Here is a 72,089-nt window from a genome sequence, read left to right as displayed (position 1 = left end):
CCTTCTTGCTGCGCATACTCTTTACAAACAAGTCTGGCCTTGTTTCTAATTACTTCTCCATTTTCATTCAATTTATTTTTGAAGACCCATTTTGTTCCTATAACATTCTTATCCTTTGGTCTAGGAACCAGCTCCCAAGTGTTGTTCTTTTCGATCTGCTCAAGTTCTTCATCCATTGCTTTGACCCAACATTCATCTTTGCATGCCTCTTTCACATTTTGTGGTTCAGTGGAAGAGAGTAATGCCAAATAGCTTGAAGCTTCTGCAATTGTTCTTCTTGTTTGTACACCTGCTTCTTTCTGTCCCAAAATCTGAGATTCTGGATGATTCTTATGAACATATCTGGATGGAGTCTTCTCTTCTATCCTTATCTGCTCCTCTGGTTCTTCTTGAGGTTCTTCTTCTTCATCATTCTGTCTTTGAGGATGGCCTTCATCTTCTTCGATATCTTCATGATTTACTTGCCTAGGAATGTATCCCTTCTCATCAACCACTACATCAATGTTGTCAACAATTCTTCCAAGTCTTTTATTATAGCACTTGTATGCTTTGCTGTGTGGAGAATAACCAAGAAGGATGCCTTCATCTGCTCTAGGTTCAAGTTTGCCAAGTTGCTCATCATTATTTTTAATATAGCATTTGCTCCCAAAGATTTTGAAGTTCTTTACCGAAGGAGTCTCACCATACCAGAGCTCATGAGGGGTTTGAGTGCTGTTCACTCGGACATTTGTTTTGTTGAGAATAATAACCACAGCATGTGCTGCTTCACCCCAAAAAGTTGCGGGAGTTCCAGATTCATCAAGCATAGCACGAGCCATTTTTTGGACAGTTTTGTTCATTCTTTCCACCACTCCATTTTGCTGAGGAGTTCTAGCTGTAGAGAATTCTCTTCTTATTCCATGTTCTTCACCAGGGAAAATTTTAAGAACCCCCCCTAAATTTATAAATATAATAAATGGGCAAATCTCCATGGTATATAGGAAAAATGGAAGGCGATTTTATCAATAATATAATATGTATATATAATTTTTTGGCGAATCTCTCACCAGGCATGGCAAATATTTTACTCAATTATAAAATCTTGTAAGATCTTGGCGAGTCTTTCACTAAATAATAAAACTTTGTAAAGTCCTAGTGAATCTTAGCATAGGCTACATGCTGGTTTAATTCCCCCATTTAAATAGGCTACATTCTAGGTGAATACCATGGGTCAATACCATGTGCCATTTTGGTGAATACCATGGGTCAATACCATGTGCCATTTTTGTTTTTATTAATTCTAATATTAGGGTTAATAATGGTTTTTTGCATGGTATTAATAACAATCTAGTCCATGGTATTCGTCCCATAGTATTTTGGCCATAGGTTTCACCTAAATATAACCCATTTTTTTAGTGTTCGTAAATATAAGGTGACTTATGGAGTAAATATAAAAAAATGTTTTATTTGTTTACCATACCTCTCGTTTATTTATATTTTTATTAGTTTACCATACCTCTTTTACAAATATGGTATTTGGCCCATAGGATTCACTTAAATAAAACTTCTTTCTTGAGCCTCCATAAATAGAACGAGGGTTATGGACTAAATATAAAAAGAGGTTTTATTTATTTACGATACGTCTAGTTTATTTATATTTTTATTTATTTACCATACCTTTTGAGTAAGTATAAAAAGACGTTTTATTTATTTACCATACCTCCACTTTACTTATATTTTTATTTGTTTACACCCTTACATGTATATAAGGTGACTTATGGAGTAAATATAAAAAACGTTTTATTTATTTACCATACCTCCACTTTACTTATATTTTTATTTGTGTACACCCTTACATGTATATAAGGTGACTTATGGAGTAAATATAAAAAATGTTTTATTTATTTACCATATCTCTCATTTATTTATATTTTTATTAATTTATATAAATATGGTATTTGGCCCATAGGATTCACTTAAATAAACCCTGTTCTTGAAAATGGGCGAATGGATTCACTTAAATAAAACCTATTCTTGAAAATGGGCGAATGGAAGGTTGTAAGTCCTAGTTTCAAGGGCTAAATTTACCTTTTTTACCCTCTCCCTTAAAATAAGGTGGGCTATTTGAGGTGATTTGTAAAAATGTACTATGATACAAAATATTCGCCCACTAAAAATTTAAAACCCCTTAATTTCGCCAAAGGGCGAACATTCGCCCCTAAAATTATCCTTGTTCTTCACAGAAATCGAAAAATTCATTTGAGGTAAACTCCCCACCTCTGTCGGATCTAAGACACTTAATTTTGTATCCTGATTCATTTTCAACCAAGGCTTTAAAGGATTTGAATTTTTCGAATGCTTCATCTTTGTGCTTCATAAGTCCTAACCAGACAAACCTAGAGAAATCGTCAATGAATAATATCAAGTATTCTTCTCCTCGAGGTGTCCTTTTCCTAAATGGACCACATGTATCTGTATGTACTAGCTCAAGAGGCATGCTAGCTGATCCTTCCTTTTCCGGAAAGGTAGTTCTGGTTTGCTTTCCAAACTGACATGATTTGCATATGGTGTTGTCTGGAACTTTGATATCTGGAAGACCACGAACTGCCTGATATTTGCATGCTTTCCTTATTTGTGAAAAGCTTAGATGCCCCAACCTCCAGTGCCATAACCAGTGCTCATCATCCTTGCTCAGATAGCATTGTTGTTGTCCTTCTTCAAATATGTATAGATTATTTGGAGTTCTTTTACCTTTGATCACTGTTTTACCTGTATCAAGATCACGAACAAGACATCCATTTGATCTGAATATCACCTCAGTTCTTTGATCACACATCTGGCTGACACTTAGAAGATTATGTTTCAATCCATCAACATACAAAACATTTCCATCTTTGACCTTTTCTTCTAACTGATCAGTGCCTTTTCCTTTTATAGTTGCAGGAGTATCATTTCCAAAAGAAACTTTCTTTCCTTTTTCTAGGGCAGAATATGATTCAAGTTTTTCTTTATCACCTGTCATATGCTTCGAACATCCACTGTCAATGTACCATAGATTTTCCTGTCCCTCTGCATAAAATGCTATCCCACATCTTTCTGTTTGTGGTTCCTTTATTCTCCATGTTTTGGTGCTTGAGGCTTGTTCCTTTGTCTGCTAAAACCTTCTCCTACATTCAGAATCTTCATGACCAAAGTTATTGCAAATAGAACATTCAACTTCATTTTCAAGAACCGAAAAGTTGTTATAGGTCCTTTTTGTAATCCCGGTCATACTTCTTTGTTTTTGAGTTTCTCTAGTCATGATCGTTTTATATGCAACACATTGAGCTGCTTTGTGACCAAAGTTATGGCAAGAAAAGCATTGTCCATTGAAGAAATTTCTGCGGTTATCAAATCTTCCGGCCAAAGGATTGTAATTTCTATTGTCATTCATTCTTGAAGCAAATTGAGAGGATTTTACCTGTGGCTGGTTGTAGCTTTTGTTCATCCTTAAGACAGATTGCCCCTGATTTGCCTGATAGTGTTTGTTTGTAATTGGTCCCTTCTTTACTTGGTGATCTCCATTGTGCTTTTGCTCATTCCTTCTTGCTGCATCAAGATAACTCTTTGAGGTGGATGCTTGAGAAGTTTCTCCATTATAGCCCAGACCTGTCTTGTTTAGAGGAGAGCGCTGTACATTGATGATCTCATCCAGAGTTTCAGATCCTTTGACAAACTTAAGATTAATAGCCTTTGTTTTCTCAATCTCTTTTCTAAGACCAACAATTTCGCCTTCTAACTTTTCAAGATATTTTTCTTTTTCATCAATTTGAAGTTGTAGAGTATCAATGATCCTATTCTTTTCTTCTATACATGTCTTGAGTCTAGAAATTTCTTCACAAAAGCTATCCACATCTATAGCATCCATGTAATCATCATCTTCAAATGCCATTAAGAGTTTATAGTCATTACCTCGTTCATCTTCGTCACTATTTGATAGACCATCACTATCTTCATAAGTGTAGTAGCTTTTCTTATTTGCAATCTGTTTCTTGTTCCATCTAGCAGGTTCCTTTCCTTTATCCTTATGAGGACATTTTGCAGCATAATGACCTACTCTTCCACAAGCAAAGCATTTAAAAGGTAACTTACCTCTGAACCTTCCAGTTCCCCTTTGAATATTTCTGACAAAATTTGATTCTTCTTCTTCTTCTTCTGGCACGTGACTTGCTTCATAATAGTCTCCTTTGCCTGAAGCCTTGAAAGCAGCTTCTCTTCTGTCTGATGGACCTCCCTTTCTCATTTCATAAGCAGTTAGAATTCCGTGTAGTTGACACATAGTAAGAATTCGTAGATTTTCCTTTCTTCTATTGCAGACACTTTAGATTCAAACTTGGGGGACAATGATCTTAGAACTTTTTCAACCACAATAGCCTCTTTTATTTCTTCACCCAAGTTTTTCATGCAATTAACAATCTCATCTACCCGAAGGAAATAGTTAGCCACACTTTCATCATTATACATTCTGAGATTCTCATACTGAATCCTGAGGGTTTGAAGTTTAGCACGCTTTACCTGTTCATCTCCTTCGTAGCTCAAGACAATCTTGTCACATATTTCTTTTGCGGATTTATATTGCATAACCTTCATGAATTTTGTTTGAGATAAGCATCCCAGCAGAGTATTGACTGCTTTAGCATTTGTTTCATATTTCTTCTTTTCGGCCGTATCTGTAGGAGTAGTTGAAGGAAAAGTGTAGCCTGTATCTATGATATCCCAAACTTCTGTACCAAGAGATTGAAGATAGGCAGTAACTTTTACCTTCCAATAATTGAAGTTTGTCCCATCAAAAATTGGTGGCCTGATTGATGCTTCCCTCTCGTAGTTGCTCATGATGAATGATCTTCCTTCAAGCGATCAAGCTTCTCTGAAGGACCTGCTCTGATACCAATTGTTGGAAATAATACTGAGAGGGGGGGTGAATCAGTATTATCAAGTTCTTTTAATAAAAATAATGAGCATGAACAAAGAAAACAGATAGTCACACCAAAGAACACAAGATGTAAGGTGGAAACCCAATGTGGGTGAAAACCACCTACTGCAATATGTCTCTATCTTCTTTCAAATTAGAAACTGCTTTTACAATGGTTTTGTACTAGTGCAATCCTTTACCAGTACGCAGGCTGCAACCTGCAGAGAGCTACAACTCTCTCTCGTTTTCAGTCTCTCCTGGAAGGGAGCTACAACCCCCTACTTCTTTCCTTTCAAGGACCACTTTTCATAAATTTTCAAATGGTATAGATCTGCGGATATCTGTACTACCTCCGCACCTGCGCCTTCTGTGGCGCCGCGACCACCGCACCTGCGCCTTCTGTGGCGCCGCGACCACCGCACCTGCGCCTTCTGTGGCGCCTCCGCACTGCGCCTTCTGTGGCGCCTTTGCACTGCGCCTTCTGTGGCGCCTCCGCACTGCGCCTTCTGTGGTGCCTCTGTGGCATCTCCGCACTGCGCCTTCTGTGGCGCCTCCGCACTATGCCTTCTGTGGCGCCTCCGCACTACGCCTTTTGTGGCACCTCCGCACTGCGCCTTCTGTGGCGCCTCTGTGGCGTCTCCGCACTGCGCCTTCTGTGGCGCCTCCGCACTGCGCCTTCTGTGGCGCCTCTGTGGCGTCTCCGCACTGCGCCTTCTGTGGCGCCTCTGTGGCGTCTCCGCACTGCGCCTTCTGTGGCGCCTCCGCACTGCGCCTTCTGTGGCGCCTCCGCACTTCCGCAGCTGCAGCGCTCGAGAGATCACCCTTCACAGATTCGCTTTCAACTTCCCTTTCATAGATCAAACTTTTAAAACAATAACCCAATATTTCATATCTTAAGATATTCGATTTGCAAGAATAAATTAGCCAAGTGATCTCCTTTGCTTTATATAGGCTTAGGCCTTTCACAATACCACGGGCCAAAACCATAGGATCAAAAAACTGTTGGACTAATACCATGAACCAACCATGAAAGTACGTGAGATCAACACTTTTGACGAAGTACCATGGTCCAAAACCATAGGTTCAAATACCAAGGACTAACTACCATGGACCAAAGGTAAGTTCTCCAACATATACGCGCTTTTCCTCATAGGTTCAAATACCAAGGACTAACTACCATGGACCAAAGGTAAGTTCTCCAACATATACGCGCTTTTCCTTGCATGAAAGTGCGTGAACTTTTTCTCTACATGAAATAAACTTTTCTCTGCATAAAAGTGCGTGAACTTTTCTCTACATGAAATAAACTTTTCTCTACATATAATTTATTATCTGAGATGAGTGGGTTGCCATCAAGTACAACATATGTATCATAATTCCAACAGATTTTCACTAGCTGATTCCGGGAGATTCTGTGGATGATTCTTGGCGCCATCTGGACCAGGTAAGAGCTAAACCTGAGCTCTTCAGTTTCATTCTTTCCTTTTTGAATTCTGAGCATGTTTCCTGGTTTTTCTGAGCCCCTGGGGTTTGAAAAATTCGCCCTGGCTCCATCGCACCTTTCCTATATCGAAAAGTGTGATGCATACTGTCCTGACCATTGGCCAGTCAGCATGCATCATACCCAGTACACTGCTGGGGGTGCGATGGGCGCAAGGAGGAAAAATTGTGCACAATTTTTCATGGAATGTTTTGCCTGTTTTTCACCAAATCAGGATCTTGACTCTTCTCTTGTTTGTTTTCAGAGATTCGTCGGAGAAAAATGCCTGTTACATGGCGAGAACGTGAGCATGAAGAAGAGGACATGCTTGCTTTACATGATCTAGGTACGGTAACTGCACTGTGAAACTGTGGCCTGCTGAATTTTTTTCGCATCTCTAGCATGAGGCAACAAATCAACTTGTTGCAATATTTTCTCGATGCATGAGATCCTACCAACTAGGTGTTCTAGATTAGGGGAAAATCCATCCCCTTGACTGTCGTGGACATCTATTTTTTGACCGGCTTATCGAGGCGTGGTGCCCCTATCTCATTATCAGGTTCGGCCCGTGGGGGTGAATCTGTGAGAGATTATATTCACTGGTACTGCAGAGAGGGATCTCAGCCGAGTAAGGACGGCAAGATCAATATCCAAGATATCACTGACAGTTCCTTGAGGACCATTCTGTTCACTTTTGCTAGACTCGCTGGTAGTGCGGCTCTTCATGTGGCCAACAGGTCTTATATGCAGTATGCCTTGGAATGCCTTGAACCAAAGGTGTTCAACTGGTGTGATGTAGTACTCTCTGTGATGAAGGAACAACTGACCAAGGTAAAAAACAGAAGATTGAAGAACTTTGGTTATGGTTCTGTTTTGACCGCTTTCGCCTTGGAAAAGATCCCACTGATGCAACCACAGTATATTCCACTTGGTTTACCTCCACCGATGATGAGCCCCAAAAATGTACAATGATTTGGGCTCATTTAACCTCCTAATTTGGCTTAGTCCACCATTCTCATTGGTTTATTGCATGTTTTCGATTATTTTTATGTTAATAGAGTGAATTTGGTTAGTCATTATGCCAACAAGTCTAATGGGTGCTTTGTGTAGCCTTTTTGGTCAATTTGGAGACAAAATTGAAGGTCTTAATGAGCACTTGGCAGCCAAATTCGTGGGAGAACAAGCTAGAGGATTTGTAGGAAGGTGTCCCCCTCATTTATGGGCCCTTACCTCGAATTCTCCACCATCAGCTCGGAGCTCAAAGGCCACCAAATTAATGAGCACAAGGGCAGCCAAGCAAGTCAAGTAGGACTGCTGATTAACTACAAGTCTTGGGCAGCCAAGTCCCTAAATTTTAGGAGGACTGTTGGGTCCTCAAATTGTATAAATAAGAAGGCTTAGGGCCTCATTTTGGTTAGCTAGTGGTTAGTCATTTTGTAGCCAATTAGTCATTTTGTTTTAGCCATTAGTTAGCTAGTTTGTAGTTCGATTTTTATGTAATAGATTAGCTTTGCTTTCAGCTCATGTTCAAGTTCTTCTTGTGGACAGTTTTGATGTAACTCTTCATTCTTGTTTAATAAAGATGAATCCAGCTTTACACCAGCTCTAAATCTCTCTTGGGAGGCTGTAGCTCTTGGGGTTGGGCCCATCTCAAGCGCCCAGTACCTCCCTTGTTTATATTTATGTGTTTGTTGCGTTCTTGAAATAAAATCTGCTCTTTAGATCTTGCTTTGTTATTGTAGTTGGTTTTGATGGGTAACATAGCTTTTTATGCTTAGAATCGATTGGTGGGAGTTTGTATGCATTTAGATCTTTTGGCATGTTCTTGCTCACGTGATGTATATGGTTCTCTTTTCAAACAAGGCTGTTGTTTATTCATTCATTAACAGTTGGACTGAGTTAGCTAGGACTTGGTTTGTTTGCAAGAATTCATTGATTTGTTTGAATAAGCATTGTGCAGGGCATCTCTATCACCTTCATCACCTCCTCGTTCATCTGAGCCTCGTTCAGGTCAGCTCCTCCATCACCAAGTCTGTTTCTTCATCTCCCATCTTCTCTTTTGCCACGTAACCCTACCTTCTTGCTTTTCCATTGCCTAAACCTTCGTTGATGCAAGTCAGCCTTCCACATCATCTCACCACTCCATCCATCAGTTCCTAGGTCACTTCAGACCCCCATCCTACCTCCATAACCATCCATGCATCTTCCATCAACCATCCATCCTCAAAAATCCAATTCGTAAACATCCTGTAGAAGAATTACAGAACATCCTGTAGAAACTTCCTATAGAAGCCCCTGTAGACTTCCTGTAGAAGTTCATGAACACGGTTGCATGTCATCTAGGCTTTATGAAACTCTCAGAAAGAATACTGGGGATCCCTTAGACCCTCTCTGTACCATCCCAACCTTTCCCAAAGCATTTCATCCCTTGATCCATCCCTGCACAGTGGAAAACTAGTTAGAAGCACATGCATGATAATTTCAACAACTTAATCAAAAATACAAAAAGATGTTTTCTTCAGATAGTGATAACTTAGACACATGCATTTTACCTTCCTAGAAGTAATGGCATCTCTTTTCGTTGTTTGCATTCTTTCCTTTGCATCAGTAGGACTAGCTGGTAGAATTAGGGTTTGCTAGGGTTTGCTAGGGTTTGTGTTTCCTTTTGGCTTTCAGTTTCTTTTCGCAAGTAGATTAACTTCCTTTGAGTTAGCTTTCGTCCATCAGTTAAAAAGCTTCTTCTAAGAGCCTATAGAAGTTGGCTTAAGCCCCTAGCGGACTTGTGCCAGCTGACTAAGTGACAGCTGCGGCAAGAGCTAGTACTTGTGCATACAGCACCGTCGCTTCCAAGTTTGTACGAACTACCGGGTTGATAAAATTAGAGATAGGGAGCTCTAGGAGTTGTAGCATTATTGCTACAATACTGGAGCCCACCAACCGACTGAGCCACGAATGTAGAGATGGGTTGACTTCATGGCCCGACATGCGGGTCAGTCCCGGATTTCTTTCTCTGATACATTCTTTGAGTGGTTCAATTGTCAGCAGATGGTTTTTGCTGAGTGTCCATATGCTGGTATGGATTTCCGGGGTGATTCGGATTTGGCACTGCCAGCTAGTGAGCAGTGGGGTGTCATAGGTAAATTCTCTGACCATATTCCTGTTTATTGCTTTTCATAATGTTCTTATTTTTCTTTACTCAAGACTAATCAAAACTCATGCGATCATGCAGACATTGGACCAGTTCGACCAGCAGTATGTCCGAGAGCGCCAGCTGCCACTCCTGCAGGAGAGGCTGTGGGGAGGGTTATCCTTGACGACCTTGATGTGGCCGAGACTCTTTCAGCATTGCAGGATCAGATCGAGGGTCTCACTCTTGGTATTCCAGATGTGAGGACCGACGAGTTGCCTCTTAGGCTGCAACGACATACTACTGGCGTGCCAAGTCGATGGACTCGGCTTTTACGCATGATTGCACAGGCAGTGACTTGTTATCATCAGCACCATTAGACTAGGGTGCCCCCTAGCATTTTGAGTTTTGGGTCATCTGACCAATTTTGTCTTGGTTACAGAACATTATGTGTAAACCACAAACAGTTATATATATATTTTTGATTTTCGGAGTTTTATTTTGGTTAAGTTACATGATCCTGATGCAAATATTGATGAAATGCTTCTTTTTATAAATGTTGCAAATGTCTATCTAACACATAATTTGCCAATGAGTCTGTTAATGTGTTTAAGTTTCTGGAAATATGCTAATATTGAATAGAATCAAACTACCTTTCCAAAATCTTGACCCTTAGGAACATGCGATAGATAGCTGGATTTCGGACGGAGTAGATACCAGTGAGTTATAGGATGATGAGTTGTGAGTCTAGCCTGATGACAAGTCGGCGTATCCCATGTGTGATGGCATCAGAGAGGAGTTCTATCAACGTGCTATATTCAGTGATGTTATTTGTTGACCGACCAATACATACCCCTCTGAAACTTACTAACTCGTCGCTTGGATCAAAAATGGCCCAGGCCGCAGAAGATAGGTTCCGCGAACTACGACTCGCTCTGTCGGCATATCCAACAAATGATTCCAATAGGTTCGACATCTGCAACAAATGTAAAAAGTGGATTACTTGACCAAAACAATTACCCTTAGCAAAAACAAAAAATGTAACAAAATTATAAGGATTACTACACTGAATCATGCGTAGTAACGCTTAAGGTACAACCCGTTACGGGGTTGTGCCAGTGGAATCCCATCATAATCCTCTAACTCATAAGCCCCTTTTGCTAACACACATTTAACAATATAGGGGACCATCCACAAAGACTTGAATTTACTTGCTTCCAATTTATCGGATTCATGGTCGTAAAGTAAGACCAAGTCACCCTCTGAGAAGACACGGGGTTTGACATTCTTGTCGAACTGTGCGTTGAATCGTTTCTTATGGGCTTCGTTAGCCAAAGCGGCATCACGACGAGTTTCATCCAATTGGATTAGTTCCAAGAAACGAGCCTCCGCTTCTGAAGTTCCGGGGAGAAGGTCGACTACAAGTTTGAGGAACGAGATTTCACACTGAACTGGCAAGATTGCTTCTAGGCCATACACCAGTTGAAAGGGTGTAAACCCGGTTGCATTCCTTACCGATGTTTGGTATGCCCACAAGGCTAAGTACAGGATCAGGTGCCAACTCCTTTTGTGGACTCCAATCATCCTTTGCAGCATCCGCTTCAGGACCTTGTTGATTGCCTCAACTTGTCCATTGGCTTTCGGATAATATGGAGTAGAGCTGTCGTGGGGCAGTCCTAATTTGGCAGCCAATTCAACCATCATGTGATTGCGAAAATGTGATCCATGGTCTGTGACTATGGCCTGTGGAACGCCGAATCTGGAGACTACATGATTGAAAAAGAAAAGGGTAACCGTTTCGCCATTGTTGTTAAATGTAGGCATCGCCTCGGCCCATTTGGTAAAATAGTCTACTGCGACAATGATATACCCATGCCCCCCAGTCGAGGTGGGGTTACATGTCATGAAATCTATGCCCCATTTTGCAAATGGCCCAACAGCAACTACTGGTTGCTGCGGTGTGGGTGGTCTTCTAGTTTTGCTATCGAAAATTTGACATGCATGGCAACTTCTGACTGTGTTTATTCAATCTTTGAACATTGTTGGCCAGAAGTATCCTGCTCGTAAAAAAATTTGTGTTGTAGCGTAACCAGATTGATGCCCGCCACACGCACCTGAATGGCAATCATTCAAGACTTTTTCAGCCTCCTCATGGGTGAGGCACCTCCTTAGAACTATATCGACACCACGACGGTAAAGTGTATCACCGACGATCATGTAGTCTTTTGCTTGGTATCGGATACGTCTTTGTTCCGAGCGAGAGGTATTAGACCTATATTTTTGTGTTTGGAGATAGATTATTATATCTCCATACCACGGATTGCTTGAAGATATCAGAAACAAAGATTCGTCCACAATGGTTTCTTCGGATTTTTCATCGTTGGACGACGATGGGAAATCACATAGTAACTCCGCGAAAACCAGGGATTTCTTTGATTTGGATTTTACAAATTCCAGATCAAACTCTTGAAGAATTGCTATCCATTTTGAATATTTTCCCCCCAGCAACTGTCGCGACAAGATATAAGTCATGGGGTTGCAATCTAACAAAATGGTAGTTTTTCGAAAGAGGACATAGTGTCGAAATCTCTGTATCGCTTGAACAGCTGCGAGAGCTAGCTTTTCAATGTAGGAATACTTGCTTTCTATATCATTTAAGTTTCTACTCAAATAATATATAGGATGTTCAATTCCATTGTCTTCTTGAACTAAAACCATTGCGATGGTCGTATCCGCTGCAGCTAGATACAGGTTAAAGTCTTTTTGATAATCAGGAGTGTACATTAATGATGCTTTTATTAGGGATTCCTTTAAAGCATCAAAGGAAGCTTGCGCGACCTGATCCCAGACGAAGGGTACTTCTTTTTTCAATAGATGTGTATAACCTTTAGCAAGTTCGGTGTAATTTGGAATGAACCTCCTCAGAAAGTTTGATTTCCCTTAGAGTTTCTGAATCTGAAGCAAATTTGAAGGTGGAGGCAAATTTATGATTGCCTGAAACTTACATGGGTCGAGACAGATCCCATCCTTTGAGACTACAAAGCCAAGCAAACGACCAGAACTGACATAGAACACACATTTATGTGGATTGAGTCATATCTTGTAGTGTCGGCAACGTAGAAATATCGCTCTCAAATGTTGCGGATGATCGGTCCGCTTTCGCGAATGAGCCGGAAGATCATCGAGATATGGTTGAACGATGTTTTTGATGTCATGGAAGGCATAATTCATTGCCCTCTGAAATGTTGCCCCTGCGTTCTTTAAACCAAAGGGTAACTTGCGATACACAAATGTGCCCCACGGACAAATAAATGCAGTCTTCGACTGGTCCTATGGGCGGATATTTATTTGATTATACCCGAAGAATCCATCCATAAATGAAAAGATTTCACATCCGATGCATTCATCAATTATCTGGTCAATGAAGGGTGTAGGGTAGTTGTCTTTCGGACAAGCTTGATTTACATCCCTATAATCGCCGCACACTCTAATCGTTCCTTGTTTTTTCATTACAGGAACAATATTCGATACCCAATCGGTTAGAGGAACCGGGTAAATAAAACCAGCATGGAGAAGCTTTTCAACTTCTGCCTTGATGGCAACGGCTTTCTTGGGGTGCACTTGCCATAGCCGTTGTCGTACCGGTTTGACATCTGGATACATCTTGATTTCGTGTTCAACTATACTCGAGTCAATGCCTGGCATTTCATCATATGACCAAGCAAAGACATCTCTGAATTCGCGAAAAAGAGCTTGGTATATTTCTAGTTCTGAAGGAGAACAACATCTACCAACATAAATATTCTCTACAACATCAGTTTTGGTCGAGATATTTATGGCTATAGTCTCTTCAATATTGGACAAGTTTCGCTCGGAATCCATTGTGTTTACAGTATTTGATAGGAAATCAAAAACTGAAGGATGATGAAGGTCATCAGGAGTATCTTCTTGACAATCCGGAAGATGGGAACGATGGTGGTAATATTCCCATGGCACCCCGTCAATAATCATTGACTGAACAATTCCCTCGTCTGTGTAATGTACTTGTGACCAAGGATCTGAAGGGGTGCCACATTCCTTAGACCTATCTATCCAAACGCTTGATGAGCATTGATTTGGGTTTGCCTCCCATGCCAAAAACATTGATTGCTACAATATTTCTATTGGGCTTGGAGGCAATACCTGCAGATGATCCATGCTAATATCGTTTTCTGATATCTTTTGAATAGAAGATATCATATTGCAGGTTCCTACCATCGCCGCTTCCACCAGATTGATTGGAGGTGGGAGGGCAAAAGTCCCCATTAATATAGGGTCTTTTAGTAGGCCTACTCCGATATTTTGAAGCGAATGGGGGCTTCCATGGATCATCGAATGCTTCCCGTAACTTGGGAACTATTGAGGAGAAAAGTTGTTTGGTTAACGATTGTAATTCCTCCTTGAAAGGGAAATGCAATCTTTCTAAAGTAAGTCAACACAACGGCAGCCATAGCATATATCCAAGACATTCCCAGTAGGATGTTGTAATCAAGGTTTCCATTGATTACTTCAACATCTATTTCTACTGTTTTTCCCCCCGGTTCAACTTGCAAGTTACTTAAAATCCCATATGGGGTATATGTTCATCCATCAAATGCTTTTAATGTCGTTGAAGATTGCGACAAGGTTGGAGATCCTAAAGTTTTCCAGCAACTCATCAACATAATACATGTAGATTCCCCCTCATCAATAATTGTTCAATGAACAGTTTTGTTGAGGGCTTTCACTTGAATAAGGAAAGCTAGTTGAGCTAGTAACTGAGGATCATATCCTTTGTGATTAAAGGGCACAAGATTAGAATCCTTTGGGTCAATCCCACCTATTGCTGATAATAAAGCCTGCTTTTGGGAGGGGCAATTTTGCAGTACCTCAAGTGTCGACATAGCGGATGGCGATTGGGCCAGATCTTCCACTATATTATAATGCTGTGCTACTTTAGCACGAGGATTAAATGTCAATTTGTGTACTACTCCCTTTGGCGGCTTTATTGTTAGTTCAGGAATGATGGGTGGCACAACTTCGGTCAAAGTTGTTGTCGAACTACTAGGTTGATCATTAGCCTTGTTGTCCGACAGTTGTGGATTCCTGTAATCTTTATTCCTTGTCGATATTAAAGCATCATTTTGCTGTTTCGAAACCGACAACATTAGCACTTGGGACAGGGAAGCATTGTCACTAGAAACTAGATTTGTTCCCGGATTTGGAAACGGATCAGTCAATACCGCTGAGGTTTTTGAATTTTTAAAGAATTTTCTAAGCTCGGCTTTATATGGAAAATCTTTCGTCCAATGATCCTCATCACATATAAAGCATGGATGACTTGGTTTCCTATCTCCGGAAGGGTTTGCAGAAGATTTTTCAGGTGATGATTCCTCCTGTTTCTTCTTCTTCCCTTTGTTTTTCTTCTTGCCTCCTGGTTGCTTGGTTTCTTTGCCTTTGTCAATTGAGATGGCATTTACTTCCGAGGCGAGAAGTTCCTCATTTGCATTTTGACTATAAATCTTACGGGCCTTTTTAGATGAAGCCTTTGTCGATTTCGTGCTTGTCGTACCAATCACGCCATCGCTGGAATGAGAGTCATTGTTCGATTTAGGAGGAGGAGGAACAGAAAATTCCGGTCCGGGAGCGTCAGGTATTTTATCGTAGAGCGTGCCAGACTGAGTATAAATCAAGTCTAAATATTGTGCACGAGAAATAACTTGCTCTTCAGTGACGACTCCTCCCTTTTCCACATCTTCTGTAATGGAAGGTAATAATGACTTAATAAACCATTCAGCTAACAGCTGATTAGGAACGTACGTTTTTACCATTCTACGACAACGTCTCCACTCATGAATATGATCGGATATGTGAGTGGCCATCGTTTGCTTGAAATTGGTAAGAAGTTCTGTTCCTGTTTCGTACCTTATGGGTAACTGAAAATGGGTTAAAAAGGTTGTGGCTAGGGTACTGAAGTTATCAAACGAAGCTCTAGGTAATTCAATATACCATTTTGCTGCCAGACCAGTTAACGTCCTCTGAAAAAGGTGAAGCCTAATCAAATCATCATTTAGGGTGTTGGATGAACACCACAGATGAAAGGTCATCACATGATTCGACGGGTCTTCACCCGGATTCCCATTAAATTTAGGAATATCTGACGGAAGTTTATGCGGAATCGCTGGCCACCAAGGGGCATAAGCAATTGGATCGTTCATTAGCCGATTTAGATCCGGTAACTCTAAAGTCGCCACGAAGGGCAACTGTTGATTGAGGTTTGTCGAAGCATACCCAGGATAAGATGGAATTGCCTGAGCAGTTTGTCTTTGCATACCAGCATAATGTATCTGATGCTGGTAACTTTGGTAAGGTTGATGGGCATAACTATTATAGAATCGTTGATGTTGACCGTTTTGAATATACGGCTGCCCATTATTTGCAAAGATTTGTTGCTCAGATCCCTGGTAAGCTTGTTGGAATTGCGGTTGTTGATATTGCACCATCCATGGCTGTGAAGCCATGTGCTGTTGTCCAATACTGGCTGTCTGACCAATATGAGGGGTAATAGTACCCATTTGGGCCTGTGTCATCCCACTAGTTGGCGATTGTGGTTGAGTCGCAGGGGAAAAAGGTTGTTGCATTACGACCTGAGAAACCTAAGGTCGGCATACAACAGGCAACGCTTGTACTTGCGACACCGTCACAATAGCTGGCGTAGTTGATATATTTGACATAGGTAAACATTGTTGCATCGAGTATACAACTCTTGGTTGTTGAGGCAGTATTGGCACCCAACCGCTAGATGTAATTCCAGCATAACCTGAATTTTGTTGTGAACTCTCGTATGGTTGTTCTCCCGGGGGAGATAACGAAAGGGTATATTGCCCCCCATACGGCGGTAATCCGGTACTCAAAGGAATGATTTGCCCTTGAGGACTGGACTGCCTAAATTGACACCGTGAAGGATCAATTTGTTGAGACTCAACATAAGAGTTTCCGGATATTATTCCGGATGAACAAACGGGAACGGACCATACTGTCGAAATAGTCCCTAGATGGACCCCATCTAGCGATTGAGAGCTAGTTGGGACAGATGGTACGCCGACAAACATTGTCGGAGTAGTAGCAGGGAGTTCTGCCGCTGCTGTGTTAGATGACACAGTCCTAGATGTCGACAATTGTTCAGACATATCTAGTCTATCCAAAAGATTTCCTAGCGATTCTACAGGAACTTCTGATAGCGGTAGACTAATTTCTGATGAAGAAGGATATAGGGTGATCCCGACTCCAAATTGCGATGGAGTACTAGATGGTGGATCCTCCACAATCTCTTCTATAGCAATCAGACTAGGTGGAAGAGGTAGACCGTCAGGTCCGTAAAATATTTCTGGTGCCGAAGAAGGTATAGATTCTGCAGCGACAGATGTTTGGGGAATAACACCTTCCGAATCAGCTGTAGATGGAGCTGGTTCAGTAATACAAGTGCTTACCTTCACACTAGGATCAACTCTACTGTCCTTTGGTGGCTGCAGAACTTCTTCTGTAAAGGCAGGGATACCAGAAAAGTTTGGAGTAACCTGGGTCTCCGATGGTGTCGAAACACTTGTTCCAACTTTACCAGGGGATTTTGAACTGGTTAAACGAGTTCGCTTCGTTCGTAACAGTTTTGATTCTGGAGACAAAGACGGTTGACTCATAAGCCTCCACGAATGACAGGGTTTCAATTGACTTTCTTCCACGATTGCGGATTACTCGATCAACTAAAAATAAAAGGGGAAATATGTTTCCGAATTAAATGAATTTTAGACGCTTTGACACAACTTGTTTTTTCAATTTTTAAGAGTTGAGAAAAAACAAAAGATGACTCTAGTCGCCTTCGATTTTTAATGAGATTGAAGTGATAAGTGCTCAGATGGACCTTTTCCTTTAAGGAGTCTGAAAAGGAATGAAAGAGACTACTCTGGAAATCTAGACAGAGGGATTACCAAACCAATCGCAAAACTGTAGAATAGTTTTTACGGTACGACAGTCAATCTTCCCGAATGCTGTGTTCAGTGCATTGCAATCGATAGGGCGGCAGACACGGCTTCCTATGGATAAAGGATATAGCCTATTGTGTTCTCCCAATATATACTCGACGGTACGTGGGAGCACAAGTCCGTACTGGCACTTGTCGTCTCAAAGTGGAGGAATCACCCAACCAACAATGAAAACAACAGTTACCAGGCTTTATGACGCCGGAATACGTCTCTAGCCTAGACTTCTAGATGTTGTCCGTTAGGTTCCAAAGTGTTTTTAGATTCATTAAATTTATTTTACAGTTGATCTTGCTTAAGAAATTTGCCTTTCAGGTTCACCGCGTGATGTAGATATACAATTCCTAAAATGCAATCTAAGATGATAAACAATCGTTTAATCTTCTTTTTGCAATGAAAATCCTAGCTACTAAAGAAAGAGAGATGATATTCTTTCAACATAGAGCAAAGAGCACACATTATATGCACTGCCCTAAATCAAACCAACAAACAGTCTAAATGCAAATGCACATGCATGTATTTGTTTTCAGCCTTCTTAATGTGTGAATGATAAAAAGAAAGCTAAGCGCAAATCTGAATTATTTTTCAACGCGACATTACTAACAAGATTTTTTCAAGACAAAATGAAGACAGTGACAACACTTTGTGATTTGGAAATGAAAACTTGCTTTCCACACTTGAAAAACTACTAATTCAAATCAAATACAAGAGTAACAGTGTAATCAACTATCAAGAACAATCGGATTCTCTTCTATGACTGAAAACGACACTTGCGACACTTCCAAATCAAGAAACGACAGTTCAATTACGCTACTTCTTTGTAAAAGAGAACTGAAAATGGCTCACAATACATAAAAATATTTATAGTTCTTTGCACAATGGAGGCGGAATAATGGAAAGGAAGGGGGTTTACACAGAGGTATACTGACTACAGACAGCAAAATTCCTGAATAGAGCTGAAAAGAGTGAAGAAAAACCAAAGTCTGGAGGCAAAATTAGCCTTCTCTAACCATCGCACCTGTTACACAGGGATTCCAGTATGCATCCCACCTACTGCACACGGGAAGTGCGATGCATATTAATATCCTTGAAGAGAGGGTGCGATGGTACAGTGCGAGACTTTTGATCCAGTTCTTGATCACAGTTTGCAGCACAGTTCAGGGATTTAGGCCGAGCAAGTGATAATCAGTAAATAAATCACAGGGGTAGATCTAATGAGGTTACTAGAGCCACCACAAGGGCAATTAGGATGTTTACAAATCAATTGTTCAGTTTATAAACAAAACCCGGAGATAGATTGAAGCAGCGTTGATCTACTTTGCACTTGCATAACAAATGCAGTTCGAAGGCTAGCTGGCTTGACTTCAGGCTCCATCTGTAAGTTTATAAAACGAACAAGAATAGAAAGTAAACAAACTATTCGCTCCCCAGTGGAGTCTCCATTTTGTTATCAGGAAATCTAGTGTCCACTCGGAGCTGCTAGTCCCACTAAGACTGGTAGCTATCTTAGAAACAAACAAATTAAAACTACTTTCGTTTTCCTTTATGAGAAGTAGATAAGAGAAGAATAAAGGAGACCAACCTCAGTCTTGCGCTTGGTTCCTTGCTTGATTCCTCTCCCTTCTGACAGATCTTTGCCACTTGCTTCCTTGTCTACCTATCTTCAAAGAGAACCTGTGGAGTCAAAGCAGCATAACACCATCCAAGAACAGAGATCTACAATCATAAACAATATAGGACCAGATATATATTGACCACACAAATACATATACCAATGTGGAGGAAAACTTGAATAGCTTTATTAATATCAAGAATATCAAATAGGATTACAACCAATTGTTCTGACCCAGCATCATCCTCTCAGCAAGAAAGCCCTTCTTCACCTCATGAAAAGCTTAGATCACCCAACACTATAATGTTGCACCAAGAAACCAGCAGCACTTCCTTACAAGATACAAAATTCCAGCCTCTGGATCTCTAGGATGAGGGATCCATATATAGATGATTGCAGGGAGGTGAGTCAGCTTCTGAGATTTGATTAGTGTCCTCTCTCTGATAGTTCTTGATTCCACTTGGAGATTGATGATCTCTTACTCATCCCTGGGCGAATTCAGAGAGGCAAGTGTCATAGGAGAAGTTTCTAGAAGATTCCATGTCGAACCACCTTGCAAACTGTCTCTGCCATTTGTCCACTCTCGCTCATCGCACCCTGTAGAAGAGCTATCCAGTATGCATCACACCTTTTTCTCTGGGCAGGTGGGATGCATCGCACCTTCTACAGTGGGCAGTCTGTATGGTCCAGATTTGACCAGTTCTGAGTAGTTTTCTGTGGAGAACTTCTGGGAGATGATGTAATCAGCTGACCTTGTTCTATTAGGGTGTGAAGCAACACTTTTAGGGACTTAGGAGCCCTTGGTTTATGGACATATATGATTGGGGTTGTAGTGCCCAAAAATGTCTATAACAGGGTATTTTTCCAACTCTAGTTTTACAAGTTTGTTAGAAAAATTCCTTATCAGCTTGTTCATCTCATCTAACTTTTGTTCTTGAGTTTCCTTTACATGGTCTGAAGAAAATGCTTCTTCCTTGCCCCTCCTCCTATCACCATATTCATGCTTCCCTTTCCATTTTCTAGTGGAGGTGAAATTTGCTTCATATTCTAGGGTATTTGTTTGAATTTGATCCAAAGTATGAGACTTTATTTCTCTTAGCGTAAACCCAAATTCTAGTTCAAAAGCTCCAGTAAAAACTACTTTAGAAGAGTCCCGTGGAAGTTTAATTTTAGGAGGAAGACTGTTATACAATTTATTAAACCTATTTATAAATTCTGAGACATCTTCATTAGGTATTTTATTCATTACATTAAATTTGATAAGAATATACCCATGGTCCCTTTTCTCCCCTTATTTCTACATGGAAGAGTTCTCCATTTCTTCCCATGTATTAATTGAAGCATTATGTAGAATATTGAACCATTTCCTGACCTCTCCATCCAAATACTAAATAAAGAGTCTTAGTACTACATCCAGATGTTCTACATTCAGATTCTCAGTGAATGCCCAAAATGTTTCTATATGATTCTGGGTTGAGATATCATCCTCTCCAGTGAACCTTGGGAGGAGTTTAAGGTAATATTGTGGTATACCATTTAGGGACTATTGCAAGTTGAGTGCAGCGTATTTATTAAGGAGAAAATTAGGGCATCCATGTTTTGCAATGGAGATGGTAGAACATTTATCACAGGGTCTGGTTGAGGAGTTGTATGGATTATGACTATGTGGAGCTGATATGGAATGTTGGCAGTGCTCTGATTCAAACTAATTATGAGGATATCTTTGACTTCTTCAGGTTCTAGGATGGTATGGAATGTGAAAGGGGATGAACTAACAAAAGCCTCTTCAGTTTTGACTCTTGAGGAAAATGAACTAAACAATGGGAAACGTTCTTCATAATATTCCTAGACTTTGGAAGAGGACTCAGAGTAGTTTATCTTATCCTTCTGAGAGTTGGAAGTTAACACTTCAAGAAAAGAGATCACAAGATCTGGAGTAATGAGAGTTATCTCTTTCCAAACCCTCCTGGATATGATTTTTCAGGGTCGAATAGAGTGGGAGTTTTATGTTGAGAGGTGTCGGAGCAAGTATGGGGCCTTTTTAAAGTCAGGGTGATCAAATGAAGCTTTAAACAGTGGAGTCGCCAAGGTGAGAGATCTTCGACCCACACCCATTTTTCTCACCTAACCAAGGGGCATACAAATGTCGTACGCAGGGAAAATGTTCTGATTTTTCCCCGACGACGACACCAGAAAATGTTGTAGATCCTATAGACAACCCCTGGGTTGAGGACAGGTCAGTGCCTAAGAGATCTTAGAAGTGCTTATAAGATTTGCTGAAAATTTTCACTTACATTTGACATTAAACACATTTAAAAAAAATTGGTTCAAAATCTCTCTCAAGAGGGCAGAGGCAATTGATATAAAAATAAACTCACAAAAGACTTAATATCCAACTTTGGTGGCTAACTTATATAAGCATATAGTTCATTTGGTCATTATAGTAAGTGCGAAAGAAGAATATGAAGAAATGAAATCAAATACACAAGGCTAAGCGTAGAATGCAGTGCATCAAACTTTGGAAAGAAAACAGATAAATGAAACATTGAATGGCATATTAGATTACATGGAGCCATATTAAGGACATTATATGTTATTAGTCATAGGCATCTTAGATCAACATTAGACATAGATGAATCCATGATTTCATAAAATACACCCATCATCTACTATTACATGTCATCTGAGAAGAAAATAGAGATGAATGAAAGGAACATAGAAGAGAATACGTACTTCAGCCTCATGTGACCCAGAATCACCAAAAACAAATTGTTTATTAATATGCAGATAGAGCGTACATTTTCACTTTCTTCATTAACAGTTCCATACCCTCTTTGAAAACCAAAATTTGGAACGTCTCTATGAAAACAAAATTTGAAATGCCTCAAAATGTATCATAAACAATTTTTTGTAGGGTCTCAGGACGAGTACCCTTTACAAAATATTCCTTCTTGATTTGTTAATGATTCATCACAACAGAATGATATGAGCATGTAACTTGTATAACTATACTAGTTAAACCTTAACTAACTTGACTTCATTTCTTGAAATAGAAGATTTACAGAAAACATAAAATAGTAAGGTGTAATGATTGACGCGATTAGAAAAAAAATTCACCTCTTTTGGCGAGGTTTTGGAGGAAGAGTAGTTAGGTCAGTGATCTTGAGTTGTGGAGGAATTACAAATTGATCACATTTTTGCCATAGTGTTGGGCTTTGTAGAGTAGAGTGAAAGAAGTTTTGACAGGGAAACATTGCCTTTAGACTTCAACCTTCTTGTTGGGAAACACACATGAGCAAATGATTTTGAGCTTGTACCAAGTATATTTGGCAACTAAATTTGGAAGCTATGGCCAACAGTGAGCAAGACCATATAAGAATACATCAATAGAGTATTGAATGATATAAATGTTATTTGTCACATCTTTAGATATGAGTTGTGCATGTAAGATTTCATCTATTTGAAAGTGTTTGTGGATCATTGTCATTTGTGAAGGCATAATAATAAGAAACAATTTGATCCTCAACACTACTAAAATTCTTATAATAGAAGAAACAATAGCCCAAACAAATCCAACCATGAAAAGATCTTAGAACACTTTGATTTCACAACCATAATTAACAAAAGTGTCTCATTAACTTTAATTTACAAACAAACAAACCAACCAACCATTATCCTTAATCATAATGAATTATTAATTAGATAATTAATGAATTCAAGTAGAGAATGTAATAAGATTTTAAACTTATTATTAAAATATTAGAAAAAAAACAATCTTTTTACTGGATAAAAATATATAAAATTTATTATAAAATTTAAATATGACCATCTTTTGCGTCAAAAGCAAACTAATAATGTTTTTGCCCTTGTATGAAATATTGTGTAAACAAAAAAAGATTTAAGCTCAAATCCAAAAAATAACTCAATCACGAGAAGTATAAATTAATATTTTAATAATATTTTAAAACAAAATAATAATTATAAATTTAGTAAAATTACAAAATCTTATTTATATTTTAAAATCAAATTAATAATAATTAAAAAAACCAATAATCAAAACAAAAATTCATTAAGAAGCTAAACCCTAAATCGGTAAATTAGAGTATCATGACGTTGACGTAAGATGAGGTAGTTTGTTTAAATTTTAGTTAGTCTGCAAAAGAAGATTCCTTATAGTGCGAGTCGGCAAAAGAGGAACCGTTTTGTTTAATAAATGGCGAAGCGCGAGTGGAGGAAGACTTGATGACGTTTGTAAAACGCGAAATACGAAATATTATCATAGGATTAAGAAGGAAATAAAAAAATAATAAGTAATAAATTCACATTTTGTTTACCAACTATTTTGGTATGGACCATTTTCGTTTTGATAGTGACCACAAGGAGAAAAAGTCTTCGTCTGGTGACAACCAGAGGAATCAGATAGCATGGGCTGAAGGCATGATGTATGTGGTTCTGGGTGCAAATACGCGTGCCTTGCAGTACGTAACAACGAGGAAACTGCTAAGCAATTGACCGAACGCACATTGGCGTTTCCTTCTGGGTTGAACTCTGGTCTCCATTTTTTAATGGTTTTGTATTTGGAGAGACTGCACATACAAAATACGAAAGAAAGCCGGCGGCGGTAAGCACTTGGGGCAGATCAGTCGTCTAAATTTTTGAGGTTCAGTTCCCACTCCGATTTCTTCATTCTTCCTTTTAATTACTGGCCATCAATTATTGCCCATCTCATGGAACATATGAACTTCACACCCAATTCTGAAGCACTGCCGTCTACTTCATACGATATCAAAAACAACAACTGTGTGTATGATGTATTCATAAATCACCGTGGTCCTGATGTGAAGAAAACCTTGGCCACTGAGCTTTACCATCGACTTTGCCAAGAATTACGAGTATTTTTGGATGAGAAAGAATTGCAAGAGGGAGATAAAATAACTCCAGGGATTGAAGGCGCTATTCGAACAGCCTCCGTCCATATAGCAATTTTTTCCCCTGGATATGCCGACTCATGTTGGTGCTTGAATGAGCTACTACTGATGCTGAAGTCTGGCGCAACCATTATTCCCGTGTTCTATGGCGTCAGGCCATCGCAACTTCGATGGACGCAAAGCCAATATGGACTATTTGCTCAATTGCTGAACATTCTACCCTGTATCTTCCTGTGTACGCCGAGCGAAAATGGAGTGTATGATCGAGCCCTGCGCAAGCTAGAAAAGAAGAAGACATCCGATTCCAGACCACGATACGACTCCAACACCATTAAAAAATGGAGGGAGGCTCTTTCAGTTGCTTCAGATATAAAAGGTTTCATTTTCCAAGCTTATAATGGGTAAGATCTCCAACATTGCCTTTGTTTAATCGGCTTTAATTTGTGGTTTGATCGATATATGAGTCACCTTTAATTTGCTGGATTGATAAATATATGAGACTCTACCTTTTTTGACATACTCAAAATATTATGCAGTGACGACAAGAAGCTCGTCGAACATGTCGTGGAAGCAGTATTGGAAAAGTTTAAAAAAACTCTGAATGTGTGCAAATATCCAAGGGGTTTGGACCAAAAGTTGAAAGATTTTGAAAAAAAAATGTTGTTGAATAAGCATGACGGGAAGACTAGAGTTATAGGAATTGTTGGCCCTGGTGGGGTTGGCAAAACGACCCTAGCAAAAGAAATCTTCAACAGATCAAATTACAAGCTATCTAGCTTTTTATTTGATGTCAGAGAAAAGGCAGCCACAGGTTCTTTAGTTTCCTTGCAGAGTATGCTTCTTAAAGCCCTAACTCGATCAAATGTGGAAATACACAGCATTGATGATGGTATAGAAAAGCTCAATAAGTATATGCTACCTTGCCATGCTCATGCTCTCATTGTTTTAGATGATGTGGATCATCTTCAGCAGCTGGATGCATTGCTTTCACCAGTAAAAGATGTACTCCATCAAGATAGCTTAATTTTAATTACATCTCGCAATAAGGATGTCCTAAGGAGCTCAGGAATTTTGGAGTCATTTATTTACGAATTAACAGGGTTGAATCGCCTACACTCCAAGGAACTCTTCTGCTTCCATGCCCTCGACCAGTCTTACCCTGTTGTAGGATTTGAAGAAGTGGTTAAGAAGTTTTTGGATGTCTGCGATGGTTTGCCGTTATCTCTTAAAGTGCTTGGGGCTCTTCTTCGTGGAAATGAAGATTTAGTGTATTGGAATGCTCAATTGGACAAAATCTCCAGGATACTTCCCACCGATATACAAAGCAGGCTAAAAATCAGCTTTGATGGCCTCGACCTAGAGGAAAAGCAGATATTTTTAGACATTGCCTGTTTCTTCATAGGAGAAAACAGGGATACCGCCATTAGAATATGGGACAGATCTGGGTGGGGAGGATGGCTTGGTTTTCGGAACCTACAAAATAAGTGTCTTGTAGAGGTCGACAGCAAAAATCTGATCAAAATGCACGATCATCTTAGAGACCTGGGCAGAGATATGGCAGACAATGAACCCGCTGGAGGTTCCCGACGTTTTTGGCGCCTCAACGACAACCTTAGGAGGCTTTCTGACGAATCACCTGTAAGTATTTAAGCCTTTAGTCAGACTTGAAAGTGCTTCTGATCTCGAAATTATGTCCAGCAAATTCTGAATTGTTAATCTCTGCAAGAATGTCAGTATTGTTTCTAACCATTTCCAGAAAACGATTTAGGTGCGTGGAATCAAGAACCTTGGGCAGTGCAGTAGTTTGGCAACGGATATCAGCAGCTTGCAGCTACTTAGCGCTGAAGGTTCCTGTGTGAAAAGCATACTTAGCATCAGGCAACCGCCACAACTAATATGGCTCTGCTGGTATAAATGTCCATACTCCTATTTACCTCATTGGATTCCGATGAAGAATTTGCTAGTTTTAAACATAAAGGGGGACACACTGGAAACGCTTTGGCAAGATGAATCTCAGGTAATCATGCAATTTATTGAATAAGTGTTTATTTTTGCAAAAATTGTTCTGCTTTGATGAAGTGTTCTGTCTTGATATACAACCATGCACAAAAGTTTTGATTTAGTTGTCAAACCCGCTTTGCATATGTGCACATTGCAGGCACCTCTGCAGTTGATGGAGTTGGATATCTCTGCTACTCACCTGAAAAGGATTCCAAAGTCCATAGGAAAGTTGAATCGTCTCGAGAAGATCGTTCTGAAGCCTGGAATTCATTCTGAAATGGTTTTGGAAACAATACCAGAGGAGCTCTGTCATCTGCAGTCCTTGAAACACTTGGAGTTAAAGCACTGCTCAAATATGAAGTGGCTACCAGATTCCTTTGGTAGGTTAACTAACCTCCAACATATTGACTTGTTCAAATGTTCCCGTTTGCAGATGCTTCCATACTCCTTCGGGAATTTAAGGAGCCTCCAACGCATTTTCATGAAAGAATGTTTCAAAATGGAGAGGCTTCCAGAATCTTTTGGGAGCTTAAGCAACCTCCAATATGTCGACTTTTCCGACTGCACCAATTTGCAAATGCTTCCAGATTCCTTTGGGAACCTATCCAATATCCAACATATCGACCTGTGCAGCTGCTCCAATTTGCAGATTCTTCCAAATTCATTTGGAATGTTAATGAACCTCCAGTATATTGACTTGTCGGACTGCTCCAATTTGGAGATGCTTCCAAATTCCTTTGGAAACATAACGAACCTCCAATATATCGACTTGTCCGGCTGCACCAAATTGCAGATGCTTCCAGATTCCTTTGATAACCTAAAGAACCTCCAACATTTAGATTTGTCCAACTGCTCCAGTTTGCAGAAGATTTCAGATTCATTTGGTGACTTAATCAGCCTGCAACATATTAACTTGTCCCGCTGCTCCAGTTTGCTGATGGTTCCAGAATCCTTTGGGAACTTAACTAATCTCCAACATATTGACTTGTCCCGCTGCTCGAATTTGCAGATGATTCCAGGTTCGTTAGGAAACTTAAGGAAGCTCCAACATTTCGACTTGTCAGACTGGTTTACTTTGCAGGCACTCCCAGATTGGTTCGGGAAGTTAAGGAGCCTCGAACATATCGACTTGTCAGATTGTTGCAATTTGCAGATGCTTCCAGATTCTTTTGGAGACCTAAGGAAACTCCAATATATTAACTTGAGTGGAAGCAATTTGCACATGCTTCCAGATTCCTTTGGCAACTTAACTAACCTCCAACATCTTGATTTGTCTAGGTGCTCCAATTTGCAGAGGCTTCCAGATTCCTTTGGGAACATAACGAGCCTCCAATATCTTGACTTGTCTAGGTGCTCTAATTTGCAGAGGCCTCCAGATTCCTTTGGGAACCTCTAGTGTTTCACTTGATATGGTCAACTGGCAACCAACCAATCGGTGAACATTTAAGGGCGTTGGGAAGGTTAATGCGTGTGTGGGGTGGATGGGGAAGCAGTGGGGACCTCATATCATGATATGCAGAGCTATTGCTACAATCATAGCGCTTAGAGACCTGTGGTTGACATTTAAAGGTGTGTGTTAATTAAAACCAAAATGGATGATATGATCTTTTTGTTACTTCCACTTAATTCTCTGTCGCATTGACATTCTGTGAATTCTTTTTTTACACTACGACTGAACTCTAAAGGTTAAGTTCAAACATCTTCATTTTCAAAATGTCCTGTGTAAAGTAAGTTCAAACATCTTCATTTTCAAAATGTCCTGTGTAAAGTACGTTCAAAGGTAACCCAACTAGACAACGAGACCGCCTTTAGTGAATCGAATTCATATTATGCATCTTTATTTTCAAAATGTCCTGTGTAAAGTAAGTTCAAAGGTAAGCCAACGAGACAGGGTGGAGATTTTGGAAGAGGGAAAATGGTTATCCAGATTGCCATGCGCTCGTGGGCTGAAGTGCCGTGTAGGAGCATTGAAATTAGTGAAATGTACAGAGTGCATTGAAATTATTGAAATGTACAGCTAACTCTGTTATTAGCATTGAAAATATTGAGTTGTACAGCTAACTCTGTTATTAGGATCATTTTTTATTTTTAATGATTGAGAATTAATTTTTTTTAAGGCAACTCACAGTTCTTGGAGTTTGATATCTGGAGTTGAGCGTAGATTATTAGTGTTCAATCCTGTATTGAAATGTACAGAATGCATTGAAATTATTGAAATGTACAGCTATAACTCTGTTATTAGCCTTGAAAATATTGAAATGTCCAGCTAACTCTGTTATTAGGATGTTTTTTATTTTTAATGATTGAGAATTAATTTTTTAGGGCAACTCACAGTTCTTGGAGTTTTATATCTGGAGTTGAGCCTAGATTATTAGGGTTCAGTCCTGAATTACAGGTGGTAGTTTACTTATTCTCTATGCAATGATCTCCACAAAGCTTAATATGGTTACATTTTACATCCAGCCAAACTTAAAGTTTTGTAACAATATTTTTAGAATTACAGGTGGTAGTCTACTTATTCTCTATGCAATGATATCCACAAAGCTTAATATGGTTACATTTTACATCCAGCCAAACTTAAAGTTTTGTAACAATATTTTTAGACTAGAACACCAAGGGAGCTTTAAAGTTGAGCAGAAATTATGTTCATGATGATACACATCAAAATTTTGGCTGTGTTGGTTAGGATTTTTATCGGAGCAATAAAGAAAGGATAAAGATACTACAACCCCTCAAATGCAACAGTAGATTTTCATCTTTGAAGTGTTTATTTTCGAGCCGAGTTCAAAGTTCACCACTTTTTACTCTAAAACTAAATTAAAGAAAATTAATATTCATTATAAATGATCTCTAATTTTATATAGTTTAATCACTATAAGTTTCATTAATTAATTTAATTGAAATAAAGGATGTAATGAAATATATTTAATTAAATTATATATAATATTATTATTATTAAAAGCGCAGTTTAATTATTCCATTTTTAATTGTAATTAATTTAAGAAATTATATTTTTTATTGATTAAATCACATTTTTTAATGTATAGATAGATTTAATTTAAAAAAAAAAAATTAGGGATTGTCTATACCACACAATTCAACTTTGTAAATCTCACAAATCCTCACTATATTTTAGGCAAAATTGGCTAGAATATTTATATATATATATACACACACTTATTATTAATGGTAAAACAGATATATGTTTAATTTTGTCAAATATATCAAATATTAAGAACCAAGAAAATAAATCTATTTATAAAGTTAGTGAGATAGGATAAATGCAAACAAAAAATCACGAGTGATAATATGTCTCTAGATAGGAATATTATTGTTTCACATAGAATGGATGAGAAATAAATAGAAGGACTCATATAAATGCTACAACATATACCCTCTGGCCCACCCAAACCACATATTCTACGAAAATCATTTATTTATAGCACGGCAGAAGACTACTCCATATACACCTCAGCAAAATGGAGTTGCAGAAAGAATGAACAAGACATTGATGGAAAGGCAAGAAGCATGCTCAGTGGTGTCAGGTTAGGACAGGAATTCTGGGCAGAGGCGGTGGAGATAGCGTGTTACCTAGTCAACAGATCACCTTCATCAGCGTTAGAGGATAAGACTTCACAAGAGGTATGGATTGGTAAGAAAGCCTTTCTTTCACATCTGAGGGTATTTGGATGTGATGCATATGTACATGTTCCAAAAGAGAAATGAACCAAGTTGGATAGTAAATCTGAAAAGTGCATATTTATTGGGTATAAGGATGGTTTAAAGGGTTATAAGCTTTGGAACCCAACAATAAGGAAGGTTGTGTACAACCGAGATGTGGTGCTCAGAGAAGTGAAAGATGTTATTAAACATGAAGTCCAACCAAAGGAACCTGAGAAGATAGTGTTTGAGCTAAAGGAGGAAGAATCAGACTCTATAGCAGAAGAAGAATTAGAAGATGAAGAGCCACAAACTCCGGGTGTAAGGAAATCAGTCCGAAAAAGAAGGCAGCCAGAAAGGTATAGTCCATCTGCATTCTGTTCAAATTTTGCTTTATCTATTACTGATGATGATCCCAAAACTGTGAAGGAAGCGATAGATTCAGAGGATGGAAAACTCTGGAAAGAGGCCATGGTTGATGAAATGGCATCTTTGCACAAAAATGAGGCTTGGGATCTGATGGAGTTGTCGGCTGGAAGGAAACCCATTGGTAGCAAATGGGTGTTCAAGAAGAAGACAAATGCAGAAGGAAAGGTGGAAAAATACAAAGCTCGGTTGGTAGCAAAAGGTTATTCCTAGTGCCGAGAATTGATTTTGGTTAACTTCTATTAGATTAATTTTATCTGTTGTTGCTGCTTTTGATTTTGAGCTAGAACAGATGGATGTGAAGACAATGTTTCTTCACAGGGATCTGAAAGAGGAAATATACATGAAGCAACCTAAAGGCTTTGTAGTGAAGCGTAAGAAAGAACTGGTATGCAAGTTAAAGAAGTCTTTGTATGGGTTAAAACAATCACCAAGGATGTGGTATCAGAAATTTGATACATTTATACGGGGACTTGGCTTCACCATAAGCAAAGCAGATCACTGTGTGTATTTTAAATTAATTGGTGACCGTGTTATTTATCTGGTCTTGTGTGTGGATGATATGTTGCTGGTTGGAAATGACAGAAATTATCGAGGATTTGAAGACCCAATTGTCCTCCAAATTCGACATGAAAGATCTTGGTGCTACAAACTATATTTTGGGCATGGAAATTAAAAGAGATCGGGAAAAGACGAAGCTCTGGTTAAACCAGAGAAAGTATGTCGAGACAATACTGTAGAGGTTTAATATGCAGGATAGTAAATCGGTGAAGGTTCCTATTCCTGTAGGTGTGAGGTTATCTGCTGAATAGTGTCCCAAGACACAAGAAGAGGAAGAGGACATGTCTCGTGTTCCATATGCAAGTGTAGTCGGTAGCATGATGTATGCAATGGTTTGTACAAGACCAGAAATTGCACATGCAATGGGAGTATTGAGTAGGTTTATGTCAAAACCAGGGAAGGAGCATTGGACAGCAGTGAAACGATCTTTTAGGTATTTGCGTGGCACTAGTGATTATGGTTTGTGCTACCAAGGAAGACTAGGATTGGACAGAATGTTGGATATTCATGGCTTTGTTGATGCAGATTTGGCTAGAGATCTAGATCAGAGAAGATCTAAAAGTGGGTATGTGTTTAACCTATTTGGAGGTGCAGTCAGTTGGATGAGTAAGAAACAATCTGTAGTGGCACTATCCACTACAGAGGCAGAATACATGGTAGCCACTCACGCAAGCAAGGAAGTAGTTTGGTTGCAGAGATTGTATTCAAGTATGGGGTTAGTACAGGGAGCTATAAGGATAGACTGTGACAGCCAAAGTGAATTTTTCTTGGCGAAGAACCCCACATATCATTCAAAGACAAAGCACATTGATGTTCAATATCACTTTGTGAGGGATATGATAGAAGACAAAAAGGTGTTGTTGGTAAAGGTGGACAATTTTGAAGCATAATGCAGATGCATTGACAAAATCTATGAGCTCTGAGAAGTTCTCTTGGTGTAGAGAGACAATGGGCATTTCAGGGCTGAAAAATGACTAAGCTCTCTTGTGGCCCCTTGTGGAAAGAAAACAACAAGTGGGAGAATGTTGGGTTGTGTTATATTCTTTCCATGATAAGTCGACATAGTTAACCGAGGGGTTAGATGGGGGGGGGCGGGGCTCTGCCCCCCTTCGTTGCACCGATTGTGTAGCAGGGGGGTGGGGGGGGGTCACAGGGGGATTTGAGGTGTACCCGTAACCCCACTTTATGGGGTTTGTGGCAGCGCCCCAGAAAATTTTGGTTTTGGACCCTATGTTAGGTTGGGCGGACCCACCTATGGTTTTTTGCATGATTTTCACACATGTTTTTTTGACGCAATGGTTTTTCGGTCCATGGTTTTGGACGCGATGGTTTTCGGTCCATGGTATTGGATGCTTCGGCATGTATAAATATGTATTGTAACATTGAAAGAAACATAATGAAAAATCAAGTTGGTAGTCCTGGTTCTGGGATCCAGGGGAAAATCTCTATGTAGTGTTTTATGTGTTATGCTATCACATTGTTTATTTTCTGTGTTTTAGAATTCATATGAAGGTAATTTCTGTACAGGGTTAAAAACTACAACGAGTTCCTCTTGGGTAAATTTTGTTCCTAATAGAAATGTATGGTGTTCTTGTTGGGAATTTTTACTTAGTAGGAACATACATGATATTTTCAATTCAATGTTTTTTAGGTGGGGGTGTGTTAACTCTAACATATATGTTTGTTGAGTTTGTTGCTTTAGGTATAGGTTTAGGATTAAAAACTTAGTGGTTTGGGCTACAAATACATTAAAACTTCCATTTTTACTATTACCTCTAAATATCTCTATTTTCCATGTTATTTTTTTTATAGGATAAAAATCAATTAAACTAAACACATTTAAAGTTGATTATGTAGATTCTGAATGTATTAGTTTATAGAAAATAATAGCATTTACTATTTTTCTCTATATTTTTTTCTTGACATGTATCAAATATTAAAATACCTATCTCTTTTACTTTTGCAATATTTTTTTTCATTAATCATTAAAAAAAAATATATGGTGCACTAGTAGAGAATAATAGAGATTGAGATCTACAACCTAAAAATAAAATAATTTTTGTTATATATATATATATATATATAATTGTGCATAAGAACAATATGTTCTCTACATTTGTACAATTTTTTGTACTAAAATTATATTATTTAGGTATTCAAAATTAGTACTAACAAAAAGGTATGCATTATAGCTTACATAAAAAATAACATATCACTCTTAGGAAAACTCAAATTTCACATAGGTATTCACAATTTTTATAAATGAAAATTATATATTCAAAAAGCTAATTCATTTTCCTACATTTCATATGTTTCCACCATATTCAAATTTATTGCAACAGTACCTTGAATCATCCCTTTAATTTAACATATTGCTATTTTTCCATGTTTGCATTGCCACTAATGCATCGTGAGAGACCATCATTAGATTTCATCCATGCTAAGGTACCACATTAATTACATGTGTTCACCAAGTAGGTAATTTAACCATTATACCTATTTCTACCCATTAGTCATGGAGTACAATACTTTTCATGCTACCCAATGTAAATGACCATCTAATCCCACCTTAAACTTAGAAATCATCATAATTATACCTCCTACATTGACTCATGATTGGAAGCAGACCACCTCCTTAAATGAATCAACAAAATCCCTATGACTTGAGTCTAATTCTATTCGTATTGTCTCTATATCGGTTGCACCCACTATAGTTAATGATTTTTCTTTTGACATAGATGGAACCTAGAAATCGCATTTATAAACCCCAACATCCAATAAAATTCTCACCTCTATGGCCCTTATTTTCCATTCAAATAAGGATAGTCTAGAGGTCAAGTAGGATACTAACAATCCTTTGGATGATGTGCAACTGTTGTAGACACCACAACGACACCCAAAATTTTGGGCATATTCAAAATTTTAGGTTTCCCCTCTGCTTGTCCTGAGCCATTAGGTTTTTTATCACTCTTCGAGCTAGTAAATTTCCCCATGACCTAAGTGTTCCCAAACCCTATTTGTGCCCCGCTCATGCAACCCATATCACATTTATGAATTAGGGTTTGAGGGTGGTCGCTCTAATAAGGCATTACAAGCCTCGTGCACCCTCACGCTTCATCTTTCAACGAGCATTTCTGTAAGGTAAAGATACCATGTGTTATTGAGAAATGGCCTCTCCCTAACTACTTTAGGGTTAGGTAAGTGTGACTTTTCTTACACATGTGTTAAACCCTAAATTCCCATGATGAAAAGTCTCAACTATATGTATTCCCAACCTTTAACATGCTTTCTCTTGAGCATTCTTTAGGTTGTACCTATCATTGCATCATATAGAGAGTAACTACATATCGCATCACCTTCAATCAGTAAGTTTATTTATCTACTTGACTGACACATTATTGGGATATGAAAGGTTAATCCTTCAAAATGTTAGGTCCATATAATACTAGTGATTCCCCCATTACTATTGGTGTTGTTTTAATGCAAGAAGAAAGACCCATTTATTTCAAAAGTTGTATAATTAGAGGAAAGTATTTACATAAAGCTATTTATGAGAAGGAAATGCTGGAAATACTACATGAACTTAAGAAATGATGACCCTACCTAATGGGAAGACACTTGAAGGTAAAAACAGATCATGATAGTCTTAAATAATTTTTCGAACAAACATTATCTTTAAAAGAGCATCAAAAATGGGTCACAAAAATGTTTGGTTATGACATTGAAATCATCTACGAAAAAGGGAGGCAAAATGTTGTGGCAGATGCACTCTCAAGAAAGGATGAGGATGTTTGTTACACTAAAAAATGTCACCATGGCTATTTACAGTTAGTATGGCTCTATCAACAGTCATGCTATCCTCTTAAGCAAGTCTTATGCCTCTGCTCTCCATGTCAAACTCCAAAAAGAGAGAAAAGTCTTTATAAATATATTTATCTCTGGGGACGCAGGTTCTCTCAACCTTACCTGCGGGGACGCACCCAATGTTCACAAAAGCTGCATCTTTGGATGCTGTGTATGTAAAGGGGCAGGTGCGTCCCCCTGTAAAGGTTAAAATGCGCAAGTTTCATCTTTAAAAAGTCACTTGTGGTCATTTCTAGAGCATTCTAGAAGGTTGTTCGACGTGTATTGAGCGCCTCCAGATGGTTCATGCACTCCTACCAAAGAGGAACTTATCCCATCAATAGGGGAGCTATCCCATCTAAAGAGGGGATTATCCCATTAATGGTGGACCTGATTAACTTCCTCTTGAACACTATAAGTACAGGCATTGGGCCAGAAGGAGGGGAGGTTGAAAGCTATACATTTCTAAGGGTAAATGCTACAGGAATTAGGACTCCCATTTAGAATCTTGTGAGGAGAGATTGCCATCTTTGCTTGTTCTATTTGGAAGTGGGTGAGCTTTGTTAAAGTAAAGGAGAACTCTTGATGGACCCTGGGAGGGACTTGCACAACACCAAGGCTCAGGTTGTATTTGTTCCTTTTGTTACCTATTAATGCAAATGAGTCCATTCTTCTCAATAACTTGTTATTTATGAGTTGTTTCATGTACTCCTTGGTCTATGTGTTAAATATGTTTTATTCTATGAGATTATCAAGTGCTATTTAATCGTTTGATTGTTAGTGTATGCAGGTTTCAAAGTGAGGGAGGAGCTCATCCGGATCAGTGGAGCTGGACTGCTACAACAGCGTTGGATTACAGGTAGGATCTAAACACTTGATTTCTCGTATAGTAAATGCATGTTTAGAGAAGGATTGCTCTTGTTTGTCTTGTTTGTCACTAGAGAGTCTTAGGCTCCTAGGGAGGTTGGTTGTGTCCGCACAATCGACTCTTTGCGCCTGACAAATTGGCGACTCCGCTGGGGATTCCATTGATGTGAAAAGTCTTTTCCTTTGTGTGAACTTTGATCTAAGAAAAGTCATTTATTTTCTGGTTTTTGGCTCTGTGACTTTGCATTTGGGTGGGTTAGCTTAGGGTTAGATTGAATTTAGTTTTTCTTGAATTTTCCAGTAGGACGCACCCTCTGAGTATTTCACAGTGCGTCCCTGCACGCACTGTCGCTGTGTGCACAGGGCGGGCCCGCACCTGGCTTAACTGGTTGCATGCGTCCCCTGCTAAAATTTAAGAAAATTCCATTTTTTGCATTTTTTCTCTTGGATTTTGCTTTTTATTAGTTTTTACTGCCCAGATCCATTAGTCTCTTGTCAAAGATCTTCACCTGAGCTTGTTTCATTGGCATTCCTGCTTTGGGCTTTCATCAATTGGGTGTTTTGAGTCTCTTTTTTGAGAAATTCTTGATTTGATTTCCATTGGTCATTACTTGGAGGTTTGTCTCAGTCTTTTCACAATTTTGCATCTTTTTGCTTTTGTTTTTGCAAAACAATTTCCCCCTCATTCGCCGGGGGGGGGGGGCTAAATTGTGTATGAGTGTTAATCGCCTTTGAGTGTTTTTATTTTATGATCTTTGGAACTCTCACCCAATTTTCTCGACTTGCACTTGATTGGTTCTTAGATCACATTAGAATCGTCTTGTGTCTGAGAATTCTCATGCATAGATCACATTTGCATAATTAGAATTCTCATTTTCAGAATATGAATGAAAAATGTGCATAGATTACATTTGCATACTTTTCGAGTGAATTGTGCATAGATTACAATTGCATAGTTTACATTCTGTAAAATCGATCGTAGATTTAGATCACTTTTCTTTGATTTGAATTTACACAAAATATAAAAAAAAATAAAATAAAAATGATTTGGAATTGATTCGCATTAGTTTTTCTTGATGAAATTAGTGCATTAGAGAATTTGTTATATTTTCTCTTAGTGATCAATCTTTGCATTGTTGGAAGTGAATGGAAACTCTCTCCTTACTTTAGTTAGGGTTCATCAAATTGAAAGATTACATTATCATATTCGATTGCATTCAGTTGAGTCGGGTCATGACACCATTGGTTTCATCTCCATGTACCCCTTTGAGTAATAACAGCCTAAATAACACAACGCTTAATTAAAATTCATCTAGTAATTTTTACATTTCTAGGGCTCTGAAACACCAATATAGATCAGGCTAGTGTCTTGGAGTAGGAGAGTAATTAACTCTCCAAGACAGCAAAACCAAACAAGTAGCTCATCTTGTGGTAGGATAAATCCAATTGTTTCATTTGTACTCTGGGAAAGCTCCTCTTAAAGGAGAAGCACGAGCTTGTGTCCGAACCAGTGAGGGGATCAATCCTCCCTCATTGGGAACGACGCCAGACACGCACGTATTACAAACGGTAAACCTCGGATTAACCATTGTCGAGGAGCCAGGGGTCACTTGTCGGTAAACCTTGGATTATTGTCAAGGAGCTGGCAAGGGGATTGAGCTTGATACTCTGCCCTTGCGTGCTGTCGGAGTGTAGACTGTTCCCCCAGGTGCATTTGTTGCTGTTGGTAACCTTAGTGACCATTATCTTTAGGATTCTACCTGAGGTGACGGTGGAGGGAAGATCCCACTGTACCTGGAGCAGACGTCGGCTAGACTCACTTGGATTTTCTGGGGGGTTCACTTCACTCGAGACGGTTAAAGTGGAGGAACTTGGTCCAGTCTATTCATTAAGCAGGTTGCCGGGGTAACTGTTCCACCCGCCACTTCTGTACTGAATTCTGCGATGTTGGATTTCATCACCAACTAGTGTTTTCGGTCCAGAAGGTTACTGTTTGTGTGTGGTTTGACTCCTAGATTTGATAGCGTGTGTTAATTTGTTTGTTTTTACTTTTAGAGACCATAGGTGTGAATTGTGAATTTTAATTGTTAGGTGTGAATTGTGAATTGTTAATTTTAGTTTTAAAAATTGTTAATAAAATTCACTGAAGTTGAATATTATGGCAAATGTTCCGGAATTTACCAACCTAGGAACCCCTCCTAACGAGAATCCTAGTACTTTTCCTTACTTTGGAAATGTTGATCCTCCTTATATGGCTACTTTGTCATTACCTGGATTTACAATAGGATTACCGATATGGTTATTTTCAACTTCGTTGGCCCAAAGTACTCCAATTGTTCCATCTCAACCGGATGCTTCACCTCAACAGAGTTCACCATCTCAACATCACCAACCTTCTATTGACCCTTTACCTTCTTCGCCCAATTTTTCTTCCTCCATTTCTTCCTCTTCGCCTGGTAAAAGTCTTGATGCTAGTAACCAGGAGGCTAAGAAGAAGAAGAAAGGGAAGAAGAAGAAGAAGAAGAAGAAGCAAGATAAGAAAGAAGTCAACCAACCAACCATGGTTGTAAGTGTTAGTTGTGTTGAGGAAAATTCTGACATGCACCGTAAACCCAAATACCCTTGCAGGCTTTGTAAGGGTGACCACTTCCTTGTCAGTTGTCCTGGTATTCCAAAGGTCTTGGAAGTATGGTCAGAAAAATCTCATCAACTTTCCATTGATCCATCAACCAGTGATAGTCAGGTTCTTGGGAAAAAGGGTAAAGTTAGGTTTCCTTGTAAGTTATGCAAATGGAGTCATCAAACTCACATTTGCCCTCACATGGATGAAGCCTCAAAATTGTTGGAAAACCTTACTGTTCCACAGCAAGAATTTCCAACTGGTTACCGTAAACTTTCTCCCAACCTACCGTCAACTAACGGAGTGATTGATCTAAATTCAAGTACGGTCGATCACACTCTTCCATTGGAGAGTGAAACTCATGTCACTCAGGTTGATGATCAATTAGTTGATCAAGTGGTCGATTCAATTTCACATTCGGTCGATCACACTTTCCCTTTGGAGAGTGAACTTCATACCGCTCAAGTTCTTCTTGTTACATCAGATTCTTCTATGCCGGGGGGGCATTTCACCTGTTTCTACAGAACCCCCTCCAAGTACTGAGGTCTTTTCCTTTGATTGGAATAGACTGACAGAACCTCGTATTCCTTCCTCCATCCCTTTCCAAATCATTGTCAAGGCTGGTGGTAGGGACATACATCGTACTCAGGTAGATGAGGGTGCTTCTGTTAGTATTTTATCCTCAACTGTTTGGAAAGCTTTGGGTTCCCCTCAGCTTGCGCCTATTACGCAGAATCTAAAAGCTTTTAACAGAACCATTAGTGAACCTTTAGGGATCCTTCCTAAGTTTTCTGTTACCTTGGAAGGTAAAACTGTCTGTATTGATCTTATGGTAGTTCGAGGTCCCTTGGATTTCAATTTACTCCTTGGGCGAGACTATGTTTATGCAATGAAAGCTGTCGTATCGACACTCTTTCGCGTGATGTCTTTCCCTCACAATGGCAGTATTGTGACTGTAGACCAGCTTTCGTTCCCTAGTCTTGTCTCAACTACCAATAATATGACACCCCTAAATGTTCCTGATTCTAAAGTGGTATCTACCCTGCCACGGGTTAATTATGTGGCAACTGGTCCCATGTTTTCAGTTACCGATGTAAGTGAGCCTCTCACTATTTGCTCACCTTCCTTTGATTTAGATCCGGTGATTGACATGGAAAACTCTATGGGATTACTTGAACACGATGTTCTTATCCCTTTACAGTCCCTTGACATGTGTTCCTTCCAGAGAAGTATTCTTCCTTCTGATGAAGACCTCTTGGAAGCCATGATCAAGGTGTGTCCATTGACATGTCTTCCTTCCAGTTGGAAGCCATGATCAAGGAGTTGTGAGGATAGTTTCTTCTAGTCTCAACCTCTTTAAAAAATGAAACTGGAAGTTATGAGCATAGTTCCTTGTCTTGTGTCAAGCTCATTAAAAAATGAAACAAGGAGTTATGAGGAAAGTCCCTTTTACTGTGTCAACCTCATTAAAAAATGAATCAGTGTGTACGAGGATAGTTTTTTCCTGTATCAACCTCGTTAAAAAATGAAACCGGCTAGCATGAGGATAGTTCTTTTACTGAGTCAACCTCGTTAAAAAATGAATCAGGTATGAGGATAGTTCCTGTTACTGAGTCAACCTCGTTAAACAATGAATCAGGTATGAGGATAGTTCTTTTCCTGAGTCAACCTCATTAAAAAATGAATCAGCTAGATTTTAGGATATGTAGGTAAATTGTAGCAAGTAGGGTTATGAGGATAGTTCCTGTTACTGAGTCAACCTCATTAAAAAATGAATCAGGTATGAGGATAGTTCTTTACTTGTGTCAACCTCCTTAAAAATGAAACAACTCCCTTTTCAAGTTAAATATTGAAAGTAAACCTTCATTTCATCCACCTCATTGAATGCAATGAAGCCTGGGGGGCATGTACCTCGCTTTGCATCATTATCCTGGGGGCATGCGAACTTCTTGAGCATAGTTCCTTGTCTTGTGTCAAGCTCGTTAAAAAATGAAACAAGGGTAGGTTAAGTAGGTAGATTGTAGAGAGTAGTCATGAGCATAGTTCCTTGTCTTGAGTCAAGCTCATTAAAAAATGAATCAAGGATTTTAGAGCATAGTTCCTTGTCTTGTGTCAAGCTCGTTAAAAATGAATCAAGGTTTTTAGAGTAGAGTTTTTTGTTAGGTAGATTGTAGAGAGTAGTTACGAGCATAGTTCCTTATCTTGTGTCAAGCTCGTTTAAAAATGAAACAAGGGTTTTGAGGATAGTTCTTTTCCTGTGTCAACCTCACTAAAAAATGAAACAACTCCCACAAGTCTTTACAAGATCTTGAAAGTAAAGCTTCATTCCATTCACCTCATTGAATGCAATGAAGCTTGGGGGGCATGTACCTCGTTTTGCGTCATTATGCTGAGTGCATGTGAACTTATAACAAGCATAGTTTTTCGTTTCAAGCTTGCGTAAACATGAAACCGAATCCGAGCATAGTTCTTTTCCTGTGTCAAGCTTGTTAAAACATGAAACAAATCCTCCTCTACTTGAGTCGAGAGATTGATTAGATCTCGTAAATGTTAAGTATTTAGGTTAGTTATTTCAGTTTTTGCATAATTTTCTTATACTTTTAGGTCGAGTCTTTCAAATGATCTCGTAACTCAACCTTCATTTCATCCAACTGGTTGAATGAAATGAAGCTGGGGAGCATGCGCTCTAGCAGTTACGCTTAGGGGTCATCAAGCACAGTTTTCTCTCTGTTTCAAGCTTGTGCAAAAATGAAACTACTTTGAAGCATAGTTTTTCTCTGTTTCAAGCTTTTGTAAAAATGAAACCTATCTCGAGTCAATCTCAGTTATTTTGAAGACTCATTAAACTCATGAAAATACCGAGATTATTTTGCTATCTTTCATTCTCGTAAAACAAATGAAAATGTCGAGTTCTTTCCGTCTTTTCCTACTCGTAAATTAAATTGAAAATCGGCCATATGAGTACATTTTTATCATTTTTTCAAACTCATTAAAACTTACAAAAAAGTGAAAACCATGAGTACATTTTTATCCCTTTTTCGAACTCGTTAAAACTTACGAAAAAGTGAAATATCAGAGTCATCTTTTAAGCCCTTTTCTGACTCCTAAAACATGAAAATATTGCCGAGCGTTTCTTTTACACTCGTTAAAACGGAATTAAAAGACGGTCCCCTTATAGCTCTTTTCTGACCGTAAAAACAAGAAAATATTGCCGGGTTTTTGTCGTTTCAAACTCGATATGGAAATAAAACGACGTGTCCTTGATCGCTTTTTACTTTTCAGGTCAGTGACACTAATTATGAAAGTACTCCTTGGTCGCAAGATCAAGCGGTTCCCCCAGGTATTATTTTATACTTTTTCAGGCTTGAGGGACACAAATCTACGAAAAAGTTCAACTTGGAGTCTTCTTAAGTTTTTCAAACTCTCTAAAATTGAAAAACGCCGAGTTTCTCCTATACTGGACTCATTAAAATTTCACAGTAAAGGACCTGTTCAATTACAAACAGGAACGAACCACTCCTTCCTAGGGTTCGAATCAAAACTAGGTTGGACTCATCCGAAGGATGAGCTTATAATCAAGCATATGTTATCCTCCTCAAGCTTGTTAAAAATAAAGAGGTACTTGCCAGAAATGGTGGGGGAAAAGAGAGAAGAATGAGCCTATTTGTTATCTTTTGTCTCAGAAGAAACTTTATTACCACTCTTGGACATGACACTTTTCATTCACATGGGTTGGGAAATCCTTTACCTCACAGTTGATCAAACCATTTTGAAAGTCTTCAGCCGGGTTCCGGGGATTAACTTTGAGTCGTTTATCACCAAGCCATCTGTTGTGTCGTTATGTGTTCAAGAGGTCTGCAAGCAAAAATTTCATCTGCAAAATACTTATCATCCATTTGACCATCCCTGAGTCGGTCCTTACAGCAACATTTCTTCAACTTGAACAATGATTTCGTGTTGCGGGCTTGCCTGCAATGAGTCGCTTTCTATCGACATCAGCACATTATCTAGAAAGATGACTTAGAAATCGTCAGTACCTTGAAGTCTGCATGCATCAATGGCAGGTTTCTCGCCTTTGACGTCAGTTTACATCATTGACTTTCGATCGAAGGATTCCGTGAAATGTTCGACATCAACTCATTCATTCACGTCTCATGGATTGTACTGGGTACTTTGAGAACCATTGACATTACTGGTGGTCTCTCTCACGCTTGTTAACAGTTTTCATCATCGACTGGTAATCAAGTGGTTTCTACCATGTTCGACATCAACTCATTTATTCGCATGGCTAGAATCGTACCAATTTGATAAGTAGAAATGAAGACCCTGGATCTAGTTTCCACCATCCAGGCTGCGAGGAGTTTTGTATTCATTATCTAAGTAGACTAATCATAAACAGATGGCTGCGCCCATACTGTGTCTACAAAATTCTATGATTATGATGTACTGCAAGATCATTCCTGTATCAGAGTAGTTAGTCTATTAGTTAAAGTTTTAATCTGAGTATGGGAATGCCTACCTCAGTGATGATATAATCTTATACATGTATTTTGTGTTGAAAATTGCAGGTTCTGACCAGGCTCTCCACGAGATAATCCTTGAAATGATAAAGCGCTTCACCCTTCCTAGATAATACAAAACCCTCATCTATTTCAGGCTTCGCACTTTAGGGGGCAATCTGTTACACTAAAAAATGTCACCATGACTATTTACAGTTAGTATGGCTCTATCAACAGTCATGCTATCCTCTTAAGCAAGTCTTATGCCTCTGCTCTCCATGTCAAACTCCAAAAAGAGAGAAAAGTCTTTATAAATATATTTATCTCTGGGGACGCAGGTTCTCTCAACCTTACCTGCGGGGACGCACCCAATGTTCACAAAAGCTGCGTCTTTGGACGCTCTGTATGTAAAGGGGCAGGTGCGTCCCCCTGTAAAGGTTAAAATGCGCAAGTTTCATCTTTAAAAAGTCACTTGTGGTCATTTCTAGAGCATTCTAGAAGGTTGTTCGACGTGTATTGAGCGCCTCCAGATGGTTCATGCACTCCTACCAAAGAGGAACTTATCCCATCAATAGGGGAGCTATCCCATCTAAAGAGGGGATTATCCCATTGATGGTGGACCTGATTAACTTCCTCTTGAACACTATAAGTACAGGCATTGGGCCAGAAGGAGGGGAGGTTGAAAGCTATACATTTCTAAGGGTAAATGCTGCAGGAATTAGGACTCCCATTTATAATCTTGTGAGGAGAGATTGCCATCTTTGCTTGTTCTATTAGGAAGTGGGTGAGCTTTGTCAAAGTAAAGGAGAACTCTTGATGGACCCTGGGAGGGACTTGCACAACACCAAGGCTCAGGTTGTATTTGTTCCTTTTGTTACCTATTAATGCGAATGAGTCCATTCTTCTCAATAACTTGTTATTTATGAGTTGTTTCATGTACTCCTTGGTCTTTGTGTTAAATATGTTTTATTCTATGAGATTATCAAGTGCTATTTAATCATTTGATTGTTAGTGTATGCAGGTTTCAAAGTGAGGGAGGAGCTCATCCGGATCAGCGGAGCTGGACTGCTACAACAGCGTTGGATTACAGGTAGGATCTAAAACACTTGATTTCTCGTATAGTAAATGCATGTTTAGAGAAGGATTGCTCTTGTTTGTCTTGTTTGTCACTAGAGAGTCTTAGGCTCCTAGGGAGGTTGGTTGTGTCCGCACAATCGACTCTTTCCGCCTGACAATGTTGAAACATTCCTTTGCATCATTTTTATTATCCAACCAGATTGGATAAACAAATCAAGGGATGAATGGAAGAATGATGAAGAAGTGTAGGTACTCATTCAAAAGTTACAACAAGTTCCCAGTACGTCTGATACATTTAGTTGGAAAAATGATTCATTATGGTACAAATATCGCTTATAACTATGTAAGAATTCCCAACTCAAACAAAAGATTCTTATGGAATTTCACACCTCTTGTTGTAGGGAAAAGTATCCGACTCGGATGACCCTAACCCACTCTAAGGGTGACAGTTCCTTAGCAACAACTGTAAGACAAACTACTGAAGGTTTACTTCTTTATGAAAGCAAAAGAGAGTGGAGAAAGCACTAACCGTTGCCTTGCGCTTAATGTCGAATCCAAACTCTTCTCTTTGGCCGCTTGCTCCTAGCTCTTTGTCCTTCTGCTCGCCCAGCTACAAGGAGATCCTGCAAAACAACAAAGAAGGAAACTACAAGAGGCATGCAATCATAACTGGTTCATGGATTAGTGTAAACCAAACATGCAATCATCACAATATATAATTGAAACAAGAGCACATAGAAGAACCTCAATAGCTTTTATTAATGTAGAAGAAAAGGTTCTGAGAGGATTACAACCATTGCAGGCTCCAACCCAGCAACACCTCCCAGCAGAAAGAGTTGCTCTTCTTCACCTCTCTCAAACAATCACCCAATAACTCAAGAATGAAACCAACAGCATATCATTACTTTGCACAAAATTCCAGCCTCTCGAGCTCATAGGAGAGAGCTCAATATATAGATGAATTGAGAAAGGATGAGTCAGCTTGCAACTGATGTGTAGCTGCCTTGTGTCCTCTCTCTCTTCAGTTAATCTTTAGTTGATCTTCAGTTCTTGAGTCCACTTGGTGAACCTTGCTTCCACTTGGAGAAACAAAGCCTCTGACTCATCACAAGGCGAAATACCTGATCCAAGTGTCATTTTTGGAAGATTTCAAAGCAATGACTCACAGTGCCACATGTCCAAACTCGCCCAACGCAGGTGGGCTTTGTTCTACCTGCTTTGCAACGCAGGTACACCATGGAGCAGTTGTGTTTCAGCGCAGAAGCCTAGTGGAGCACCTGCTTTGATTTCAGGATTGCTTGTTTTTGAGTGTTTTCAGGTGGAGAACTGATCTGAGAGCTGTTGGTTTGCTGACCTTGTTCCTCTAGGGGTAGGAACATCATGTTTAGGGAACTTTGGATCCCTTGGATTATTGACAATTCATGCTTGTTGCTATAAGGCACAAAATTGTCTATAACAGATGCCCCCTAAAGTATGAGGTCGTTTATCGGGTGAAATGCTTTATTGAGAGGATCCGAAGTTCATTCAATCTGCTGAGAAGTGTCCTGTAATAAGATACAATACAATACATTATTTTTCATACATTTTTCATGATCTAGCTGAGGCGGGCATTCCCATGCTCAGCTTTATAAATACATTTTGGTACATAGAACAGACGATCGTCTGATTGTAGACTGATAATTCTCTGCCGAATTTATCATCCTTTTCTGATTGTAGACTGATAATTCTCTGCCGAATTTATCATCTTTCGAAAAGGGTGATCATCTGCTGCAATGATGTACATATCAAATGTCTTTATGTCCTGAATATATATCGCAGCCCGGATGGATGAAACTAGATCCGGGGTCTTCAATCTCTTCCGATCTTCACTCGATGTACAAGTCGATCCATGTGAGAATTTCTTGAAGTCGAACATGGAAAGACATCGCTTGATTACCGGTCAATGATGTAAACCGTTAACAAGCGCGAGAGGAATCACCGATAAGGATGATGACCCTCAAGGTACGGCAGTACAATCTACATGGTGGGAATAAAGGACTTGGCGTCGACCACCATGCAAAATCTTCTGGTCGAAGGTCATTGATGTATACCTGTCGCCGGAAGTGAGAAACTTGCCATTGAGGCATGCAAGCTTCAAAGTACTGAGGGGGGTGTTCCTAGATCAACTCCTTGGATAATGAGCTGATGTCGACAAGGAGCGATCCGTCAAAGGAGGGCCTTAATGAATCCCACATCAGTGACACGGAACGGAGCTAGTGATTGTGATGAGGTGAAAACAAACTGTGATGTATGATTCAGGGTGGCGGTCATGAAGTGGATGAAGGATAATGTATGGCAGTGGGTGGAACACGGTTGACTCTTTACAGAACCACATCTCTTGAACATATAACGACACTGATGTGATGGATTGGTAGCATTACCCCAATTGTGGATGGTGTGGCAAGGACCATGATTCTGCGATCGGTGAATGAAACAACCCAACCCGATGCGGTACGGAGGACAAAGTGTCATGTTCAAGAGCGACTTGCTACCATTAATGCTGTGAGGTTCTCCCAATTTTTCCCCAGTCATTGCTGACCAGTACCTCTTTATTTTTGTCAAGCTTGAGGAGGATAACATATGCTTGTTCTATAACCTGCCCTTCGGGCAAGCCCATCGCTATGTTTTAACGAGCCTAGCGATAGGGAAACTCGTTCTCGTCTAAAGACAAGTTTGTCGCTACTTAATCATTTTAACGAGTCTAACGACAAAGAAAACTCGGTTCTTTTCATTTTTAGAGAGTCTGAAAAGGTACGAAAAGTTAACTCCATAATTCCTTTTTCGTCTTCTAATCCCTTAAGTCCGAAAAAGTATAAAACAATACAGAAGGGATGAGTTTTCGATTTGCTTTAACGAGCCGAACAAAACAAGCGCTCGATCTTTTTGTGCAATAATCCCTCAGGTCCAAAAAGATTAAAATCTAGAGGAGGGATAGCTTTCCGGTCGCTTTAACGAGCTGGAAGGCCAAAACTCGGCAAACTTTTCATATTTTACGAGTCAGTGAAAAGAGCTCAAAGAAGACTCGTCTTTTGAGGAACGAGTGATGAACAGGGATAGCAGCAGATTCCAGGTACAGGTTGGAATTCTCCAATCACGGCAGTGTCACAAGGATGGCTAAGTGAAATCACTCTTCGCAGCTGTTCCTCAAAAAGGGTAAACACACATATGGAGGTGAACGATTGGCCAAATGAACGGATGGAGGTGATGGCATATAAACACGACCAAAGGTTTTTAATATGGCTTTCAAAGGTTACATTTCTCAAGGTTGTTTACCGGTTCATTTTTTCTGGGTGAGCTTGAACTGTTAGGGAAAGATTGCTCACAATTTATGTTTATTTTTTAACGAGCATGAACTCCGCACAAAAACTGCTCGATTCTTGCGTTTATTTTTTAACGAGCATGAACATTGCTAAAACTGCTCGATTCTTACCAGTCTTAATACAAGGAATGCTTTAGGTGAGGTAATCTTATTTAAGGAGCGATACCTCACTAATTACTCCAATTTGGCAGGTTTTAACTTTTGCCCTTCATCCTTTCTTTATGCAAGCTGGAAACGGCTAATCCTACGAGTTTAACGGGTTAGACCTACAGGTTTAAAGGGAGGACCTAAAAATTTAAAAAAATAAATAGTCGTCCCGTGCTTGCACTCCAAAAGGTTTGCATGCCCCCAGGTATAAAGTATAATTTCTAGAGACTGCCCTCTTACTTATTATCCGAAAAATGGTTTTTGTTTGTTGCCACAAACTAACTCTCTTTTCGGCGATGTCTATCATTAGGTTGCTAAGGATGGTGACCACTTGTTACAGCAATTTCCTCTCTTTCTTTGAAGACTGCCCCTACTTATCCTTTAAAACCCGCTGTTTTAATGGGTGAGGCTTGAAATTCAAAGATGGTGCCTTCTTGCTGTCACAAATAGACCCCCTCCTTAGTAGAGCCCACTTCTTTAGACAAAGGGAGCGATTTTTCGCTTCAACATAACTTTGACAAAAGAATTTTATCCTAGAACAACCCTCCCTTCCACTGCCGGACGGGGTACGGACTAGTCCATCCTTCTGCGGAAATTAACTTTATACCTAAGGTTTTCTCTGCCCGAGGCAGGCCAGGGTGCATGCCCCCTGGGTCCCCATTCTTTTCTTCTCGAATTACTCGCATTCATCGGGAAGTAGAACCGGGGGAGGTGGCATTCCTTGAGTGAATAAACCGTTAAGGGATGGTATTTGACTATTTGCAATGCGTGATCCTGGAAATGAAAGTTGGTCTACGAGCTTGACCATTCTTCCTTCGTGCGGAAAACACATGACTCTAAAGAGCGAGGACACTATTGCCTCCATGCAATATATATAGTCTCGTCCAAGGAGTAAGTTATATGCCAAGGGTCCCTGGACGACCATGATGTTCATGCGAACTGTTTTCCCTTTCAATGTAACTGGAACATTGGGGAGAATCCCTAACGGGTGACTGGTTCCTTTATCAAAACCTGATAGATTTCTCATCTCAGGTAAAAGCGCCGGGCAACCCAGTGCTTTCCAAGCAACAGAGGAAAGGATACTCACAGATGCCCCTTCATCAATAATAGTTCCAGCCATCACCATTCTGTAGATTTGGACTATGATTCTGAATGGGATACTGGCTGGTAACCGGGGTCTGCCTAGTTGATTCCAATCAAAGGATACAACTAGGTTGCTTGGTGGTGGGACCGAATATACGGCCGGATACGACTCTGACGATGTTCCTTCCTATGATAAAGGAGTGGGTGCATTGCCCTGATGCTCATCAGAGTCTGTGTTGATGAAAAGAATATGGACGGTGTCATCCTTATCCTCTTCAGTGAGGGTGTCATTTGAAGATGGGTCTTCAATGACGGAGTCATTGGACGATGATACCTCTGAAGGAAGAACCGGGTCAACTGTCGTTTCGACCTTTAGACTTTCGTTTGGTCTGGATTCAGTAGGTTCATTCTCAATGACCGACACTTCAGCTGACCACTTGAGCGGGTCAACTGGATTTTCAACTATCGAGGGATTAGGCGCGAGTTTTTGGTATCCAGGAGGAAGTCGTAACGGTGAAACCGGGCGATCTTCCAAAACTCTCTTTGCCTCATCTAAGAATGGACATCGGTGGATGGCATGCTCGCCTTCACACAACATACAGGGTGATCTTGGTCTCCCTCTTCGTCCTTCACTCTCGCTAGTTGACGGACTGCAATCAACATGACTACCAGAGGTTGATGCTACCGGATTGTGCAACCTTGGGGACCAGTCCCTTAGTATCCAGGGAATACAAGGACAATCACGATGGAAGTGGGTCCCTTCGCAAATGACACATGGCGATTTAGGCCCGGTCGGTGCAGTGTGTGGGTTTTTGTCAGCTGTCTTTTGTTTGCCCCCAGTCGCCTTCGCCATAGGCTCCTTCTGCTTCTTTTCTTTCTTCTCCATGGGAGGCTGACTTTTGCCGGCTCTACCTCGTGAAGATGAAGGATGAGAGGAAGAATTGTAAGAAGTGGAAGGCTGGTGGGTAGCTCTAGATTGGTCTGACTGTTGATTCGACTGCTCAGGATTAGTGGCGATCTGGACTACATTAGTTGAAAAGAGCCATACAGGTAGGCCAATTGTCAATCCTGGAAGTGACAATGTTGCCATATGAGGCGCACCAACATCTCCCCAAGAGGAGAAGGGATTTGGACTTCCTCCAAGGTTGCTTCCTTGGTTGGTGGGCTCCATACTTTTGAACTGGAAGATCAACGTGGGAATAATAGGTGATTACGTTCCGCTTAAAATAAATTTTATTAACGACGCTTTTAGACACAAACTTGCTTTTTCATGTTTTAAGAGTCGAGAAAAAGCTAAAGATGACTCTAGTCGCCTTCGATGTATTAACGAGCCCGAAGTGACAAATGCTCGGTTGGACCTTTTCAGTTATAGAGTTTGAAAAGGGCCAAAAGAAACTGCTCTGGAGATCTAAGCAGAGGGTGTGCCAAACTTTTCGCGAAACCACAGAATACGTTTTACGGTACGGGTGGTCGATCCTCGTGAATGCTGTGTTCACTGCATCGCGATCAGTAGGGCGGCCGACACGGCTTCCTATGGATAAAGGATAATTGCCTATAGGGTCTCCCAATATATACGCGACGGTACGTGGGAGCACAAGTCCGTATTAGTGCCACCGACTCTCAGGAGGAATCACCCACCTTCGTAGAGATCGACAGTCACTATGTTTAACGACGCCGGAACACGTCTCTACCTAGACCTCTAGATGTTTGCGTTATGTTACAAAGCGTTGTTATGTAAATTGAGTTTATTTTAATGTTGATCTTGCTTAACAGTTTGCCTTTAAGGATCACCACGAGATGTATATAACAAATTCCTGAATGCAATCTAAGATGAGAAGCAAACTTTTCGATCTTTCAACTTTGAAAACCTTAACTACTGAGGGAAAAGAAAGGCAAATCTTTTCGCACAGATCATAGAGCACACACTAATTGCAAATTTTTCATAAATCGTCAAGCACACAGTCAAATGCAAAAATGCACAATGCATGTATTTTCTTTTCCCTTTCTTAATGTGGATGGATACAAAAAGAAAGTGGTTATATAACTTTGATTTCGATTTAAAGCGAAAGTAAACAAGTTTGTCCAACAATCAAAAGACACCTTAAGATTCACTTGCTTAATCACTGGAAATACATGAAATCAAACCATACTAATGAAAGTAAAATGACTAATCAGCTATGGACAGCAAGCAAGCTAACTCTTTAGACCAGCAAAATGCCTAACACAGGTTCAGATCTAAGAGGCCAAAAGCATGACTAGTTTACTTTTCGTTATGGGAAATTGTAAATGAATAAGAAATACAAAGAACAAGTACAATTTCGTTATATAACAGAGGCGGAATGATGGCAAGTAATATTGGTTTCAAAACAAGTACAAGACTGACACTTAGCAGCAAATCTAAGTGAAAACAGGCAAGAGAAAGGAGGAAACCCCAAATGCACTAAGCAAATTTGGGCCAACGCAGGCTCTGCACAGCCAAACTGGCTCTCAGCGCAGGTAGCCCCTTCGGGACCTGCGTTGCAAAGCAGGTAGCCTGTGTACTACCTGCTCTGGAAAACGAGAGTTGCGTTTTCACAGTTTCCGGGTCATAATTTTCTCAAAAATGCACGGTTTTTGCTCAAATCAGAGACATTCAGTCAAGCACACTCAAAGGGATGATTTAGAAGGTGCAAAGCTATCACTAAGAGCTTACAAGGATCTTTGTAGATCAGCTCTTCAAATCATGAACTTGCTCAGAAATGAGCCAGAGTAGCTGCCCCTCTACTTCGCTTTTGATATAGTCAAAAGCTTTTCGATTCGGTACTCTTTGGTTCAGGAAATGAATAGCAAAGATACTACAAACACAATCAAACGGATACGCTCCCCAGTGGAGTCGCCAGTTTGTTGTAGGGAAAAGTATCCGACTCGGATGACCCTAACCCACTCTAAGGGTGACAGTTCCTTAGCAACAACTGTAAGACAAACTACTGAAGGTTTACTTCTTTATGAAAGCAAAAGAGAGTGGAGAAAGCACTAACCGTTGCCTTGCGCTTAATGTCGAATCCAAACTCTTCTCTTTGGCCGCTTGCTCCTAGCTCTTTGTCCTTCTGCTCGCCCAGCTACAAGGAGATCCTGCAAAACAACAAAGAAGGAAACTACAAGAGGCATGCAATCATAACTGGTTCATGGATTAGTGTAAACCAAACATGCAATCATCACAATATATAATTGAAACAAGAGCACATAGAAGAACCTCAATAGCTTTTATTAATGTAGAAGAAAAGGTTCTGAGAGGATTACAACCATTGCAGGCTCCAACCCAGCAACACCTCCCAGCAGAAAGAGTTGCTCTTCTTCACCTCTCTCAAACAATCACCCAATAACTCAAGAATGAAACCAACAGCATATCATTACTTTGCACAAAATTCCAGCCTCTCGAGCTCATAGGAGAGAGCTCAATATATAGATGAATTGAGAAAGGATGAGTCAGCTTGCAACTGATGTGTAGCTGCCTTGTGTCCTCTCTCTCTTCAGTTAATCTTTAGTTGATCTTCAGTTCTTGAGTCCACTTGGTGAACCTTGCTTCCACTTGGAGAAACAAAGCCTCTGACTCATCACAAGGCAAAATACCTGATCCAAGTGTCATTTTTGGAAGATTCCAAAGCAATGACTCACAGTGCCACATGTCCAAACTCGCCCAACGCAGGTGGGCTTTGTTCTACCTACTTTGCAACGCAGGTACACCATGGAGCAGTTGTGTTTCAGCGCAGAAGCCTAGTGGAGCACCTGCTTTGATTTCAGGATTGCTTGTTTTTGAGTGTTTTCAGGTGGAGAACTGATCTGAGAGCTGTTGGTTTGCTGACCTTGTTCCTCTAGGGGTAGGAACATCATGTTTAGGGAACTTTGGATCCCTTGGATTATTGAAAATTCATGCTTGTTGCTGTAAGGCACAAAATTGTCTATAACACCTCTCCCTTAGGAGGGCACTCAGGATTTTTAAAAACTCACCACAGGGTTAAGAAGGAATTCTTTTGGGATGGCCTTAAATTTGATATTCAAAAGTTTGTGGTGGAATGTTTGGTTTGCCAACAAAATAAAGTTCAAAAAATTAAGACCCAAGGTCTATTACAACCTTTATCCATTCCATTTCAACGTTCGAAGGAGGTTTCAATGGATTTTATCACAGGTTTACCCAAGTCCGAAGGAATGAGTGTCATCATGGTGGTAGTCGACAGACTTACCAAGTATGCACACTTTTGTGCATTATCTCATCCATTTAAAGCCAATGCAGTTTCTACTGCATTTATGGAAATAATTCAAAAGATACATGGAAAGCCAAATATTATTGTAAGCGACAAAAATCCCATTTTCACTGGAAATTTTTGGACAAAATTATTTTCTTGTCTTGGTACTCAGTTAGCTCATATCTCATCTTATCATCCCCAATCTGATGGGAAAAATGAGATAGTAAACAAATGTTTGGAATGATATCTTAGTTGCTTTGTATCTGATAAATAGACACAATGGGTCAAATGGTTGCCTCTGGCTAAATGGTGGTATAACACTTCCTTACATACTGCAGCAAAAATGACCCCATTTATGGAACTTTATAAATATCATCCACCATCAACAACATCATGTTTAAGAGAAAATTATAAGGTTCAAGAAGTGGAAGATCACAACGAGCATCAACAACAAGTTCTCCAACTCTTAAAGGATAACCTTGCTTTGGCGCAGAATAGAATGAAACAACATGAAGATCAACATCGTAGCGAGAGAAGTTTTGATGTAGGTGACTGGGTATTTTAATGGCTACAACCATATAAACAAATGTCCCTCAAGCAAGCTAAGAAGGATAATAAACTATCACCAAATTATTATGGTTCGTACAAGGTGTTGCAAAAGATTGGTACTATGGCATACAAATTGGAGCTTCTCGCAACTTCCCGAGTGCAACCAGTTTTCCATGTTTCATGCTTAAAGAAGGTTATAAGTGACAAGCTCCCAGTTCAAAAAATATTTCCAGACCTTAACGAGGAAGGAAAAATCATATTGGAACCTAAAGCAGACAGAGAAACAAGAACTCAACAGCTACGAAACCGATAAATTTCGGAGTATCTCATCAAGTGGAAGAACTTACCCGCTGAAGATTCCACATGGGAGGATTAGAATTTTATACAAAAGCATCCAGAACTACTCAAGCATTAAGGACAACACTTTTTTGAAGGAGTGGGGCATGTTAGGTCCCTATAATACTAGTGATTCCCTCATTACTATTATCATTGTAGCCCTTATTGTTATTGATGTGCCCCTATTGTCCCCATATTGTCATTATTATGCCCCATAGAAGCCCACTATTGTTATAGTTGTGTCATTATATTATTATTGTTATGTCGTCTTTGATTATATTGTGACCCCTTAGAATCCTATATATAGAAAGGAGGTTTTTTCATTTGTATCATCCAAGAATTGTTCATTTGTGTAATGTAAAGGAGGTTGCCCCCTCGAAGAGGCTTATTTTGAAGTTGTTGATATATATTTTCTTCTATTTTGTGAGTTAGTTGCATAACACAAAATGTCACCAAATGGTCGAGGTATTGCAGTATCAAAATACATTGAACACATATCCCTTGAAGCTTACATACACTTTCTTTATTTTTGTCATTCATTTTTGTTAAATATAAGCATGATATCATTTAATTAACTTGTGGCCACTTTGTGCCATGTAGGTCCAACAAAAGAAACATGCTTATAGCTCTTATTATGGCACACTTAGAAGCTCTACTCCCCAACATGCAATGGAGAGATGTTTTAAAATGTAACAGGAGGCAAAGGACATCCAAAAAAAGGAATCGATAGGTGTGATGGGACCACGAGCCAATGTTTGCATGAAGTAAATTTCACATCTATGAACACTTTTATCCAGGTCAACCGCTATGGGAATGTGGTGCAGAGATGGGATTCAACTATGAGAAAAACAATATTCACTCTTCGTCATTATTCTTCACAGGTTTCCAGTTCCTTAATTTTTCATTCATCATGTACATTGGCTAGATGGGCCATCCTAACATGAACATATTAACTGTGTGTTGTGTTACAAAGAAAACAAACCACAACCTTCATATTCCATTCTATATATAATTAGTGATTGTTTGATCTGTAATCCATTACTGGGAAATTCCTATAAATGGATCTCAAGGACAGATATTATGAGAATTTGCTGGTGTGTTATGAAAATAATGTTGCAGTTACCATTCACATGGCCAGAAATTCATATTTTTATATACTTTCCATTTTCACTGTTGAAAGTCTTAAGCAATGGAAAACTGGACAAGCATGGACCAGAAAAAAAATAGTATAACATTGTGCCTCTGCTACTACCCCTTTTCTTATATTCGGTAGTTCAATTTCTATGCTCTCACTAAACAATGGAAAAAAGTTGACGTGAGATATGTATAATGGGCTTGGCAAATGAAAGGAGAAATATAGAGTAGCAACATATTCTCACTAGACACAAAAGGATTTCCATGGAGAAATTTGGGCTTGGGGAAATATCCAGCATTCAACAATCCAACTCTATTATGTTCTTGAATTGTGTTGTATGTTCTACATTTATTATTAATATCCCAGAACAAGGAAGTGGAAAATGACAAAAAAATGCCACGTAGAATGGCTACATGGAGGTGTTACGCTAAGTATGTGTCAAGCTTTGGTGGTGCGATTAAATGAGAACATAGGAGACATAGGTGCATGGCGCAAACCATGACTTACATTTAAGGTTTGGGAAGATGCAATTATGTGGGGGTGGTAGCTGAAGGTAAAACAAATTAGCGTTGAAGTTATCAAGGCATCATGCAACAGGTCATATATGGACACAATATTGGAGGAAGAGATAGTGTAAACGAGGGGGGAATCTCGCGATACATGACATGCTAGGTGTTTGAGTAAGGAGTAAATTATATATTTTACATTGATAATATACCTCACAAATCGATGTAACATGCCAACACCAGAGGGAAGCACCTCACATTTGATCTGAATTTAAACAAAAATGCAACCAATTACAAATATAACCATAAATATAGTGATGTAGTAGAAATAACACTTCCTTTCATTAATATCAGATACTAAAATATTCTTACAAATAGAATGGAAAGAAGACTAGCTCGAGCGATAGTAGCTTATCTATGAGAAGAGATGTGGTGGCTACATGCATCTAAACTATGTTACAATGAGGCTTGAAGGCCTATTTATGATTGAGAAACAATGGAAAACCCCAAACATCCAAAAACCTAACCCTAAGAGATGAAACACCAAACTATGGGCCCTGTTGGGGTATTTTGTTACATCAACTTCCCGGGGTCGTAACTTTGGAATATGATCTTTGTTTAACGTACACGATACCTCATTAGAAAGATCTATCTAAGGACTACAACCATTAATAGTGAATATGTAGTTAAAACCTCATATTTGCCAACTGTGGTTTTCCAAAAAAATGTTGTTTAGGGCCTCAAAATTGCTTTGGAAGTTCAGGACCCGAAAAACTGCCAAAAATAGTGAACTGTGTTACAATTAAGAAAACTGAGAATCTGGAAGAAATAATGGTGTGGGTCCAAGTGGAATAAGGGGGTGGCCACCAATATCCACCTAGATTAACGTTACATTTGTACGGTGAAAAATCATGACAAGTTGGGAAACCAAACATTTGGTCAATGCTAATAGTGATAAGAGGGTTCCCCACTTATACATTCAATTGTGCTACATATTGTGTGCTAAAGGTGAAGGAAATAAAGCAAAAGAGATAATAAATTCTCATGGTGTCCACTATGAGAGCATGTTATAAGCAAAGAGTGTTAGGTCCCTATAATAGTAGCGATTCCCCCATTACTATTGTCATTGTAGCCCTTATTGTTATTGTTGTGCCCCTATTGTACCCATATTGTTATTATTGTGTCCCATAGAAGCCCAATATTGTTATTTTTGTTCCCTTATATTATTATTATTATGTCGACTTTGATTATATTGTGACCCCTTAGTCTCTATATATAGAAATGAGGTTTTGTCATTTCTATCATTCAAGAATTGTTCATCTGTGTAATGTAAAGGGGGTTTCCCCCTCAAAGAGGCTGATTTTGAAGTTGTTGATCTATATTTTATTTTATTTTATGAGTTGGTTATATAATATTTGGTATCAGAGCTTTGGGTTCTAGGGTTTCGTTGCTCCAAACAAGTCATCTTGGCATTTTCTCTATAACATTTTTTATATGACGTTTTAGAAGACGATATTAAAACTCATTTGAGACGAAATCTCAGTAGACTTGAGTCCAAATGTCAAATCTTTTCTCATTATATTTTCAGAGATAGGATCCAAGGAAGTTAGGGTTTTTGTAGGTTCCCGAATTATATCTCAAATAGGTGACTTGGGGAAAATCGTCATAACTTTCTCTCTGAGCATCAAATTGAAATTTCATAAAAATTTACAAAAATAGGATGAGGTGTAGTTTTCTGTGTATTGGTTTTAGGTCCTAAGGTCGAAAAAGTGACACATGGAACTTCGTACAAGTTCGCTCTACTGAACCAGTCTATAATCAGGTCATCATGGGAGATTTGGCATAACTCTTCCTTGGAGAATCCAATCTTGATCAAACTTGTGGGGTTGGAAAGAGGACTCCGAGGGCCACCACAGGACACAATATTAGTCCTTGGAGATCTGAAATTACAGAGATAGAAACAGATTCAATATCAAGCTCCTACAAAGTGAAAAAAAATGTGTAGTTTTTTTTTAAATTTTCATAAGTTTGGTTGAAAAATTAGTTTCAAGGAATTCAAAGGGCATAGTGAAGCATTATTACCATTAATTGATGCCCCGAAGAAATAAAATGGAAACACCTAGTAAGAAACCCGAAAGCTCTAGCATGACTCATGAAGAAGAGGAAGAAATGCAACAGGATATATCAAAATTACGAGACCAAGTGCAACAATATTCACTCTCACAAAAAGTAACATAAGATAAGATGGATGGTTTAAAGAAAGGCATGGAATCTAAGATGAATGATGTGGAAGCTAAGATGGATGGTATAGACGAAAAACTTAAAGGAAACATGGAAGATTTGAAGACAGATTTGACAAAGTTTCTACAAGAAATACTTACTAGTGGCGAAAGGGTAGTAAAGGAAAATCATGATGAGAACAAAAGAAATGTTAATCATGATTTTAGAGACTAACATTGGATTAAAGACCCACCATGTTCCAAAGAACGATATGAGGAAATTTTATGCCAAGGATCTCGTAACATGGATACTATAGATGGAGCAATATTTCGATCTCGATAATATGCAAAACAAACGAAAGGTACACATTGAAACTTTATATTTGGAACCAAATATGTTTGTATGGTATCGATGGCTTTGCTCTTGTAAAAAAATTGTCACTTGGGAAATTTTTATGGAAGAAATGATAGCACATTATGAGGATACAAAAAGCAACACCTTTTTTAGCTAATTGATAAATCTCAAACAAAAGGGTTCAATGATGGAGCACATTGAGGAATTCCAAAAAATGAATATAAGGGTAAAATATATTCTAGAGGAGCATAGGATTGATTTGTTCATAGGGACGTTAAGGGATAACATCCAACATGAGTCTCACCTTTAGAAACTTAATTCATTGGAGAAGGCATTCAGGTTGGCAAGAAAAATGGAAAGCAAAATTATTGCAACAAGAAAGCCTACCAATCACAACTATAAAGATGGAAGTGTTGTTGCCCCTAGCCTTCCACAACCTACAAGACTGACACCACAACAATTGGAAGAAAAAGCTGAAAAAGGGCTTTGTTACAATTGTGATAACAAATACACTAAAGGTAATAGGTGAGCTGAGAAGAAATTATTTTTCATAGATTGTGAAGAAGAGGAAGAAAAGGAACAAGAAATGTCAAAAGAAGAGGATATACACTAGGAAAAACCCCTAGAGAAAGAAGAAATGAATCTGACCATATCTTGTAATGCATTGGCCAGAATTACCACTCCTCAAACTATCAAGATAGAAAGACATATCAAGAAGAAAAAGTTAATAGTGATGATTGATTCGGATAGTACCCATAATTTTATTCACTGTAAGATAGCCAAGGAATTGAATTGCTTCCCATATCCAGCACTAGAGTGTCAAGTGATGGCTACAAGTGGAGGAACCATAAATTTCTCTGGAAAGTGCCATACTATCAAGCTATCCATGGGAGAATATGTATTGAATATCCCAATGCTTTCCATTCCAATGGGTGGTGTTGATGTTGTACTAGGAGTCCAATGTCTACAATCCTTGGGTATAATAGCTTTTAATTTTGAATATTTTTCCATGAATTTTTTTCGAAAGGAAAGGAAGTTGAATTAAGGGGTATCGCAGGGAAACTAGGAAAGATAATCATCTCTAACAGAATGAAAAAGCTTCTAAAGAAAGAACAATGAGGCATAATTGCACAATTATGTTCGCTAGAGGTTCCCACATTGAAATAATATATTTCTCCATATCTCCAAAAAGTCTTGGACAATCATTCCAAGGTATTTGAGACTCGCAAATGCCTCCCACCTATTCGTGATCATGATCATGCTATTCATTTGATTCTAGGAAGTGTTCCTCGAAACATCAGGCCTTACAGATATCCCTATGCCCAAAAGAGTGAAATTGAACATATGGTTGTAGAAATGCTAAAGGCTATTATAATTCAACCTAGTCAAATTTCTTTCTCTACTCCAGTAGTATTGGTGCACAAGAAAGATGGATCATGGTGCATGTTTCCAGATTATAGGGAGCTCAACAAGCTCACTATTAAATATAAATTTCCCATTCCTGTCATTGATGAATTATTGGATGAATTGCATGGATCAATTTACTTCACCAAGTTGGATCTTCATTCAGGATATCATCAAATTAGACTGAAGACATTATGAAAACAACATTTAGAACTCATGAGGGTCATTATGAAGTTTTGTTTAGGCCTTTTGGCCTTACCAATGCACCTTCTACATTTCAAGGTTTGATGAATTCCATTGTCAAACCCTTCCTTAGAAAATTTGTGTTAGTACTTTTTGATGATATACTAAACTACAACAAGTCTTGGAAGGATCATGTTCAACATGTTGATAGGGTGCTCAAACTATTGGAGGAGAAACAATTATATGCAAAAACCTCCAAATGTTTCTTTGGAGTATGGTGAGCTCCAGTAATGTAGCAATAATGCTACAACTCCTGGGGCTTCCTGTCTCTCATTTTATCAACCCGGTAGTTCGTACAAACTTGGAAGCGACGGTGCTATATGCACAAGTACTAGCTCTTGTCGCAGCTATCACTTGGTCAGCTGGCACAAGTCCGCTAGGGCTCAAGCCAACTTCTATAGGCTCTCAGAAGAAGCTTGCTAATTGATGGATGAAAGCTAATGTCAAAGGAAAGCTATTCTACTTGACAAAAATGAACTAAAAGCAAGTCAAAACATGTAAACCTAGGAAACCCTAATTCAACTAGTCTGACCTCTACAATGCATGGAATGCGAATGCAACTTCTACCAATGCTGTCACTACCTCTGATAAATGAAAATGCATCATTCTAAACTACTTGCATCATGAAATTTATGTTTTTGTATTTTCTTTTAAGTGTGTGTGGGATGATGGTGATCTTGAGCTAACTAGGGTTTGGTTGTGCAGATGGGATGGAGAAGGAAGGAAAGCATGGGATAGGTTGGGGAGGCTAGGAGAGGTCCCTAGGGATCCTTAGCACCCATCCACATAGGTTCCTCGCATTCAGATGCTCAGCAACCGATAGAGTGGCCTCCTACAGGATGGCTGTGGAGAATCCTACAGGATACTCTGTTTTCTATAGGATGTCTAGAAATGGCTACAGGATGACCTACCGTGAGTGTTTGGAGTGATGGAGGGACGATGAAATGGTAGAGGGAGATGTGTAAGGTAGGGATGAGGCTGGTGATGGCCTTAGACGTGAAAGATTAGGATGGGAGGTGAGCGTAGGAAGGAGGATGGAAGGTGAAGGGCTATGTCAACGAAAGGCTAGAGAATGGAGACACGTGAGGAATGAAAGACTTGGTGAGGTAACAGAGCGGAGCAGGGGTCAAAGAGATGTCTACATGCGTGATAAAGATGGAGGACAAAGTGATGGAACGAGATAGAGAAAGCAATGTAAGTGAAACAAATGATTATGACTGTTACTTAACCAAAAATGCATCAACCTAACTACTTGTGCTTGTAAATTCAATGAGCAGCAATCAAAATGTGAAAGAGAACGTGCATGAAGCTGTGGTAAGGAAGTGTGGTGCCTGTGTGAATCATGTAAAAGCATCTAACTTAACGTGTCTGTGTTGGCAGCAATCATGGAATCAAGAAATGCGTATTTTTGGTGGTTAATCATGGACTTCACTCCAATCCCAGATGAGACGGCAGTGAGCCTTAACAACCTTTTTGTTGGAGCTCCAATCGATTATATTTATCCTCTGCTACACTAAGCAAATGGAAACAAATTCACTATAAGCGATCTCCTATCTAACTCATGAAAAAGACCAACTCATCAACCTGTAATTCGAATTGCATGTGTAAATGGAAAGTTCACAATGCTGAAATGAAATGGAAATAACACTACAGCAGAGGGGATCTATGGCTCTCCTTAAGAAAAACTCAGAACTAGATCACAAACTACCTTCTTTATTCATAACTGATATCATGCCAAATTGGCTTACAAAAGAGGAACGAAAACTGAACTGTGCTCCAAAATTACAATAGCAATACGAGAGTTTCAACAACCTATCTAAGGCTAAAGCCTTCATACTTATACAAAATCGATGATCCAACAAGTGGCCTACATTTTAGAAGCTCGGCTGTCTAACTGGAGTCTAACTGCTGATCCTGTAGGATGGTCATAATGGTTGTTCCTGTAGAGCAGTTTACAACTGTTGTTCCTGTAGAGCAGTTTACAACTGTTGTTCCTGTAGAACAGCTGGCCGTTTTTCAAGCTCGGAGGGGAGATGGATTAGAGCTCGGAGTTCTTGATGGGAATCACGAGGGATGTCCCTAGAACCGTGGACATCCTCTCCCAAAACCCGCAGTGCCACCTCGTTGTCTCCTTAACTCCTTTTTCGTTGTCTTTTGCTCCCTTTTTAATGCCAAAACCTGTAATCAAAATGCATCAGCCACGTAGAGAGAGTGCCTACCCTTCTTCCTACAAACAACATGAATAAACTAGGAAATGCATGCATAAGCAATAAAAATGAATGGTTTGAGCAAGAAGAATAGGCCAAAATGAGCCCAAATTGTACCAAAATTGGGGCTCATCATCACCCCCCAGCTGAACCATTTGCTCATCCTTGAGCAACCTAGTCAAGATCCTCGTCCTTCATGGCTTGCACTGCTCCCCTTACATCCCAAGCTTCTGTGGTGATGTCTTCTTGGTCGGTATGAAACCTTGCTGTGTTTTCCACTTTTTCCCATTGTGCCTGGTCATCCTTTTCTGTACTTCCTTCGACCAATCCTAGCAGCAATGGAGGGCTGAGTTTAAGGCCAATCCAGTTGGCCTGAAGTCTTTGCATGGACCTCTTGTAGAGGTCTACTCTTGCCGATGCTTCCCTCATTCTGGTCGGGGTATGGTACTCCCGAATCTTCAAACTATGTGCCAAGGCATGCCACCTACATGCACAAGCCTGGGCGGCAGTTTTCCCCAATAATCTGTCCATGTCCTCAAAGTGGGCTATTGCTTGAGCTTGCTGGTCCATAAATTTCAAGGAAGCTGTAGGATCATTAGATAACTGCTGGCGGGCTGAGATGAGGGCAACCGGATCCTCTAGTTCTGCCCGAATGTACAGTGGCTCCCTCACTTCTCGGCTCATGACCGATTTTTCTTCAGTGGTCCTCTGATCCTCATGATTCAGCCACGAAGCAAATGCCATCAACTGTAGATCGCCCAAGGCAATATTGGGATCCCAAGAGACTTCGTTGGGCAAGACCAGATTGTGGATGTAGAATTCTGCTAGCTTGGCTTTGTCCTCTGCTGAGCTAGTACTGCATATTTCAGCGAATTGCTGTGGGCTATGGATCTGCTCAATACCTCTTTGTGCTAGTGTGTTTATCTGGAACTGTAGCCACTGATCCTTCAGGTATAACCCATAAGACCTTGCAGGATGTCTGCACTGCAGGGCCTCTATGGCCCAACTGGCCATGCAAGCCAATTGTGTTTCCTTTTGTTGCAGCTGTTCCTTTAAGGCCTGCACTTCAATTCTTATCTGTTGTTCTTCTTCCTGTAGAAGTGTCTTTGGCTCTTCAAGATTGGTGGTCAGCTCCTTCTTGCCTTCTCGTTCATTTGTGATGCCCTTGGAGGACGTTTCTGCCCCTGCCTTGAGTGCTTGTAGCTGCAACCTTAACTTCTGGTTTTCTTCCTGTAGAAGTGCCTGCTGGCAACTAGCCACATGTTTGGCCATGGTGAACTCGCTTCTGACTTCCCTGAGATGATCTTGTAGAGGGCCTATGTCCCCCACCCTCTTTGATTTGGCAATTTGCATCCATGTATGGGAGCGAACTCTTTCTTTCTCTAATTCAAAGAATAAGGGTACAGTAAATTTTTGTGGGATGATCTTGCCCGCCTCCAAGAAGGTATAATATGAATTCAAATTGGGCGAAGGGCTAGGTTTGGGTATATGTTCTCTTGCTATTTCTTCAGGGAGTTCTGCCTCATCCGCCCCTGGTGATGAGGGTCCTCCTTCTTCTCTTTGTTCGGTTTCCTGTAGCCGAGCCAAGGTATCCTGTAGGACGTTTTCAGCTTCCTGTAGCCTGGTTTGCTCGTCCAACAGGTCCACTCGGTCTTGCCATGTGCTCTTCTTCGGACTTCCCTTTTCATAGGTAACTGTAACCTTTGAGGGGGATTTTTCTTTGGGAGACTCAGGGGTGTCCTTAATGACAATTGGGCTGCTGGACTGCTTCTGTGGCTTCCCTGTTTTTATCTGAACACTTCTCCATGCTTTGAAGTAGAGAGGGGGGTCCCTCTTTATTTTTCCTTTTGGCTTAGGTGGCATACTGAGGCCAGCTAATACAGCCGCTGCCTCTCGGGCTAAAACATCCACCTTCTGCTTCTCAGATTTTGGTTCTGCATGGCTTCCTGTAGAAGCCTGTTTTTGTCCTTTTGTGCTTCCTGTAGAAGCTGTTATCGGGCTTCCTGTAGAAGCCTTGGTCTTTGCTTTTGGGCTTCCTGTAGAAGCCTTGGTCTTTGCTTTTGGGCTTCCTGTAGAAGCCTTGGTCTCCTTTCCTGTCGTGGCAGGCGTCTTTACATCTACTTGCTTTGCTGTAGGGGTTTGATCCTTTTGTTTGCTTGTGGATGCTGAAGTGGTAATTGGGCTGACATGGCCTGCCCCAACTTTGTCCCTTCTGCTTTTTGACCGTATCTCTCTTGCTGACGGGATGGGGGAGTCAGCTTTTTCTTCAGCCTCCTTTTCTTCAGCCACCGCTTCCTTGTCTTCACTGCTGGAGGAGCCACTATCCTCGATCAACATTTTAATGTCCCCATCTTGTGTTAGATTCCTAAATGACTCCCAGGAGAGGGGAACTTTATACGAGTGCAGTGCATCCTCCACAAGCAATTTTATTAACCCATGATGGGCTATCTGATCAGGGACGCCCTGTCTTAGCTTTGTAGCACACTCCATTAGGGACTGCAGGAGATAATAAGGGATGCTTAGTTTTTGCTCTACAGGAAGGTCAATTCCGTGCCTTAACTCGGTGAGGAGCCGGAAGTGATATGCATAAACGATACTGAACCGGCCTTCACAAGTAATATATTTCATGATTTGCAAACTGACTTCGTGCCACGGTGGTGACAGGCTGGTCCTCCTCACCCCGTTTTTATCCTCAGAGAATTCTTCCTCAGGTGTGAAAAACTCCTTCTTTGCTTGCTGGCTCCACTTCCGCTCTTCTTTATCCCACGGCAGACCCATGGGCAGTTCCGTGACTCGACTTATGTGCTCTGGGGTGAGTTGGAGGCTGAGGCCTCGGAAGCTTACCGTGGCCAGTGTCAGGGATTTAGGCTTCAAGGCCTGCAAGAATTCCTCGGCTACTTCATCATCGTAGCCTCGTAGCTTATCACAAAAAGGCATCCATTGTGCCCTAGTGAAGAGCTCAACCACTACTGGGTTTCTCCTTAATTTGGCGGGGTCTGTGGGTTCTCGCCTGATAAACCTACCAGGCATGACGAACACAGTGGTTTTGACAAAAGGCGGTAGATACAAAGGAAATTCGGTCTTATAGACAGAGTATGCAATGAATTCACAAAACTATGGTCTAATTATGCTGCTATCCTGTAGAAGCGATAGTATAGGCACGGTAATCTAATATCTTTTATGACCAGACTATGAATAATAACCTTGCCACCTTTGAAAACCAATTGCGGAAGGAGTTTCAGGGTTACCTCTTTTCCACCACCTTTTTTTACGTGAAGACTTCACCTTCCTGTAGATACTGCTTTCCTGTAGAAACCGTTCCTGTAGGAGCAGTGCGCAGACTTCGGAGGGAGCTATAGTTGGACAGCGGTCGAGAGGTGTTTTACCAGCGTTCAGGTAGCCGAGAGCTTGGCGTATCAACATGCAGAGGTAATCAGAGGAGCTACTCGAGTCTTGAAGTGAGGTTGATGGATATACACGCTCAATCGAGCCGATTAGATTTTGAATCGGCGCAGCTCGTGGCGCGGGGGGTGAGTTGTCCCCGCCAGACCGTTGGGTGACGTCACCCATCATCCACCTGCACACTCGCTTGCTGCCGCATTCATTCCCACAGATCTGCCGCCACCCTTTTCGGTTAAACTCGTTTCACAGTTGACGGGACTGATCTTCTCGTGCGTGCTGCATGTGCCCTTTGTTGTGGCTGCCACCTCATCATCCTACTATCCCTTTACTAGCCGATGTGGCCAGTCAACTGGCCTTACGGCCGCTCAAACATTCACCTTTATGCCATGCAAAACAAATCAAAGTAATATCCATGCGATTTGATGGAGAGAAGGATTAGAACACTTACCTGCGCGCGTCTGCATATGATTTTCAGGTTTTTGGACGACGGATCTACCTGCTGCATGTAGCTTACGCAGTCCGGAGGCTCGTGGTCATGGGATGCCGGTGCTGTGGTGGACGTTCTGGTCGCATGCGCCCGCGTTTTGCTTGCAGATGGCTGGGCGATGAATGGCATCCACTCCTGCAGGTTTGACTGCTACAGGATTCCCGCGGGAGCCTTGCAACAGTCTCACCTCCTGGGGTGCATGTTGCATGCTGGCAGTTCTGGCTTCGCGATCACGACCCCAGCGCTTCTGATGCACACCGTGGATGTGGTATGGCTCTCGGTGCTTGGTTTTTTTTCCTTTGACAGATGTTTTTTCACAAGAACTCATTACTTTGTTGTGCTGCTGCAGGGATCTTGGTTGCATGGCGACGAGGATGGTCGAGCAAGATAATAGCAATGTTCAAGGGTGCCATCAGTGGCATGCATGCATTCAATCCATTCCTCAGTCGCTAGATCTTCATTTAAAACACATTTCGGCCGTCGCAACCTTCTACAGGAAGTTTCCTGTAGAACACAGAGCTTCCTGTAGAAATTTTGCACTTTCCTGTAGAATATCTGCGTCTTCCTGTAGGAAGACTGTCTATTCCTGTAGAAAACTGTATCTTCCTGTAGAAGATCCAAATCATGATGAAAATTGCACATACCTTGAAAAACATTGCTATTCTTGGAGGAGGTGTTGATGACATCCTTTGATAGCATGATGAAGGCCCCTGGCTTGGAGTGGAGAGGCTTCTTCTCCTCCATAGAACATCTGCATGCAAAACTTTTATTGTGCTTATTGTTTTTTTTTTTTTTTCTTTTTTTTTTCTTTTTTTTTTTTTTTGAAAAGATAGCAGGGGCGCCCCAGAGAGGTTTTCACCCTTGCTACCTGCCCTGAGCGCCTCAGGGAGGTTTTCACTCAAGGATCTTTTTTCTTAAACTTTCTCTTTTTTTTTTTTTGAAAGACAATAGGAGCGCCTCAATGAGGTTTTCACTCCTACTGCCTGCCTTGGGCGCCTCAGAGAGGTTTTCACCCAAGGATCTTTATTAATTTTTTCTTCTTTTTTTTCTTTTTCCTTTTTTTTTCTCTTTTTTTGTGAGGGCATGCCCAAAATGGAGGCAGAACCCTTCTCTATGACCAAAACAGATTTCTCCATAGTGCTGATAAACTCTTGTCTTGAGGGAGGCTTCCCGTAGATCTTCAATCGGTGCCCATTGACAAGCATGGGAATGGCTTCCTCATCAATGGTTCGAATGAGGACAGATCCATTGTCATAGCACTGCTCCACTACATATGGCCCTAGCCATCTGGTTCTCAACTTCCCCTTGAAATCTTTGAATCTGGAGTCATACAACAAAGCCCAATCTCCCGGCTGAAATTGCTTGTCATGGAGATGTTGGTCATGCCACACCTTCCTCTGAAGTTGAACCACTTCTGAGTGAAGGAGGGCCTGCATGCGGTGCTCATCCAGTCCATTCAGCTGCAACAACCTTTCTTGTTGTGCATGGCTGAGATCTAAGTCCAGCTGAGCTGCCATCCTCAAAGTGTTATACTCAAACTCAATGGACAGCAAAGCTTTCTTCCCATAGACCAGCTCATAAGGTGTGAAGCCGGTGGTGGTCTTCCAAGTGGTGTTGTAAGCCCAGGTGGCTTCAACCAGGCGATCTGCCCAGTCCTTTCTGCTGCTGCTCACCACTTTGGTCAAGATCCCCTCTAATGCTCTATTGGTGACCTCCACCTGCCCATTTGCTTGAGGATGATAGGGAGTGGAGGTTCTATGCTTGATCTTGTGATGAGCTAGGAGATCTTCAACCAAGTGGGAGGTGAACTGGCTCCCTTGATCGGTGACCAGCTCTCTTGGATAACCAAACTTATAGAAGATGTTCTCTCTCAAGAACTCGGACACTTTTTCTTCTGTTGCTGCTTTAATGGCTTTGGTCTCTGCCCACTTCGTCAGGTAGTCAGTGCACACAATGATGTAGGATCTTTGCCTCGAAGAGGGATTGATTGGACCCACAAAGTCCATGCCCCACTTCTCAAATGGCTCAAGAGTCACTTGAGGTTGGAGAGGCATCTCATCCCTTTGGGTTGGTTTTCCCATTCTTTGGCATTGGTCGCACTGGCTGACATATCTTTTGACATCTTGATGTAGTGTGGGCCAATAGTAGCCTGCCTGCAGAATCTTGAAGGCAGTTCTCTTTGCTGCAAAGTGTCCTCCACAAGGCCCATCATGATAGGTGAGGAGGATGTCAAAGACTTCCTCTTCCCTTACACAACGCCTCAAAATCTGATCAGGGCCAAGCTTGAACAGGTTGCCCCCAATCCATGTAAATGAGGCACTCTTTCTGATGATTTTGCTCTTCTCTTTTGAAGAGAGGTGCGGAGGGAACTGAGCTGAAACAAGGTAGTTTGCTATATCAGCAAACCATGGAGAGAGTACTGATATAGCAAACAGATGCTCATCAGGCATCTGATCATCCACCATCCCATCTTCATCTGCAGACAAATCCAATCTAGACAAGAAGTCAGCAACAACATTTTCTCTCCCTGGTTTATCAACAATGGTTAGATCAAACTGCTGCAATAAAAGTAACCATCTAATAATACGAGCATTCACATCTGGTTTATTCATCAAATATCTAATAGTAGCATGGTCAGTATGTACAAAAGTCTAGTAACCGGTAATGTAATGACGGAACTTGTTCAGTGCATGGACCACAACTAAGAATTCCTTCTCGGTTACAGTGTAGTTCAGCTCGGCCTTGGACAAGTTTTTGCTAACGAAGTAAATGGCATATGGAAGTTTTTCCTCAACTTGTCCTAAGGCTGCACCTATGGCTTTGTTTGAGGCATCAGTGTGGATGTGGAAAGGTAGGGCCCAGTTTGGACCTCTCAAGATTGGTGCAGACACCAACTTGTCCTTTATCTCATTCAAACTCTTCTGACAATCGTCAGTCCACTTAAACTGCACATCTTTTGCCAACAGACCAAACAATGGTGAGGCTAACTTGCTGAAATCCTTAATGAATCTCCTGTAGTATCCTGCTAATCCCAAGAAACTCCGGACATCCCTTACTTTTTGAGGAGGTGGAACCCTTTTGATGAGAGCAATTTTGTTGGGATCCACCTGTAATCCTTGGGAAGAAATAGTATGGCCTAGCACGGTTCCCTCAGTCATTAGGAATTCACATTTTTCAGGACTAAGGGACAAGTTCATCTCAGTGCACTTGGTGAGGACCTTTCCCAAGTTGGACAATGCTTCCTGGAAGTTGGCCCCATATGGGGTAAAGTCATCCATGTGTATATTTCCACTGCATCATGGACCAACTCCGAGAAGATGCTTAAGACAACTCTCTGAAAAGTAGCAGGAGCATTGCATAGCCCAAAGGGAAGGACACTGTAGGCAAAGGTACCCCAAGGACAGGTGAAGGTGGTCTTATCTTGGTCTTCCGGGCTGATTTGGATTTGATTGTACCCGCTAAACCCATCCAGGAAAGAGAAGAACTTCTTTCCTGCCAGTCCATCCAACACTTGATCTATGAAGGGTAGGGGGAAATGGTCTTTCTTGGTAGCTTTGTTCAGCTCACGGTAATCTACACAGATCCTCCACTTCCCGTTCTTCTTGGGAACCAACACTAGAGGGGACACCCATTCACTATCTGAGATGGGGTAGATGAATCCGGCATCCAACAGTTTTTGCAACTCTTCCTTGACAATGTCCTTGAGGGCTGGATTCATCCTCCTCTGGGGTTGCCTAACTGGTTTACAATCCTCTTTGATGTATGTATGATGGGTACAGACTGAGGGATGGACTCCTTTCATCTCCTTATAGCTCCAAGCAAAGGCATCTAAGTGGCTGGCCAATAGGCTACACAACTCCTTCTCCTGGGAAGGAGATAGGGAGGAGCTGATCTTTAATGCTCTCTCAGGGCCAAACTCCGCACTTTTGACTCTGGGAGTGACAGGGCCGGTTGTACAGAGGTCCACTGAGGTGCTAGCTCGGGCATCCTCCACCAACTTCTCTAAAGATAGTGCACTGGAAGGTGGATTCTGGATCAGGGTCTCAATCAGATCATCCTCGGTAGGAGGGTCTCTTCTATTGGCTTCTATGGTACACAGAGGTGCTGAATACACCTCGTCTTCTTCTCCTTCTTCCAACCAGAGTGGTAAATCATGCTCTAAAGAAGGTTGGGCAGGAGGGTATAGGACAAGTTGCTTGGACATGGGACCATTCTTGATGGTCATGTTTCCTGCCCGACAACTTATGTAAGCATCTGCAGTAGCTAACCAAGGCCTTCCCAAGATGAGAGGGTATCCAGTAAGCTTGGCCTTTGGTTGCAGAACCAGGAAGTCTGCAGGGTATTCCCAAGAATCAATAGAGACCAAGACATCCTCCACAATCCCTTCGGGAGTCACGATGGAGCGATCTGCTAATTGCAGTACCGTCGAGGTCTTCCTCAAGGAACCCTGAAGATTGAGTTTAAGCATGGTATCTCTGGTCATCACATTGATGGCTACCCCCAGATCAATCAAGGTGTGGGGGATAATGGTGCCATTGATGTGAACATCTACTACAGGGCTTACAGGATCTAGGTACTTTGGGCAGATGACTTGTCCTAGCATAAGGTCAGACAGTTGTCCTATGACATTGATAGTTGAGGCATCTTTCTTCTGTCTGCCTGGGTGTTTGAAACACTTCTCCTTAACGAGCTTGTTATATATAGGCACATCCTTGATGGCTTGGAGAAGTGGGATCTTTACACACAACTGCTTGAGCTCACCCAAAAGCTCATCTTCTTCTGGGTTAGGTTGTGTGGTGGCTGTTAGTCTCTCAGGAAAGGGTGGAATAGGCTTTGGTTCACTCTCCTGATGGTTTTCCTCATCCTCTAGGGGAGGAGGTTGGCGATCTAGAAGAGTCTTTCCAGATCTAAGGTTGATCTCCTGGATCTCCACAGCATAGGTAGGGCATGAGGTCTCCCCAGTATACACCTGCTGAGCCTGTCTATTGTTGGGGTTCGGGTTCAGTTGAGCAGGCATCTGAGGTTGCCTAGGAGGAGCAGGAGGTAAAGGCTGAGGTTGAACTGGTGGTGGAGGCAAAATGGCAGGAGGGGTGTTGTATTGGGGCCTCCACCCCGACTGAGGAGCACTCCATTGAGGCTGCCACTGGGTATGTGAGGGATATGGATGAGAGGGAGGTTGAGTGGGATACTGAGGTGGATAAGACCATGGAGGAGGCATGGACTAAGAAGGATGAGCAGGGGGACCCTAGGAAGGCATAGGAGTCGATTGGTTGGGGTTGTAATAGGCTTGAGATGCCCCTTGCATCCCCTGCTGATAAGGTCTAGATCCTTGAGGCCTCCTTTGATTGATGAAGTAGAGAGGTTCAGTGGGGGCTTCAATCCCTTGGTACATGGCTTTAAACCCAGGTAAGGTGGGACACTGATTGGTAGGATGGTCCTCCTCACAAAAAAAACACACTTCAACCGAATGCAATGGGCATTCGTTCTTAGGGTGTCTTCTGGTGCACCTAGGACAGAAGATAGCCAAGGCTCTCTCAGCTTCTTCTTTCTTCTGCTAGATCCTGAATGTGTCGAGCTGCATGGCAATGGTCTGTCTCACCTCACTCTTAAGATCTTCTAATTTGTTTGTAAACTCATGTTTGGAGAAAGGGACACCAGTGGAGAGGAGATTTCCTCTACCTCTTTTCCTAGCTACCCTAGAATGATTTCGGAACACAGTCTTGATGTCCTCATAAGGCAGTTGGTAAATGTCCCCCCCAGCTAACATGTGAAGGGTGTCTAAGAGATCTTCAGGGAATCCTCAGAGTAGAACCAACTTGAGGGATTCAGGGTCAAGCGTGCACCTGGCCCGTTTGTAGCTAAGTTGGAACCTCTCCTCATAATCCTCTAGAGACTCATCATTCCCCATGGTCATCCGAAAGATCTCTCCCTTAGTTTCCTTAGACCTACAATAATCCCTATACTTGGTATTGAAGGCTTGCTACATCTGAGCCCAAGTAGCTATGCTATTCCCAGGTAATCCCATGAACCAGCGTAGGGCTGCATCCTTAAGGGTGGAAGGGAAAAGCTTCAGCTTTTGCTCATCTTCAGTATAGTCGTAGGTTCTACAAAGGACAACAAACTCAAATAAGAAGGTATCAGGATCCTCAGTGGTCAGTCCATGGAAGTGAGGCAAAGGAGAGGGGCTAATGTTTTTCATTCTCATCTCTCCATTGGTCTCTCGGATGGGGAAAGCTCCTTCTATTCTCTCATCTTCTCTCCTATTATCAGCCATGGCTACAGATGGAGTGGTCTCTAACTCTTCTTCTTCTACAGGGTCTTGATGTATCTTCGGATGTTCACCTATAGGTTCCTATAGGTCACGCTCACCAAAGAAGAGTGAAGGGTGACTCAGTGATGTGGTGGGGGTGTTTGGTAGTAATTTGCCTGATCTATCACGGTTCCTACGAGGCATGAAATGGAAAGGACTTTTTTCTTTTGTTTTCAGTGCTTTTTCTTTTTCTTTGGTACCTGCAAAACTGAAACAAAGTGATCTACAACTAGCTATATTGCTCAAATGAAATTGCAAAATTGGAAAGCTAATCTAGGAAAGTAGGAAATATTAATCTAGGAAAGCAGGAAATGCTAATCTAGGAAAGCAAGAAATGCTAAGCTACTTTTGCAAAAAGGGAAATGAAGTAAACTACTGAGCAGAAGTAAGAGTATGGAAGTAGAAGAAAAGCAATAATTACTAATACTCTGACGCTTCCC

At 40.5% G+C, this 72,089-nt stretch overlaps 1 protein-coding gene across 1 annotated transcript; it reads left to right on the top strand.

Annotated features, from left to right (window-relative positions):
* Positions 1-23,674: 23,674 nt before the first annotated feature.
* LOC149213690 (disease resistance protein Roq1-like) lies at positions 23,675-28,232 on the top strand. The gene is made up of 4 exons (XM_089390792.1): positions 23,675-24,532; positions 24,668-25,769; positions 25,900-26,148; positions 26,290-28,232. Exons 1-4 carry the CDS (start codon positions 23,931-23,933, stop codon positions 27,526-27,528), a joined length of 3,192 nt encoding a protein of 1,063 aa, XP_089246918.1. The 5' UTR covers positions 23,675-23,930; the 3' UTR covers positions 27,529-28,232.
* The last annotated feature ends 43,857 nt before the right edge of the window (positions 28,233-72,089 follow it).

The sequence above is a fragment of the Pinus tabuliformis genome, chromosome 1_1 (assembly GCF_031772625.1).
Source record: "Pinus tabuliformis cultivar Carrire ecotype Pingquan chromosome 1_1, CPIR1, whole genome shotgun sequence".
In the NCBI taxonomy this organism is placed as follows: Eukaryota; Viridiplantae; Streptophyta; class Pinopsida; order Pinales; family Pinaceae; genus Pinus; species Pinus tabuliformis.
Note: the sequence above shows the minus strand (reverse complement) of the source record. Positions and strands in the feature narration are given on the sequence as shown.

What these genes read in the sequence shown, in the direction of transcription:
- LOC149213690 (XM_089390792.1), top strand. Translation starts at nt 23,931, where the DNA reads ATGGAACATATGAACTTCACACCCAATTCTGAAGCACTGCCGTCTACT. An exon ending in GGCTTTCTGACGAATCACCT is followed by an intron (nt 25,770 to 25,899) that starts GTAAGTATTTAA and finishes AAAACGATTTAG; the next exon opens with GTGCGTGGAATCAAGAACCT. An exon ending in TTTGGCAAGATGAATCTCAG is followed by an intron (nt 26,149 to 26,289) that starts GTAATCATGCAA and finishes TGCACATTGCAG; the next exon opens with GCACCTCTGCAGTTGATGGA.